This window comes from Bos mutus, chromosome 7 (assembly GCF_027580195.1).
Source record: "Bos mutus isolate GX-2022 chromosome 7, NWIPB_WYAK_1.1, whole genome shotgun sequence".
Taxonomy (NCBI): Eukaryota; Metazoa; Chordata; class Mammalia; order Artiodactyla; family Bovidae; genus Bos; species Bos mutus.
The window spans coordinates 95,555,793-95,627,881 of record NC_091623.1 but is presented as its reverse complement, the minus strand read 5'-3'; positions in this window follow the sequence as shown (position 1 = coordinate 95,627,881).

Sequence of the window (72,089 nt, the reverse complement as noted above, 5' to 3'; positions counted from 1 at the left end):
AAAGTGAAGAACTAAAGAGCCTCTTGATGAAAGTGAAATAGGAGAGTTGAAAAAGTTGGCTTAAAAGTCAACATTCAGAAAACTAGGATCATGGCATCTGGTCTCATCACTTCATAGATGGAAGATAGATGGAGAAACAGTGGAAATAGTGAGAGAGTTTATTTCGGGGCTCCAAAATCAGTGCTGATGGTGACTGCAGCCATGAAATTAAAAGACACTTACTCCTTGGAAGGAAGGTTATGACCAACCTAGATAGCATATTGAAAAGCAGAGATATTATTTTGCCAACAAAGGTCCATCTAGTCAAAGCTATGGTTTTTCCAGTAGTCACATATGGATGTGAGAGTTGGACTATAAAGAAAGCTGAGCACTGAAGAATTGATGCTTTTGAACTGTGGTGTTGGAGAAGACTCTTGAGAGTCCCTTGGACTGCAAGGAGATCCAACCAGTCCATCCTAAAGGAAAACAGTCCTGAATATTCACTGAAGGACTGATGCTGAAGCTGAAACTCCAATACTTTGGCCACTTGGTGCGAAGAACTGACTCCATGGAAAAGACCCTGATTCTGGGAGAAACTGAAGGCAGGAGGAGAAGGGGATGACAGAGGATAAGATGGTTGGATGGCATCACCGACTCGATGGACATGTGTTTGAATAAGCTCTGGGAGTTGGTGATGGACAGGGAAGCCTGGTGTGCTGCAGTCCACGGGGTTGCAAAGATTCAGACATGATTGAGCGACTGAACTGACAGCACAAACACGTGATCTCATCCACAAAGGACGCAGAGAACTTCCTCATCTCCACCACAGACTCATCCCACCAAATCTTTACCCTTTCTTTGATCAGCCCTGGTATGATGAAGGATCTTGATCCCAAGCATAGAATGAATGGACCAATAAAATGACCAGAGAAGTAGAGTGTGATGACTCAGAACAGCAGAGTCAGGTGGAACCCTTGTCCATACCTTGCTCAACCCCCTGAAAGTCCAGTGACCATGGCCATGTTGCTTATTCTTTTTAGACTCATTCTCGACACCTATAAAATGGGGTCAGTGATGCTGTTCTTATAGGGTTTTTATCCATGTTATAAATGTAAACACTAGGTCATAGGGGCACATTATAAGCACAAAATGAGGAATAACTACTGTTATTTCTAGGCTCTCTCATAGAGGTCACATTGGCAAATCTTTCCTGAGGCCTCTGGATATAAGAGCCCTCTCTTTCCCTCCTAGAGCCTGGTACCTTATTGCACCTGTGTCAGTGAGTGGAATGAGTCTAGCAGAATCAGCCCAGTCATTATTTTTTATTAGTCTTCAGAGAGGAAAGGCATTTCCCTTGAAATACACGGGTACAGACCTACATGAGACATTAAAATTCCCTTAGTCCAATTCCATCATTTTACAGATGAAGAATGAGTCTCTCGAGTGGAAGGGGAATATGGAAGTACATATTTTTTAAGGGTCTTAACAGAATGCTTTCTAATATAAAAAAGAGAAGAAGATGGCCCAGGAGACAAGGGCTTTATGATGAAAACTACTCTGAGTCCAAAGTCAGGATTTTCAGCATTTCTAAATATGTCTATAATTAAGCAATAAAACATTTCAATTTGTAAAGGAACCATCAAGTGAGTCAGCTCAACTACCTAATGAAATATTATAGGGAACATCTGTAAGCAGACAGTGCAACTGGCAGATGCCAAATACCACCTGAACACACAGAATGCTGGATCCACAGTGTGATCCACTGAGTAATAAACACACATATAAAAAACTTCTTGTTCAGAGCAAGGGATGGAGGTGGGAAGAAGATGGGTTGTGGGAAAGTATCGTATGTCACAAGCACTCACAGAAACACACACATTTATCCTCTGAGAGATAGTGCCATTTTCCTTATACTCAATTTCACCAGTCAAGCAGGGATTGTTGAGTGATTAATAGCTAGATAGTTCCCTGAAATGCATGGCCAGAAGTTTCAATATCTCTGATGACTTATGAATATTATTCTGCAGTAAATTCTAAATGAACTGTGAAAACAGTTTGGTGATTAGCTTCTTTGGAACAACAAGAGGCACCCACTTTTGCTTTCACTTGGCTTTGAAAGACTAAAGGAAAATTCAGCAATTGTCCATGCCATACACTACCTCCCAAAGACTTGCAAGCTAACAGTGGTGATCAGCCTTTTCCCTAACAGCCCACAAATAGGCATTAAAAATTCACAGTTATAAGAGTATTTTGGAACAAGAGGAGAGTCACATGTGTCCTTACATTTACTTATGTCTTCCAAACCTCCAACTTTAAGGGAAAAAAAAATACTGCTTTGCAGTAAGAGGACAGCAGCCAAGTGACAAGCCCAAAGAGGCACTTAGATCCCACTTCAAGAAAGGACTTGCTACCCAGCTCTGGCAACTCTAGTTAGCTGCCAGCTCCCAGGGGTTAGTTCCTCTGGGTCCATCTCACGTTTTCAGCCATAAGTAACCTAAGCTGGTGACTGGGCAAAGCCATGGGACAAGGCCCAAGCCATTTCTGTCCAACATAGGGGTGTTCTAACGGGCAACCTTCCTCTGTGCTTCTATAGCCTTTATGAGACCTGCACTGCAGTCTGCCAGGTCTCCCTCCTCAACCCTATCTGCTCCCTTTTCCTTCCACAGGTTTTTCTACCAAACACATGTTTTGCACTCCTGATTCAATCTCAGTGTTTGTTTCCCAGGAGTCTCAAAGACATACCTGGAAACAATTTCCATCTGGGATGAGAAAAATCTGAAACAGAAAAAACAGATATCTAAGAGAGACATTACTTTGTCAATAAAGGTCCGTCTAGTCAAGGCTATTGTTTTTCCAATAGTCATGTATGAATGTGAGTGTTGGACTATAAAGAAAGCTGAGTACAGAAGAATTGATGCTTTTGAACTGTGGTGTTGGAGAAGACTCTTGAGAGTCCCTTGGACTGCAAGGAGATCCAACCAGTCCATCCTAAGGAGAATCAGTCCTGAATATTCACTGGGAGGTCTGATGTTGAAGCTGAAACTCCAATACTTTGGCCACCTGATGCGAAGAGCTGACTCATTAGAAAAGACCCTGGTGCTGGAAAAGATTGAAGGCAGGAGAAGGGAACAACAGGATGAGATGGTTGGATGGCATCACCGACTCAATGGGCATGAGTTTAAGTAAACTCCGGGAGTTGGTGATGGACAGGGAGGCCTGGTGTGCTGCAGTCCATGGGGTTGCAAAGAGTCAGACACAACTGAGCAACTGAACTGAACTGAACTTAAGCCAAAGTTCTCTAAAAATTATTTACAGGTAAAATCTACCACCAATAAAAACAATAGAAAATAATGTTCAAATACTTCTAAGTGCTGCCAGAAGTTCATAGATTTACAGAATAGTGAAAATAAATAGGAAATGCATAAAATGACACAAATAATAATAAATGAAGAGTCCCCCAGTGTCCTTTTAGGGAGAACAGTGCACCTGGCTGCTTCTGTCTGGCCAGAGTTGAAGTCCATACTAGACTCCCACTGCTCACAGTCACATTTAACTTGCACACAGAGTCTCCTATGCATAGGTGTGTCAGCCTCCAATAACAGCAATAAATAAAGGGGAGAGATGGAAAGCTTTATGCAACGAGAAAGATGGTTTTCTAAGCATTATGTAAATTGGTGTGTATTTGAAATATGCTAATGCACACAATGTCATGTTGATATAATAACAGATGACATTTTCATTTCGGGGAGAGGTGCAATGTGATTCTGCTCTATCCTGGGTAGAATCCTCTGGGAACCAGTCAGGTTGTCAGAGATCTCAATATTAAAATAAAAATGTATACAATTTGGAATGCAATGGACCATGAGACATCTTTTAAAATACTGTGACCTAGGAGAATTCCAACTGTTGCTGTTCTCTGCTGCTGACTTTGCCCTGAGATAAAGTCCAGGGGCACTTTAGCCCCATCAAGAGTTCATGAGAATTTCTAACTCTGTGGTAGAATTCAGTTAAAGATATTGCTTTTCTTTTTAGCAATATAATGAAAGCTGAAATTTGAAGGTCCTAACGGTCAAACTAAAATTATCGTCCCCTATATAGAGCTCTATTAATTCAACTCATTGCTGATTTTGATGAAACCAAAGTAGACTAAAGTTTTTCATTGAAATGCATCACCTTCAGACTTGAATATAGAAATCCACCATAATACTAACTGTTATCAAATGCATCATTTGTTGGGTGTTCACTGTGTATAGGTATTCTGGTAAGTGTAAAGTATCTCAATTCTCATATCAGTGCTATCAAAAAGTTGTTATTCTCCTCATTTGATAAGGAGGAAACTTATACTTTCTGTTCTCTGTTTATAACTTAAACAGAGTTATACAGTTAGCAAGTAGCAAACTAGTTAGCTGTGAGCAAGTAGCAAAGTGATGATTTCAACCTAAGAATGTTAAACTTCATAGCCCTGAGTTTTAGAGAGGTTAATAATGCAACTGCAAATGGTGATACATGCAATGAGTACCTAACAATAAAGCAGCCTGTGCTATAAGCTGAGAAAACAAGAAGTAATGTGTTCTGGGCAGAAACACCACCTAATCTCATTTTTTAAACTTTCCAACATCAAGCATAGTGCTTGGCACTCATTGGCTTCTGAAAGATTTGTTCCATACCCAGTCTTGATTTGAGGTTGGGACACCAATATATATGTAAAGTAGAGAAAATACAAGAAAAATGTTGCATATATAATCCCGATATTCTAGTATCTTTTTTCATTCAAAATAACTACCTGACTATAACATTAGAAGTAAAAGAGCAGCATGAGTGTGTGACTCTGACCTGAACCCACTATTTGGCTCTCTTCTTTATTAGTTAAGCAAGTTACTTAGTCTTTGAGAGTGAGAATTTCCAAAAAAAAAAAAAAATAGGTTACATAATACCCTTACAGGGTCATTGTAAAGATTCAGAGATAACACTTGAAAAGTATTTAAAATACTATCTATCTAGAATTGGCTCTTGATGGTAGCAACTGTTTTCCTCCCCAGTCTTGGCCATGAGTACTTTGTAGCAACACATCAATCACTTGCACATTAAACTTATTGCTCTAGTTGTAGCTTAACTATTTTGGTCATTGAATCCATTGACCCAAACAGGGTATGATATTATGATCAAAACTTAGCAATCAGAAGTTGCAAACGAACTTTCTGAATCACAAGGGCTTCTTGGTTACTCCTCTTCTTCCACAAGCAAAATGACAAGAGATAAGACAACCATACAAGTAAATTTGGAGGCCATTTCCTAAATCTAATTCTTCATATTTATAAAATATTTCACATTTTTTTTTCATTTTGATTTTATAAAAATGCTGTGAAGCAGGTGACCTTATCCCTGTTTTAAACAATGGAAAGTGAAGTGAAGGTGTTAGTCACTCAGTCATGTCCAACTCTTTGCGACCCCATGGACCATGGCCCACCAGGCCCCTCTGTACATGAAATTCTTCAGGCAAGAATACTGGAGATGGTAGCTATTCCCTTCTCCAAGGAATCTTCTTGACCCAGGGATCAAACCCAGGTCCCCTTCATTGCAGGCAGATTCTTTATCATCTGAGCTACCAGGGAAGCCCTGTTTTAACCGATAAGGAGGTGCAAGGTAGAGAAGTAAGATTCATTGCTCAAAGTCCCAAAGCTAGCCAGAATAGAGCTGATTATTTGGAGATACATATATACATATATAGAGAAGGCAATGGCAACCCACTCCAGTGTTCTTGCCTGGAAAATCCCATGGTCGGAGGAGCCGGGTGGGCTGCAGTCCATGGGGTCGCAAAGAGTCGGACATGACTGAAGCGACTTAGCAGCAGCAGCATACACACATATGTTTCTTCTTCTGTGAATCACCTATTTATTTTCCATGCTTTTTACTTTTATTCAACTTTTAATTACTAATTTGAGAAAGTTGTTTATATATTAATAGTATTAATTCTTTAGTTCAGGGCTTCCCTAGTAGCTCAGACGGTAAAGCATCTGCCTGCAATGCAGGAGACCTGGTTCGATCCCTGAGTCGGGAAGATTCCCTGGAGAAGGAAATAACTACCCACTCCAGTATTCTTGCCTGGAGAATCTCATGCACAGAAGAGCCTGGTGGGTTACAATCCATGGGGTCACAAAGAGTCGAACACAACTGAGCGACTAACATACACACATGTACTTGTTGCATTTATTTTTTCCAGTTTATCATCTCTTTTAACTTTGCTACTACTTTTCTCTATATAAAAAGTTTTAAACTTTTATGAGGTTAGATTGACCTTTTTCATTATAGTTTCCAGCTCCGGTGAAATACTTGAAAAGTCCTCCTTTGTCTCAAGAGTACAGAAATAATTATCTAACTTTTCCTCTAATCTGTCTGGAAGAATCCAAAAAAGCTTAACATCTCACCAATATTGGAATGATTGATATGTCTGGGTGAGTGGGGTATGGCTAATTTTTCACTTTCTTCTTCAGATCCTTGTGGTTTAACTATATCAGGACTCTTCCTACCTCTTTAAATCTGTCTAAACTGTCTACATAAAGAAAATAAATTTACTGGCTCCAGATCTGTCTAGTTCAGGAGCAGTTCCTCTTCAGAAGAAAATAATTTAGGATTCATTGAGATCAGAACCAGCTTTGTGTTTTTGGTTTCCCATACTTTGCATTTAGTCGCTCTGCTTCTGCTTCATTCACAGATGCAATCACACCTTAAGATAAAAAGGGCTTCCCTCATAGCTCAGTTGGTAAAGAATCCATGGGCAATGCAGGAGATCCCAGTTCAATTCCTGGGTCAGGAATATCCTCTGGAGAAGGGATAGGCTACCCACTCCAGTATTCTTGGGCTTCCCTTGTGGTTCAGCTGGTAAAGAATCTGCCTGCAGTATGGGAGACCTAGGTTCGATCCCTGGGTTGGAAAGATCCCCTGGAGAAGGGAAAGGCTACCCACTCCAGTATTCTGACCTGGAGAATAGTCCATGGCGTCACAGAGACTTGGACATGACTAGGTGACTTTCACTTTCACTTTATGATAAAAAGATCCTGTCTGGATCCAGTGAGTAGAATGCTGTCATAGTTCCTTCTAAAGAAGTAAACTTTCATTTTCCTGAAACAATCTGTTTCTTACTAGCTCATGGCCACCAATTAGATCATGTGTCTATTTCTGATCTAATCACAACAGACTAAGACTCTTCTAGTGCCTTAAGCCAGTCAAGACCCAGTCCTGAAGCTTAGGGTGAGATCAATATCACACAAATTATTCTAACAATGGGGTAAATTCCTTACAAGAGAAACAACTACTATTGGGTGGGAAAAATTAATAGATGTCAATGTTGCAACAAATAAATACCTTCTTCCAGATGTTCAAGCCGGTTTTAGAAAAGGCAGAGGAACCAGAGATCAAATTGCCAACATCTGCTGGATCATCAAAAAAGTGAGAGAATTCCAGGAAAACATCTATTTCTGCTTTATTGACTATGCCAAAGCCTTTGACTGTGTGGATCACAATCAACTGTGGAAAATTCTGAAAGAGATGGGAATACCAGACCACCTGATCTGCCTCTTGAGAAACCTGTATGCAGGTCAGGAAGCAACAGTTAGAACTGGACATGAAACAACAGACTGGTTCCAAATAGGAAAAGGAGTATGTCAAGGCTGTATATTGTCACCCTGCTTATTTAACTTCTATGCAGAGTACATCATGAGAAACGCTGGGCTGGATGAAGCACAAGCTGGAATCAAGGTTGCTGGGAGAAATATCAATAACCTCAGAGATGCAGATGACACCACCCTTATGGCAGAAAGTGAAGAGGAACTAAAAAGTCTCTTGATGAAAGTGAAAGAGGAGAGGGAAAAAGTTGGCTTCAAGCTCAACATTCAGAAAACGAAGATCATGGCAGCTGGTCCCATCACTTCATGGGAAATAGATGAGGAAACAGTGGAAACAGTGTCAGACTTTATTTTGGGGGGGCTCCAAAATCACTGCAGATGGTGATTGCAGCCATGAAATTAAAAGACGCTTACTCCTTGGAAGGAAATTATGACCAACTTAGATAGCATATTCAAAAGCAGAGATATTACTTTGCCAACAAAGGTCTGTCTAGTCAAGGCTATGGTTTTTCCAGTGGTCATGTACAGATGTGAGAGTTGGACTGTGAAGAAAGCTGAGCGCAAAAAAATTGATGATTCTGAAGTGTGGTGTTGGAGAAGACTCTTGAGAGTCCTTTGGACTGCAAGAAGATCCAACCAATCCATCCTAAAGGAGATCAGTCCTGGGTGTTCATTGCAAGGACTGATGTTGAAACTGAAACTCCAATACTTTGGCCACCTCATGCGAAGAGTTGACTCACTGGAAAAGATTCTGATGCTGGGAGGGATTGGGGGCAGGAGGAGAAGGGGACGACAGAGGATGAGATAGCTGGATGGCATCACCGACTTGATGGACATGAGTTTGGGTAAACTCCGGGAGTTGGTGATGGACAGGGAGGCCTGGCGTGCTGCAATTCATGGGGTCGCAGAGAATCGGACAGACTGAGCGACTGAACTGAACTGTTAAGTCTATATTCATTTTTTCTGGTAGAAAAAGGGGAAATGCCGAAAGAAAACAAAATAAAGACATTAATTAAGCAGTTCTTTTTTTCTTTCACCCAATCCATGCTTTCCCAGAGTAAAGAGAGTAGTTATTTTTGGAAGTGCAAATTCTAAGTTTTAGTAACTAACATCCCTGGCTTTGCTGTAGACTAAACAGGTTAACTCTGTGGTCTTTGGAAATGTCATTTATCAGCTTAATTAGCCCTAAAGAAAGTGCTTGTTTCAAATTAGGAGCAACAACATTTTTGAGAAGGACATAACATCATTAATGATGTCAACTTGGTTAAGGCATAGAGTTTTTAAAGTTAATTTTTAAATAAGACTGACTGAGCCATAACTATTTTTTCCTCCCTTGGCTTTCCAGATCTCACAAGTTATCTGGATCTTCACTATCTCAAACCACAGCTAGCACCCCCATCACCCAGGAGGAAGTTAGTTCTGCTGTGATTGGTTGGCTACTATCAGGATAGCAAAGTCATGATGATATTGCAACCATAACTGTGATCCTAATCCTACCGAATAACTATTTGGGTTTTGTGCTTCCTTACAGTTCACACAAGACAAACTATTTTCTATGATCAGTATTTTCATGCAAATATCCACATACGCTTGAAAAAAAGATAATTGAGAGAGGAAAGGGAGAGTTAAAGTAACAGAAAATGTTAGCTGACTCTATAAAGGAAGGGTAACTTTTTACTACTTGATTGAATCAAATTATTTGGATAATATTTCTTCCTGAATAGTTAATAGTATTTTTCCAGTTGAATCCATAAGTAAAACTAGCAATAACTTTGTTTCACCTTTCACCTTTGTTTCACCTTTCACCTTTGTTTCACCTTTTAGTGGAAGCTAAAAGTGTTTTATATTAAGTTTCATATTAAGCTGTACTTAATTGGTGCTTAATAGCCATTTGTTGAATTTAAGCTAACAGCAGTTCTAAGTCAAGAGCAATATACTAAACAGATGTGGAAAGAACCAACCATGAGGATGATGGTAGTGATGGTGATGGTGACAGGTTGAAAGGATGGGGACAAAATGTTTGAGGACGAAGAATTCATTAGCAGTGTTGGCAAAGCCTGTTTTCAGGCTCTAAGCACTTCCTCTAAGTCCCCATCATAATTTTCTAGTGTTGCTAGTGTAACTGCAAAAACAAAAATTATTGGATTATGTGCATAACATTTTCTAATGAAGATATTTTCTTTTAATATACTTTAGAGGAGAGACTTTCTTTTTTTTTTTTAATTGACACAGATCATATATATAGTTGGGGTATAATTGCTTTGAGGCTTCCCTAGTGACTCAGGGAAGAGTCTGCCTGCAATGTAAGAGACCCAGGTTCAATCCCTGGGTCAGGAAGATATCCTGGAGGAGAGGGATAGCAACCCACTCAAGTATTCTTACCTGGAGAATTCCATGGACAAAGTAGCCTGGTGGGCTCAAGGGGTTGCAAAGAGTTGGACACAACTGAGCAACTAACACACACACATAGTTGCTTTATAATGCTGTGTTAGTTTCTGCTATGCAACAAAGTAAATCAGTTGTATGGATACATGTATCTCCCTCTGTCTTGGACCTCCCTCACAGCTCTCTAGGTCACCAGGGTGTACTGAGCTGAGCTCCCTGAGCTATACATCAGGTTCCCACTAGCTATCTATTTTACACATGGTAGTGTTCAGTTCAGTCGCTCAGTCATGTGCAACTCTTTGCGACCCCATGGACCGCAGAATGCCAGGCTTCCCTGTCCATTACCAAATCTAGATCTTGCTCAAACTCATGTCCATCAAGTCAGTGATGCCATCCAACCATCTCATCCTATGTCGTCCCCTTCTCCTCCTGTCTTCAATCTTTCCCAGCATCAGTGTCTTTTCTAACAAGTCAGTTCTTTGCATCAGGTGGCCCAAGTATTGGAGCTTCAGCTTCAGCATCAGCCCTTCCAATGAGTATTCAGGATTGATTTCCTTTCAGTTCAGTTCAGTCACTCAGTTGTGTCCAACTCTCTGCGACCCCATGAATCGCAGCACGCCAGGCCTCCCTGTCCATCACCAACTCCCGGAGTTTACCCAAAATCATGTCCATCAAGTCGGTGACGCCATCCAGCCATCTCATCCTCTGCCGTCCCCTTCACCTCCTGCCCCCAATCCCTCCCAGCATCAGGGTCTTTTCCAATGAGTCAATTATTCGCATGAGGTGGCCAAAGTGTCGGAGATTCAGCTTCAGCATCAGTCCTTTCAATGAACACCCAGGACTGATCTCCTTTAGGATCGACTGGTTGGATCTTCTTGCAGTCCAAGGGACTCTCAAGAGTCTTCTCCAACACCACAGTTCAAAAGCATCAATTTTTTGGCGCTCAGCTTTCTTCACAGTCCAACTCTCACATCCGTACATGACCACTGGAAAAACCATAGCCTTGACGAGACAGACCTTTGTTGGCAAAGTAGTGTCTCTGCTTTAGAATACGCTATCTAGATTGGTCATAACTTTCCTTCCAAGGAGTAAGCGTCTTTTAATTTCATGGCTGCAATCACCATCTGCAGTGATTTTGGAGCCCCCCCAAAATAAAGTCTGACACTGTTTCCACTGTTTCCTCATCTTTTTCCCATGAAGTGATGGGACCAGATGCCATGATCTTCGTCTTCTGAATGTTGAGCTTAAAGCCAACTTTTTCATTCTCCTTTTTCACTTTCATCAAGAGGCTTTTTAGTTCCTCTTCACTTTCTGCCATAAAGGTGGTGTCATTGCATATCTGAGGTTATTGATATTTCTCCCGGAAATCTTGATTCCAACTTGTGCTTCTTCCAGCCCAGCGTTTCTCATGATGTACTCTGCATAGAAGTTAAATAAGCAGGGTGACAATATACAGCCTTGACATACTCCTTTTCCTATTTGGAACCAGTCTGTTGTTTCATGTCCAGTTCTAACTGTTGCTTCCTGACCTGCATACAGGTTTCTCAAGAGGCAGATCAGGTGGTCTGGTATTCCCATCTCTTTCAGAATTTTCCACAGTTGATTGTGATCCACACAGTCAAAGGCTTTGGCATAGTCAATAAAGCAGAAATAGATGTTTTCCTGGAATTCTCTCACTTTTTTGATGATCCAGCAGATGTTGGCAATTTGATCTCTGGTTCCTCTGCCTTTTCCAAAACCAGCTTGAACATCTGGAAGTTCACGGTTCACATATTGCTGAAGCCTGGCTTGGAGAATTTTGAGCATTACTTTACTAGCATGTGAGATGAGTGCAATTGTGTGGTAGTTTGAGCATTCTTTGGCATTGCCTTTCTTTGGGATTGGAATGAAAACTGACCTTTTCTAGTCCTGTGGCCACTGCTGAGTTTTCCAAATTTGCTGGCCTATTGACTGCAGCACTTTCACAGCATCATCTTTCAGGATTTGAAATAGCTCAACTGGAATTCCATAACCTCCACTCGCTTTGTTCATAGTGATGCTTCCTAAGGCCCACTTGACTTCACATTTCAGGATGTCTGGCTCTAGGTGAGTGATAACACCATCCTGATTATCTGGGTCATGAAGATCATTTTTGTACAGTTCTTCTGTATATTCTTGCCACCTCTTCTTAATATCTTCTGCTTCTGTTAGGTCCATACCATTTCTGTTCTTTATCAAGCCCTATTTTGATCCCCTTACTCTCCAAGGGCCTAGTGTATATGTGTCACTCCCAATCTCCTAATTCATCCTGCTCCACCTCTTCCCCATCTGTTTCCACCTGTCTGTTCTCTATGTTTACATCTCTGTACTTATTTAGAGGTATGTGCAGTGTATCCAGATAGTCAAGTGTTCGTGATGTGGCTTAACAATTGAAAATCAGTATTCTCTGATCATTAAAGACCTCCTCATCCCCAACTCTTGCCACCACAGAATGGCAAGACCATATTTTCTGACTCTTCCCATTAATTAAGAGGTTCAAACCAGCAATAGAGGGATAGTATCTGTCTCACCTTAGCTACAGAGGCCCAGGATATCTATCCCCAATTGTTTATGTACCTTACGATGGTACTAAAAAATATTTTAGAGGCTTGGACCATATAAAAATAATCACCTTTATAGCATCATGGAATATTGCAGGGGCAGAAATAGGTAACAGTTAGAAACACTAATCCTCTATTAAGGACTTGGGTTTAAAATTTGTCTGCACTCTCTGGTAACAGAGTAACTATGAGTAAGGTAACAAAGCCCATTCAAGTTTCTTTCCTAAATTGAAGAATGAGAATGCTAATAACATCTCACCCTAACGGTGATTGTGAGAATGACATGAGAAAATTCTAAAAAATCCTTTTGCCAGGATACTGGCTTCACATTAAGTGCTTGAATATATAAATATGTGAACACACATGTTTTTGAATTAAGACCTAATTCAACTTATAAAGCACAGTGAGAACCGTAAGATCTCAGTTTACTAACACTGAAGCTGAGAATCAGAGTGAGAAAGACCACAGTCCATGACAGTACCACTGGATGATGGCAGAAAAGTAGAATAGGTTTCAGAGTCTTAATTCCCAATATAATGAGCACTCCACTGAACTGCAGGTCTTTCCTCTAGGGCCTAGGAACTTAAACCAAACATTCTCTTAAGCAGCAGTGGTAGGTTGGAAATCTACATAGTTATACATACACACGTTCTCTTACTTATACCCATGTAAGCTAGTCTTAAAGCTAATTTTTCTCATTTGCCATCACAGACTTCCTGTTTTCAGATTTCTCTTAAATGTAACCATTACTCCTATGTTTTATGTTCTGCTTATAGAATCCTCCCCACCCCCTCCTCCCTTTCTTTCACTCTGTACCTGCATTTGTGTGTGCATTATTTTCAATTCATATTTCTAGTTATGCATACATTGAACACAGGAGCACCACAACTACCACACAGATATGATTAGCTCTCTAGCAGCCTTGCTGTGTAGGCCTGATATAAGTGGGATTGTGTGGTTTTCCAAAATGCTCTTCCAAGCACTGCTCTCCACCACACCTCATCTCCTACAAAGTGTGGTTTCTGATTTTGTTGCCACATAGAGAGGGCACGTGGCACTCTAAAAATATAGCCCATATGCATCTTCTTTCAGAACACCATCATGCAACTTTCAAGAAGCAGGGCAACAACTTCAATAGAGACTTAGTTCCCCCCACAAATTTGACATTCACTTAATGAAATTTGCTTCATGGTGGTAAACATTTTTATTCTCTTGAATCAAATACCATAAATGAGTTTGGAGAAAGCTTTTATAAAACCTTCAAAATGGTCTGTAATGATGAGGCAACTCAGTGTTCTTTTTTTTTTTTTTTTCCTTTCCAAAGCAATTGGCTTTGATTCCCTTTTGATTTTTTATACTGTGCTTAAAAAGCCTGAGTTCCTGAATCAATAGTACAGGTCTGCATTTTCTGTCCTAAACAATTACTTACAGAGTGTGGGAACACTTGTAATTCAGCATGCCACTTAAGCAGTATGAGTGTTGAGCTTCTTGTCTTTTAATTTAATAGAATGGGGATGAAAAAAGTCACTGTGGACAAGTGAAAAATAAGTTCATAAGGTACCAGTCTTCCCAACATCATTGCTTCAGGAAGCCAGGGTAAACTTGTAGGTTTGAAGCATACTATAAAAGGCACAGTATTACAAGTTTAGGTGTATTAATGGAGGGAATAAAACTATAAAGCACTGAGTGAGTGAATAAGAGTCGCTTAGTTGTGTCCGATTCTTTGCAACTCCATGAACTGTAGCCCGCCAGGTATACGAACCATGGTAAAAACCTATCAACACAAATGAACAGAGCTGCAATTGTTGGTTATCATTAACCAAACATGGAACAGATAACTTGATATACCTATCCTCCATCACATTATGTAGGCAGCCACTCACTACATTTAGGCACAAGGCTCTAAACTGCTATGAACAAAAATATCTCATTATCTAAAATTGCTGGGGTGAGTGACAGGAGAGAATTTTGGAAATAAAACAGGAACAAGTATTACGGAAAGATAGGTTAAAAATCTGTAAGTGGGCTAGAATGTCAGAAAACTCTTGATGGCAGATCTGTCCTAAATGTGAATGAAGTCTCGCAAGATCATAGCCACTTATGCAGTATAGGAATTAAGCTTCTTGCCTAAAAACAGACATCTCACAAGTCAGATATGATATACTGATTTAGCTTTCTGAAGCCATATATTGAGAGAGATTCTGAGGCTGTTAATAGGTTTAATATATTTGAATAATAATTTTTGTTACAGATGCGGAAAGGGGAAGAAGATAGAGGGGCCTGTAAGTCACATTATCAAATTTTGTTTTGGATATTTCCTTTCCCTAAAAGTTTTTTTTTTTTTTTTTTTCCCTATTAGGGGTACTCAGTATTGTTGTTATTGTTTAGTCACTAAGTCATGTCTGGCTCTTTTATGACCTCAAGGACTGTAGCCTGCCAGGGTCCTCTGTTCATGAGATTTTCCAGGCAAGGATAATGGAGTGGGCTGCTATTTCCTTCTCCAGGGGATCTTCCCAATCCAGGGACCGAACCCATGTCTCCTGCATTGCAGATGGACTCTTTACCACTGAGCCACCTGGGAAGCCAAATCAATAATTATTCAATGCTTAATAAAGATGTAAATAAACCAAGTCCTGAACCCTGCTATTGTGTCCCACTTGAAATGCCTTATCCACATTTGCCTTTGAGTCCTTACTGACTTCAATCCTTCCAGGGCCCAAAGAAAGCAGATTGTGTGTTCCACCAAATAATAAGCCTCTGATTCTATAGTGGCCTGACTAGTTAAACTGAACTCAAGTCTTTCTTGAACATCATCTACCCATGGAGGCCTACCTGACTTCCCTATTTCAAATGACATTCACTCAATCTACTCTTTTTAAAACCTAATTCCCTCATTCTCTACATATTACTTTTTTATTAAGAGTATCAATATTTGCCAATCTCCCCAAACTGAAATGTAAATTCTACTAAAGTCAGACTCTTTGTTTCATCACAGAGGCCAAATACTCAATAACTACTATATCTATTAAATTAACTTTTCACAGGTAGCCTTTTCGACTCAACTGCTGTATTAGCATCATGAAACTGAAGGCTGGATTCTACTTTGTTTGTATTTTCCTAGGACACAAAGCACTGGGAAAAGGCACTTCACCAAACATTAATAACTGATTTGACTTAAGTTTAATAAGCCATTTATCATGCTATGCACTGCTACTGCAGTAATAGAAAATATGTTTCAGTACTTAATGTGTACTAGGCACCATGCCAGACGATTTACATATATCATCTCAATTAATCCTCACAAAAAATCTATGAGACAGTTATGCTTATTATCTCCATTCTACAAATGAGTACAGAGAGGAGAGAGGACTATGTCAATACAGCTTCTCCTAGGTCAATACAGCTTAGTAAGTGACAGAGTATGGTTCCACTGAGGCCATCTGGCCTCAGGGCACCAGCACCTAATCAGTATCTAGATCAAGTGTGAATTGAGGAAGGTAGTTTAAGACCCCTAGGTTGGAAAAAAGTTTCCAATTCTTATTCTATGTGAGGGTGAGTGATTCACTTTCTTTCTCTCTTGCCTAGGTTTTTCCAACCTGGTAGTGGGAGATAATTTCTGAGTAGGATAAGAAACTGACAATCAATCAATCAACAACCAACCTTTGCTGGTAGAGCATTTGGGATGCCTAAAAAAAATGCCTCCTCTAGATTTCTAAGGAAAATATTACTTTGGGCTATCAATAACCTGCTGTTGTAAGAAGACTAGATTGCAGTTAGCAGAAAAACAGCTCATAAAAAGTCACAAACTAAAATCTCAGTGGGAAATAGATTTCAAAGTGGAGAGATCCAGACCAGGAGGGTGCACAGACAGTGCTTTCTGAGAGATGGCACCCATGGTACCAAGCTGGAGGAAGCTGCATATATTCAACTCAGCTGGATGGGCTGTGAGGTCACAAAAGCCAGGAATATATCTGAACCCAATTCTTTCACTGATATGGTATTGAAATTACAAAGATATATTCCTAGATAGCCTCTACAGATATTAAAAAGAAAATATATGAGAGCTAATAAACATTAACTTCCAAAACAGAGAAATAACTAGCATATTGATGAAATTCAAGTCCTGTTTTCTTTATATAACCCAGAACCTTTTGAACATACCACATCTTTATTTGGGGCTTCCCTTGTGGCTCAGCTGGTAAAGAATTTACTTGCAATGCAGGGAGACCTGGGTCCAATCATGGGGTTGGGAAGATTCCCCTGGAAAAGGGAACAGCTACCCACTCCAGAATTCTGGCCTGGAGAATTTCATGGACTGTATAGGCCATGGGGTTGCAAAGAGTCAGACACGACTGAGCAAACCTTCACTTTCAGTCTTGATTTGCCTAAGGCCTGATTCACGGCAAAGAACAGAGGCTTACTCAGATGCTCTATGAGAAGAGGTATAGTACAAGGAATAAGACCTCATACGAAGACCACCAGACAGGAGCCACCATCCAATAAAATGTTACTGCAAGTAGAAAACTGACAAGAACCAAAGGAAATTAGGGCTGGATCTCATATTCTCAAATGTTCTGTTCTTTCTATACACACAAGATATATTTACTTCTACTAACCAACATCTCTTTAATTGATATTTCCTATTATTTTCATTATTTTATTTGAAAACTTCTTATAGACTATTATATCTCCTCATTATATCACACATATACGTCTAAATCAAAACCAAAATAAAATATCACTTCACACCTGTTAGGATGGCTATTATTTAAAAAAAAAAAAAAACAGAAGACAAATGTTGACAAGGTTGTGGAGAAATTCGAATCCATGTGCATTATTGATGGGAATGTAAAATAGTCCTGCCACTATGGCAAAAACTAAGGAGGCCCCTCAAAAAATTAAAAATTATCTTATGTTATGATCCAGCTTCCATCTCCTGAGTGGGTATCCAAAAGAATTGAAATTAGGATCTCAAACAGATATCTGCTCATTGCAGTATTGTTTACAATAGCCCAGATATGGAAACAACTCAAGTATCGATCAATAGAAGAATGGATTAAAAATGTGATGTGTGTGTAGGTGTGTGTGTGTGTGTGCATATAGACACAGAGAGGATAGAATATTATTCAGCCTTCAAAGATAAGGAAGTCCTGACAACATGGATAAACCTGAAGGACATTATGCTAGGTGAAATAAGTCAGTTACAGAAGGAGAAATGCTGCACGATTGTACCCAGAGGAATTATTTAAAACAGTCAAAGAGAGAAGTAGAAGATACAGTAGTGGTTTCCAGGGGTTCAGGTGTGCAGGGAATGGGAAGTTGTTATTCAACAGATGCAAAGTTTCAGTTATGATGAATAAATAAATTCTAGAGATCTGCTATACCTAATAGTTAACCGTATGGTAGGATATACTAGAAAATTAAGACAATAGATCTCAAGTTAAGTGTCTCTACAAAACAAACAAAAGTATCATCAAACAGCATCAAACAATGACAATACAACAACAAAGAAGAACAAACTAAACCCAACCACCACAAACAATAAAGTGGACACATGAGGAAACTCTGGGAGGTTTCTGTCACCTTAATTGTGGTGACAGTATCACAAATGTTTGCATATGTCTAAACTTGCCAAGTTGTACACAAATATGTATAGTCTTTTGTATATCAACTACCTACGCCTTAATAAAGCTATTAAAATAGTTACTGTGGTTCATCATATCAAAAGACAAACACAGATATAGATATGACATGTTAGGAACATATTTGTTTTTGGTCCAGGAAATCAGGACGTCTTCCACAGCATGTGAAGTATAAGTGGTGAATTTCATTCACTATCATTTTTTTAGTATCTATTGTATTCCTGAAACTAAGGAATGATACTGAACAAAACAGATAAGACCCTCAGAAAACTTCCAATTTAGTTAAAGATAAAAAATAATATGCAAGTGATAAAGTAATTTCAGATAGTGATAAACACTTTTAAACCAATGAAGAGATTGACTAGAGGTGAAAAGGCAATTTCACCTAGAACTGAGAAACAATCAAGATCTTCAGGTCAGATCAGATCAGATAGTCGCTCAGTCGTGTCCGACTTTTTGTGACCCCATGAATCGCAGCACGCCAGGCCTCCCTGTCCATCACCAACTCCCGGAGTTCACTCAGACTCATGTCCATCGAGTCAGAGATGCCATCCAGCCATCTCATCCTCTGTCGTCCCCTTCTCCTCCTGCCCCCAATCCCTCCCAGCATCAGAGTCTTTTCCAATGAGTCAACGCTTCACATCAGGTGGCCAAAGTACTGGAGTTTCAGCTTTAGCATCATTCCTTCCAAAGAAATCCCAGGGCTGATCTCCTTCAGAATGGACTGGTTGGATCTTCTTGCAGTCCAAGGACTCTCAAGAGTCTTCTCCAACACCACAGTTCAAAAACATCAATTCTTCAGTGCTCAGCTTTCTTCATAGTCCAACTCTCACATCCATACATGACCACAGGAAAAACCATAGCCTTGACTAGACGAACCTTTGTTGGCAAAGTAATGTCTCTGCTTTTGAATATGCTATCTAGGTTAGTCATAACTTTCCTTCCAAGGAGTAAGTGTCTTTTAATTTCATGGCTGCAGTCACCATCTGCAATGATTTTGGAGCCCAGAAAAATCAAGATCTTGGCTCCTTGTAAAGTCTTGGATAAGAATATTTCTGTAAAGATAAGAACTTTGTCAACCCTGAGGATACAGAACTAAGCTGGGAACAGAACATGCAGACTCTGACAGAAGCATGGATTTTATCTCATAAAATAAAGGAGTATATATAGCTTACTCTAATTGCAATGGGAAGCCAATGGAGGGTTTAATATGGGATATAATTTATTTAATTTTAAAGTTACATTGTAGTAAACCCATGAATAAGAAAGATCTTGTTGGAAAGAGTAATTTTCCCAAAAGAACAGCCATGATATTAAAAGTCACAGATAAGAGAGGGGTGGATGAATCACAGCAGCAAAGAAGAAAATGGCAAATCATACAGCTTAATCAGTAGGTAGGGACCAAGTTGTGCCTTGAAGGACATGTATAATATTTGGGACTTTGGCAGAGAGAGAAGAAATATTATTGGTTTCACCTTTCAGAGGGACTGCTTTGGAGACAGGGAAGACAGGCATGTAGGAGAATAGTCATATGGCTCTTAGATACCCAGCTCAGAGAAGATAACTTCATTGCCTAACATCCCAGGGATGGGGGAGCCTGGTGGGCTGCCATCTATGCGGTTGCATGGAGTCGGACACAACTGAAGCAACTTAGCAGCAGCAGCATGGCAGGGATATGGGAACTTTGAGTGGTTTAGAGAGACATTTGGGAGTAATAATCTACAACTGGGTGACAAATTAGCTGTGGGTTATAATGACCACATTATAATGGCTTCTCTAGTGGCTCAGATGGTAAAGAATCTACCTGCAATGTGGGAGACCCAGGTTTGATCCCTGGGTTGGGATGATCCCCTGGAGGAGGGCATGGCAACCCATTCCACTATTCTTGCCTGGAGAATTCCATGGACAGAGGAGCCTGTTCGGCTACAGTCCATGGGGTCGCAAAGAGTTAGACATTACTGAGAGACTGGAACTTTCACATTCACGCTGGTGGTGGTTTAATCACTAAGTCATATCTGACTCTTGTGACCCCCATGGACTGTAGCCTGCCAGGCTCTTTGCCCATGGGATTCTCCAGGCAAGAATATTGGAGTGGGTTGCCATTTCCTTTTCCGGGGAATCTTCCAAACCCAGGAATCAAACCCAGGTCTCCTGCACTACAGGCAGATTCTTTACCGACTGAGCTATGAATGACCACATATTTTGACCTGAATGACTGTGTGTTTGTTGGTACTATTGACTCAAAGAGGGAGCTCAAAAGGAATAAATGGGATGGAAAGGATAAAAAGTTCAGCTTTACTCAAGCTGTAGTTTAGGCACCTACACCAAACATATCTAAGTTGAAATGTCCAGTTAGTTGTTGGATAAAAGGGCCAAATGTCAGGAGAGAAACAGAGACACAAATTTGGGGCTGTCAGCACAAAGTTATTAAAAGAAAACAGTGGGAATGGCTGAGGTCAACTTCTTCCTAAGGAATGCCATCTTCCCAAACTGACATTTTTAGAAGTGTAAGAGATCTTAGAAGTCATTTAGGCCAACTCTATTTCTCAGATGGATACACTATTGATCCAGCAAGAGAAAGCGATTTGTAAGGGCCATGTATACACTACGCAGTAAGTGGGGGACAGGCAGAGATGGAGACAGAGAGATGGAGAGACAGAGATATGGAGAGGAAATAAAAGAGGTGCAGCATCAAAATTCATTTCCCCCAGATACAAATATCTTTATGTTACCCTACTTATCTAATTATACTGTAACACTGGTGCCCATAACATAAATACATATTAGCTTACTTTACTCCTACATAAAAATTATCTGATTTCCAAAATATCACATTACACCTATGGATTGGTAAAGGAATACTGTGTGATTATGATTAGTTACAATCTCTAAATGTTCTAGTTATTGTCATGCAATTAATTAGTTTAATGAAGCATTAATTTAGATTGAAAATATACTACTAAGATTTTAATTTTAGAAATAAATATCTCATAAACAAGTTATTGCTGTATCTATAGGTATCACTAGATTAATCTCCTCCTATAAAAGCAACATTCCAAACAGCAGAAACAAGTCATACATTATGAAGTGTTTTTACTTTTAATTTATTTGAAAGGAATATACTTTTATTCTATAGGAAATACAGAATTACTCTGGTTCTGTCCTTCCCTTCGGCTCTAACAAGTATAGGACATAGTGCTTCTTTGTCTTTATGACAATAGAAATACATGAGCCATTTAATAATTATAATATAGCCTAATAAAAAAACAAAAACTAGTTTCCAAAATAGTGCATGTTTTTACCATCTCTTTTATTTATGGAACATGAAAGAATTAAAAAATCTTTCCTGTGAATAATCCTAGGATGTATAACTATTAGTGAATACGTCATCTCATTTCCTTCTAAGCTACAGAAAAGAATCAGGATTACTGGCCAGTCTTATAAACTTTGAAAATTAGATTAGGAAAAGAGCTTAGGTATCATTGAAAGACCTTTATGTTTTTCAGCTTCACCTTTGACCTTCTCTTCTGCCTTAACTATACTTCAGTGACACTGATCTTTATGTTTCTTACAGACCAAGTTTATTCCTAAATCATGGTTCTTTCTGCCTGCTCTTTCCTTAGGGCTTTCCATGGCTAGACTATTTTCATCATTAGTTGATTTGAATGTCACCTTAAAGGCATTCCCTGCCCACTACATCTAATGCAGATCCTTTCTCCCCTTATTTGCTCTCTAACCCATGTTCTTATTTTACAGTACCATCATCCTGTAGTATAAAATTATCTTATTTATGTATTCTTAAACACATTTCCCTCTGTGTCTCCCACAATGGAAGCTCTATGGAAGCAAAGACTGTATCTTGTTCACAGCTGTATTTCAGTGCCTTGTGCATAGTAGGGCTTCACAAATGTTTTCAAATAAGTAAATCTAGCATATCTCCTCCAATCTATAGTTTGGGAGCCTGTGTCCCACTAACCAATGATAATGCTGAGGCAACAACCCTGAAGTTTTCATTTGAAGTCAAGAACTCTCCTGATCGCACATGTTGTTTTGTTTTGTTTTGTTCTTCTATCTTATCTGAAAGAATCCTTCCTTTTTAAGGTATTTAATATTTTTGAAAATGTATAAATGTTAACAATATTATGATAATTAATATTGACCGAACATCATTTAGGTATCAAGCATTATATTAAGTGTTTTATATGTTTCAGCACATTTAAGGCTTGAAATAACTTTAAACTAGTAATACTTATTCTTATATTTAGATTGAGAGAGAGAGGTAGAGAGAAACACAAACAGACTCAGACAGATCTAAGTAAAGTGCCCACAGCTGGGGCTTTTTAATGATTCCAAACACAATTTTGTGATACTGTGTAAAGTGTAATAATTTATTGGGCATTGCGGGTAAAAGAAAACCTCTAAGAAAAGCAAACCTGAGGACAAATAAATATCACAGCAGTTCAGACTATCCAGATTTGTATTCTTTGCAGCTACAATGTGATGACAACATCGGTAGGAGCTTTCACTAGGTCATATCATACTGATCACTGGACCACTAGGCTGCTGGAAACCATGGCCTGAGGCTGACTGATGTACTGTCCATCTCTGTAACTTCTCAAGTGCCTAATGGAGAAGTGTCAGCATTTGGGCCCCAAGGATGAAAAGATTAATAAAATTCACAACCCATATTTCAAGTATATTTTCACCCTAAATAAAATGAATCCAAACCTTGCATTTATCAAATCGATTTTTCTGTGTGAATTAACATCAGAATTTACAGATTTCCTTTCAAGGTTCTCAAAAGTTCCTAAATATCATAATAAATAATAGATTATTTACTTTAGAGAAAAAAGAGATTCTCTTTAAGCTCCCTATAAACAACAGATTTGTTGGTTATTTTCAGGGTTGCACAATGTTTAAAAATAGAAATATTCTTCTTCTCCAAGAATGAAGTGGGAAATGTGAGGAACTCATTGAGTCCAGTGTTATTTGTAATTAAACTAGACCAACAAGGATTATTATGAATATTCATATTGACACTGATGTCAAAATTTTTGGGTTTTTTTTAATAGTGTTTAAAAGCAAATAAGAGGAAAGAATGAATGTCAAATGTTTTTACTGTCTTAGCTCCCTCTTTCAAAGAGTACAAACATCTTAGTTGGCATCCCTAATTACACTCCATTTCCTTAGTCCTTAAAGAAAACTGAGCATTTTTTTTATTTTCTCATAATATTTTCTTATTCATTTTCCAAAATAAGTCATTTGTGATTTCCTGCTGATGGTATATTTACATGAATCCATTTGAACTTTGACATGACTTTGGGCAAACTTCAGGAGAAAGTGAAGGACAGGAAATCCCGGTGTGCTGCAGTCCATGGGTCACAAAGAGTCAGACACGATTTAGTAACTGAAATATAACATTTAAACTTGCTCTAATCTATCTATTAGGAAGAGTGTTTCCTGTTGAATTAGATGTAGGAAGGATGGCAGTGTGGTAGAGAGAGGAGGGTATTAGATGACCCTGGAAGAGATGGTAAAGCTTGTGGTGCCTCTATTTTCTCAGGAATAAAAACACAGACATTGAAATAATGAGCTCAGAGATGGCTTTCTCCATCAGGCAGCCTTCATCTTGAACCTAAAATCCTCTCATTTAATCCCAAGCAAGGTTCACATATGTTATTCACAAGGTCATGAAAACACTGAAATATATTTCAAATACATGTGTATGTGCCTTATCATTATTTTTCCCTCACTTAAGAGGCAACAGTTGCATTTTGTTGGATTCCAAAAATAGTTTATGAACAACCTCCCTATTCCAGTTTTAAGAGCCACTGTCTGCTTTGTAGCTCTGTCTATGAGAGTCTATATCTTACAGTGGTTAAGAAAACATATTCTGGATCCAAACTCCTAGATTTCATTCCAGCTCTTCAAAATACTAATTTTGTGACCTTGCACAAGTTACTTAATTTACATGTCAGGTCTTTCATCAATAACAGTGGATAATAATAGAACACTCCTTATAAGATTCCTTTTAGGACTCAAGATTCCTTTTAAGCATTGTGTAAGCAAAACGCTTGAGATAAAATGAATACTTGACACTATTTTTATTTAGGTTTTGCAATTAAATGGCCATACAGATCAGATATGTTTACTTTCTAATATGTACATAGAAAATAATAGAGTTCTGGAGCTTCCCAGGTGGCTCAGTGGTAAAGAATCTGCTGCCAGGGCAAGAACTGCAGGGTATGAGGGTTCAGTCCCTGAGTTGGGAAGATCCCCTGCAGAAGGAAATGGAAACCCACTTCAATATTCTTGCCTGGAGAATCCCATGGACAGAGAAGCTTGGCAGGTTACAGTCCATGGGGTAGCAGAATCCGACATTACTGAGCACACACGAACAAATAGTTAAAATCAATGATAAACTTCTTTGTCTCAAACTGTGCTGAGAAGGGAAAAATTAAAAATGCTTAGTTATTTAATCTTTATGTCATTTTTCCCCATAGTACTAGGATTCACATCTGATCTTATCATGTAAACAAGCAACCTACTCAGATCATCTTTGTTTTATCTTTTTGTACTTAAAATATATTTTCCCACAAATCACTAAGTCAAATGTACTCTGTAGGCAGTGATTTTTAAATAGTTTAAATTATTATCCCCTACACATACTGTATCTTGAAGCTTTTCTCCTTAATTTCTTCATTCAGAATGTTTATTCAAGGTGCTACACAGATGAATTAATACTTATAAAAAAGTGAGTATAATAACAGTGGGTTTTTTTGTTGTTGTTCTTGTAGACTAACTGTAACACTGTCTTTACTATTTCAATTATTAGTAGTAAGTGTTTAGCAGACATCTGTTAATGTTGGAGTTTTAGGCAGCTTGTTCTGTAACAGCTGGGTGTCTGAACTAATGATCTCTGAATAATAAATTCACCTTTGAAGTACATTTGTACTCAACCAATTTAAGGCATTTCTCACACATCTTAATTATTCCAGACTTGAGATATGGTTTTGGTATATTAGAAAGAGCGAGACTCAAAGTGGCCTTAGTTCTAGTAACTGCACCCTCTCCAATTAGCAGTGATATTTCTGAACAACCCTTAAAATTGCCAATCTGTTTCTTCATTTGCAAAATTAAGGGTGGGAGGAGTTGGCTGGGTGATCTCTACACTGCTGGCCAGATAATCCTGTGACCCTAACTCTGTAAAGGAAGCTAATTATGTAAGTATTTTTAAAAAGAAATATGAGTGGTTCCTGTTAAACCAACCTGGAAAGTTCAACATTTTCTTTTTTTAATTTATTAATGAACTTGAAATAGGGCATCTCTAGTGGCTCAGATGGTAAAGAATCCCCCTAAAATGCAGGAGACCTGAGTTTGATCCCTGGGTAGGGAAGATCCCCTAGAGACAGGAATGGCTACCCACTCCAGTATTCTTGCCTGGAGAATTTCATGGGTGAAGGAGCCTGGTGGGCTACAGTCCACAGGGTCATAAAGAATCAGACACGACTGAGCGACTCAAATGTTCACTTGGAAGAAATAGCATAACAATGGCAAATTTCACTCTTAAATACTTATTTAAGACTTATTTAAAACTTCATGTTATCCCAGTAAGAAAACGATGCCAAGGGTTTGTACTCAACAATTTTATGTCTAGTCTAGCTTGATTCACATTTATATCCCTTCGGTGAACATTTGATGCATACTCACTCTAGTGCAGCAGTCATAGGACGTAGAAATGCCTCACATAGTCCAAGCCCTTATGAATCCACTCCAAAGATATAAGACTCACAGGTTGACAACAACAAGTTGGTGGAATAGGAAGTGCCAGACACACCTTCCCCCTACAGAGGGATCAACTCAATTAACCATATCAGAGCAATTCACAATTCCTTTTGTGAGAAATCTAGAGAACAGATAAGAATCTCATGTGTCACAAGTGAGTGTAAAGCCAACTTCACTGTAGCCAGTAGAAAAGTTTCTAATACCCACTCACCACAGACACCCCACCCAGATTTGCAAGCATAACTGGGGAAAAACAGTTCTTTGGTTCTCTCCAGAGAGGGTAAAAGAAGACTAAAACATATGTGCAATGTTCTAGCTTTAGAGCAGGTTCCTGAAGGACTAGTTTGTGTCTTGTATAAATCTACAGACTGACAGGAAAACAAACCAGATTGGAAGCTGCAGAAAATAAAGGTGAAAGTTTCAACTAGCATACCCTCCTTCACCACAGTTCCTATCCATAGCTAAATGTGGGATACTTTGGGAAACAACCTCCCACTCCCAGCTTCTCTCAGGAGAGAAAAGTGTTGGAATGCACATGCAACATTTCAGCTTTTCCAAGGACTGCCCAACGGACTCACTTTTAGCTCACTTGTTTTGAAGGGCTGACTAGACAGGACATATACTCTGGTTGCCTGGAGGCTTCTGAGAATAAGACAAGAGTAGGGCACCTTGTGTCTACTCCAAAAGAAACCTGCTCCAAGAAACCTGCAGTATAATATACTGCAGATTGGCAATTATTTTCTTTTAACACTTCTAATTTATCATTCCACTCCCTTCTGGAATCAAGGTTTCCACTAAAAAATCTAATCTATTGATAGTCTTATGGAAACTCCTTTGTAATGAGTCAAATTTCTTTTGCTGTTTTAATAATTCTCTCTTTGACTTTTGACAATTTTATTATGATATATGCCTAAGTGGACTTCTTAGGATACATTCGAGTTGTAGTTTTCTGGGTTTCTTGAATCTGACTATCCATTTCATTCCCCAAATTTGGAAAGTTTTCAGCCAGTCAAGAATACTGTACCTTGCAAAATTCTCTTTCAAAATTGAAGAATGAAAGACTTTCCCAGATAAATAAGAGCTGAGTGAATTCATCACAGTAGATTTGCCTTATTAAAAAAATGCTCAAGAAATTCCTTCAAGTTTAAGTAAAAGGATTCTATAAAGCAAGAAAAAAAGCATGCAAAAGCATAAATATAAAAAGCATGAAGCTCAAATATGAATGTAAATGTACAGAAAAATACAAAATAATTTATCATAGTAATGGAGGTAAAATCTAGCATCTAGCATAGAAGTTTAAAGAAAAAAGTATAAAATAACTGAACATAATTATAAAAATATGCTAATGAATATACAATATAAAAATGTTATTTATGATATCAATAACAAAAATTGAGGAGGGGAAGGGAAAAAAAAGTAGAGTTTCTGTATGCTACTGAGATTGTTATTAGCATAAAATAAGTTTTATGGTCTATGTTTTAGGTGAACCCCATGGTAACTACAAATAAATGCCTATAGAAGATACACAAGTTTATACGAAAGGAATCAAAACATAAGCTAAAAATTCATCAATAAAACACAACACAAAGACAGCAAAAGTGGAAAAGAGGGCAAAAGAAACTACTAGAGAGAAATCCAGAGAAGGCAATGGCACCCCACTCCAGTACTCTTGCCTGGAAAACCCCATGGATGGAGGAGCCTGGTAGGCTGCAGTCCATGGGGTCGCTAAGAGTTGGACACGACTGAGCAACCTCACTTTCACTTTTATGCATTGGAGAAGGAAATGGCAACCCACTCCAGTGTTCTTGCCTGGAGAATCCCAGGGATGGGGGAGCCTGGTGGGCTGCTGTCTGTGGGGTCGCATAGAGTCAGACACAACTGAAGCAACTTAGCAGTAGTAGCAGTAGCAGCAGAGAGAAATCAAGAACAAAATGGCAATAGTAACTTCTTACATGTAAATAGTTTTAATTCCCCAATCAGAAGACATAAAGAGGCAAATGGATAAAACAAAGAAGCATGAAAAAAATTTTTAAAAGATCCAACTATATGCTATTTACAAAAGCCTCACTTTAGACATAGAGCACACACAGACTGAATGAAAAAATTCAATGCAAAGAGTAGCATTAAGAGAGCAGAGGTGGCCATGCTTATACTAGCCAAAACAAACTTTAAGTAAAAAAACTCAAATAAATGAAGGACATTATATGATGACAAAGAGTCAATTCACAGGGAAGATGTAAGAACTATTATTTGTTTGCAGCCATCATCAGAGCATGAAGCAAACACAGAACCGAAGGGAGAAACTGATGAATAATAATAATAGGATACTTCAGTATCCAATAACGGACAGATCATCCAGACAGATTCAATAAGAAAACAGAAGACTCAAACAATACTATAGACTAAATAGACTTAACAGACATATATAGAACGTTCCACCCAACAGTAGCAGAATATACTTTCTTCACAAGTGCACAGGACATCTTCTAGATTAAATCACATTAGATCATAAAAGCAGTTTTAATAAATTTAAGGAGATTAAAATCATACCAAGCATCTTCTTTTGACCACACTGGGATAAAATTAAAAATAAATACCTAAAAGAAACCTGGAATATTCACAAGTATCTGAAAATTAAGCAAAGAAGTCTTGAATAGGCAATGTGTTAAAAGAGAAATCAAAAGGGAAATTAGAAAATATCTTGAGACAAATAAGAATAGAAACACAAGATGCCAAAATTCATGATATGCAGCAAAATCAGTACTAAGGAAAGTTTACAGTGTTAATTTCAACATTAAAAAAGATGAAATAGATCAATAAGCAACCTAACTTTACAGTTAAGAGAATTAGTAAAATAAGAACAAACTAAGTCCAAAGTTAGCAGAAGGAAGGAAATAATAAAGATTAGAACAGAAATAAAATAGTAGAAAAACAGGAAACATTTTTGAAAACTGAATTTTGTTTTTAAATTAACCAAACTGACAAACTTTAGGTACACTGAGAAGAAAGACAGAACACTCAAATTAATAGTCAAAGAGCAGGCATTACAACTGAGGCCACAGAAGTAAAAAGAATCACCAAAGGCTGATATGAATATTCATTGCTTTCCCAGTGGCTAAGGTTGCCAATGCAGGAGATGCAAGAGACTCAGGTTCAATCCCTGGGTAAGGAAGATCCCTTGGAGAAGAAAATGGCAAACCACTCCAGTATTCTTGCCTGGAGAATCCCATGAAAAGAGGAGCCCATGGAGTTGCAAAGAGTCGAACACAACTGAGCACGTACTGCCACATACCAAAAATGGATAATCAGAAGCAAGAAATAAATTCCTAGAAAATACAACCTACCAAGACTGAATCACGATTAAATAGGAAATACAAACAGACCAATAATAAATAAGGAAATTGAGTCAGTAATCACAAACCTCCCAACAAAGAAAAGCCCAGGACTAGATGGCTTCACTAGCAAATTCTACCAGGTATTTAAAACAGAATTAAGGCCACTTCTTGTCAAACTTTTGCAAAAGACTGAGGAGAAATGAACATTTCTCAACTCATTTATGGGAACAGAATTATCCTGATATTTAAGTCTAAAAATGACACTATATCCCAAATGAACTATATGTAAAAATCCTCAACAAAATACTAGCAAACAGAATTCAACAGTACAATAAAATAACAGTACATCATGAGCAAATGGGATTTATTCCTGGGATAAAGCTGGTTCAACATCTACAAATCAGTTAGTGAAATGCATCATATTAACAGATCAACACTCAAAAATCATATGATCATCTCAACAGATGCAAAAAACTGCAGAAAAATTTCAAAATCCTCATGAAAAAAAAAATGCTCAGTAAACTATGTTTAGAAGGAATGCATCTCAACATAATAAAGGTAACACATGATAAGCCAACAGCTAACATCATCTTCAACAGTCAACATTGAAAGTTTTTTTCTCTAAGGTTAGAAACAAGTCAAAAAGCCCACTCCCACAACTTCTGTTAAATATAGGACCATAGATCATAGCTAGATCAATTGGCAAAGAAAAAATAATAAACAATTCATCCACATTGGAAAGGAAGAAGTAAAACGATCTGCTTCAGTTCAGTTGCTCAATCATGTCTGACTCTTTGTGACCCCATGGACTGCACCATGCCAGGCCTCCCTGTCCATCATCAACGCCCAGATGGCATCTCCTTCAAGTCAGTGATGCCATACAACCATCTCATGCTCTGTCATCCCCCTATCCTCCCGACTTCAATCTTTCCCAGATGAGGGTTTTTCCCAAGGAGTCAGTTATTTGCATCAGGTGGCCAAAGTATTGGAGTTACAGCTCCACCATCAGTCCTTCCAATGATATTCAGGACTGATTTCCTTTAGGACGGACTGGTTAGATATCCTTACAGTCCAAGGGATTCTCAAGAGTCTTCTTCAACAACACAGTTCAAAAGCATCAATTCTTCAGCACTCAGTTTCCTTTATAGTGCAATCTCACATCCATACATGATTACAACAAAAACCATAGCTTTGACTAGGCAGACCTTTTGTTGGCAAAGCAATTTCTCTGCTTTTTAATATGATGTCAAGGTTGGTCATAGCTTTTCTTCCAAGGTGCAAACATCACTTAATGTCAAGCCTGCAGTCACCATCTGCAGTGATTTTGGAGCCCCCCAAAATAAAGTCTCTCACTGTTTCCCCATCTATTTGCCATGCAGTGATAGGACCAGATGCCATGATCTCAGTTTTCTGAATTTTGACTTTTAAGCCAACTTTTCACTCTCTTCTTTCATTTTCATCAGAGGCTCTTTAGTTCTTCTTCACTTTCTTCCATAAGGGTGCTATCACCTACATATCGGAGTTATTGATATTTCTCCCGGCAATCTTGAATCCAGCTTGTGGTTCATCCAGTCCAGCATTTCTCATGATGTACTCTGCATATAAGTTAAATAAGCAGGGTGACAATATACAGCCTTGACATATTCTTTTCCCTATTTGGAACCAGTCTATTGTTCCATGTCCAGTTCTAACTGTTGCTTCCTGACAGGCATACAAATTTCTCAAGAGGCAGGTCAGGTGGTCTGGCATTCACATCTCTTTCAGAATTTTCCACAGTTTGTGGTGATCCACACAGTCAAAGGCTTTGGCATAGTCAATAAAGCAGAAATAGATGTTTTTCTGGAACTCTCTTCCTTTTTCAATAATCCAACAGAAGTTGGCAATTTGATCTCTAGTCCCTCTGCCTTTTCTAGAACTAACTTAACATCTTGAAGTTCATGGTTCACATACTGTTGAAGCCTGTCTTGGAGAATTTTGAGCATTACTTTACTAGTGTGTGAGATGAGTGCAATTGTGCAGTAGTTTGAGCATTCTTTGGCATTATCTTTCTTTGGGATTAGAATAAAAACTAACCTTTTCCTGTCCTGTGGCCACAGTTGAGTTTTCCAAATTTGCTGGCATATTGGGTGCAGCCCTTTTACAGCATCATATTTTAGGATTTGAAATAGCTCAACTGGAATTCCATCACCTCCACTAGCTTCCTAAGGCCCACTTGACTTCACCTTCCAGGATGTCTGGCTCCAGGTGAGTTATCATACCATCATACCACCGTGATACCATTATGGGTCATGAAGAATTTTTTTGTATAGTTCTATGTATTCTTGCCAACTCTTCTTAATATCTTCTGCTTCTGTTAGGTCCACACAATTTCTGTCCTTTATTGAGCCCATCTTTGCATGAAATGTTCCCTTGGAATCTCTAATTTTCTTGAAGAGATCTCTAGTCTTTCCCATTCTATTGTTTTCCTCTATTTTTTGCACTGATCACTGAGGAAGGCTTTCTTATCTCTCCTTGCTCTTTTTTGGAACTCTGCATTCAAATGGGTACATCTTTCCTTTCCTTCTTAACTATTCACTTCTCTTCTTTTCACAGTTATTTGTAAGGCCTCCTCAGACAGCCATTTTGCTTTTCTGTACTTCTTTTTCATGTGGATGGTCTTAATCCCTGTCTCCTGTACAATGTCACAAACCTCCATCCATAGTTCATCAGGCACCATATCAGATCTAATAACTTGAATCTATTTCTCACTTCATTGTATAATTTTAGGAGATTTGATTTAGGTCATACCTGAATGGTCTAGTGGTTTTCCCTACTTTCTTCAATTTCAGTTTGAATTTGGCATTAAGAAGCTCATGACATGAGCCACAGTCAGCTCCCAGTCTTGTTTTTGCTGACTGTATAGAGCTTCACCATCTTTGGCTGCAAAGAATATAATCAATTTGATTTCAGTATTGACTATCTGGTGATGTCCATGTGTAGAGTCTTCCCTTGTGTTGTTGGAAGAGGGTGTTTGCTATGACCAGTGTGTTCTCTTGGCAAAAGTCTATTGCCTTTGCCCTGCTTCATTCTGTACTCCAAGGCCATATTTGCCTGTTACTCCAGGTGTTTCTTGACTTCCTACTTTTGCATTCCAGTCCCCTATAATGAAAAGGAAATCTTTTTTGGGTGTTAGTTCTAGAAGGTCTTGTAGGTCTTCATAGAACCATTCAATTTCAGCTTCTTCAGCATTACTGGTCGGGCCATAGGCTTGGATTACTGTGATAATGAATGGTTTGCCTTGGAAACGAACAGAGATCATTCTGTAGTTTTTGAGATTGTATCCAAGTACTGCATTTCAGACTCTTTTGCTGGCTATGATGGCTACTCCATTTCTTTTAAGGGATTCTTGCCTAAGTTAGTAGATGTAATGGTCATCTGAGTTAAAATCACCCATTCCGGTCCATTTTATTTCACTGATTTCTAAAATGTTGACATTCACTCTTGCCATCTCCTGTTTGACCACTTCCAATTTGCCTTGATTCATGGATCTAACATGCCAGGTTACTATGCAATATTGCTCTTTTTACAGCATCAGGCCTTGCTTCCATCACCAGTCACATCCACAACTGGGTATTGTTTTTGCTTTGGCTCCATCTCTTCATTCTTTCTGGAGTTATTTCTCCACTGATCTACATAGCATATTGGGCACCTACTGACCTGAGGAGTTCATCTTTAAGTGTCCTATCTTTTTGCCTTTTCATACTGTTCATGGAGATCTCAAGGCAAGAATACTGAAGTGGTTTGCCATTCCCTTCTCCAGTGGACCACATTTTGTCAGAAATCTCCACCATGACCCATCTGTCTTAGGTAGCCCTACATGGCATGGCTCATAGTTTCATTGAGTTAGACAAGTCTGTGGTCCATGTGATCAGATTGGTTAGTTTTCTGTGATTGTGGTTTTCAGTCTGTCTTCCCTCTGATGGAGAAGGATAGGAAGCTTACGGAGGCTTCCTGATGGAAGCAGCAGCTGCGCTTCACTGGAGGGTCCATGAGGAGATACACTATGTCCAACATCAGAGAAACCCTGGCAAGATGGTAGGTGCTGGAGTAGCGGCTGCATGGTGCTGGAGCGGCTGTGAGGAGATACCCCATGTCCAAAGGCAAAGGACAAGCCCCAGCAAGATGGAAGGAGGGGCAAATTCACATTTAGAATCCAACCCCATTTCCGCCAGAGATGCTCAGAGGGCAGAAACAAGCCTTGTGCGTACCAGGACCCAGGGTCCCCACAGAGACTGAGACAGAACTGTGTTTTAGCATCTCCTGTGGAGGTACGGGTCAGCAGTAGACTGCCACAGGACAGGGGCTCTGGGTGCAGCAGACTTGGGTAGGTATAAGCCCTCTTGGGGGAGGTCGCCATTAACTCCACCACAGAGCTGCCAGAACTTACACAGGACTGGGAAATAGACTCTTGGCGGGCAGAAACAGAACCTTGTGCGCACCAGGACCCAGGAGAAAGAAGCAGTGACCCCACAAGAGACTGATCCAGACTTGCCCAGGAGTGTCCAGGAGTCTCCAGAGGAGGCATGGGTTGGTGGTGGCCTGCTGCAGGGTTGTGGGCAGTGAGTGTAGCAGTACATGCATGGGATCTTTTGAAGGAGATGGCCATTACCTTCATAGCAGGGAGGGAACACAGCTCTACCCATTAACAGAAAATTGGATTAAAGATTTACTGAGCATGGCCCTGCCCACCAGAATAAGACCCAGTTTCCTCCTCAGTCAGTCTCTCCCATCAGGAAGCTTCCATAAGCCTCTTAATAATTCCACACAAAATTGTTGTAAATAAAAAACAAATTTAGTCACACTGCAGGATACAAAGTCAACATACAAGTGTTAGTTGTGTTCCAATACATTAACAACAAAAAATAATTCAAAAAGGAAATTAAGAAAATGATCCCATTCTAAAGAGCATAAAAAATGATGAAATACTTAGAAATAAACTTACCCAAGAGGTGAAAAACGTGTACACTAAAAGCTATAAAGTGAAAGTGAAAGTGAAGTCGCTCAGTCGTGTCTGATTCTTTGCGACCCCATGGACACCAGGCTCCTCCATCCATGGGATTTTCTAGGCAAGAGTACTGGAGTGGGTTGCCTTTTCCTTCTCCAGGGAACTTCCCAACCTAGGGATCGAACCCAGGTCTCCCGCACTGTAGACAGACGCTTTACCGTCTGAGCCACCAGGGAAGTCTAAAAGCTATAAGGTACTGATAAAATAAAAGAGACAAAAATAAATGGAAAAACATTCCACAGACTCATAAACTGGTAGATTTAATACTATTAAAATGTTCGTACTAAAGAGAAGGTTAATACCAGACCACCTTATCTGTCTCCTGAGAAACCTTTATGAAGGTCAAGAAGCAACGTTAGAGTGAGACATGGAACAATGGATTGATTCAAAATCAGGAAAAGAGTCCGTCAAGGCTATATACTGTCACCCTGCTTATTTTACTTACATGCAGAATACATTGTATGAAATGCCAGGCTGGATGAATCACAAGCTGGAATCAAGATAGCCAGGAGAAATATCAACAACCTCAGATATGCAGATGACACCTAATGGCAGAAAGTGATGAAGAGCTAAAGCATCTTTGATGAGGGTGAAAAAGCAGAGTGAGAAAGCTGCCTTACAACTCAATATTCAAAAAACTAAGATCATGGCATCTGATTCCATCACTTCATGGCAAATAGAGGGGGAAAAAAATTGAAACAGTGACATATTTTATTTTCTTGGGCTCCAAAATCACTGTGGACAGTCAGTGAAGTCACAAAATTAAAAGATGCTTGCTCCTTGGGGGAAAAAAGCTATGAAAAACCTAGACGGCACAATAAAAAGCAGAGACATCACTTTGTTGACAAAGGTCCAGACAGTCAAAGCTATGGTTTTTCCAGCAGTCATGTACAGATGTGAGAGTTGGACCATAACGAAGGTTGAGCACTAAAGAACTGATGCTTTTGAATTGTGGTGCTGAAGAAGACTCTTGAGCATCACTTGGAGAGTCAGGAGATGAAACCAGTCAATCCTAAAGGAAATCAACACTGAATACTCACTGGAGGGCTGATGCTAAAGCTGAAGCTCCAATACTTGGCCACCACAAAAACCTGACTCATTGGAAAAGACCCTGATGCTGGGGAAATTGAGAGCAAGAGGAGAAAGGGACAATAGATAATGAGGTGGTTGGATGGCATCACCAACTCAGTGGACATGAGTCTGAGCAGGCTCTGGGAAATGGTGACCTACAGAGAGGCCTGGCATGCTACAGTTCATGGGGTTGCAAAGAGTTGGACATGACTTAGCAACTGAATAACAAAAACTAGCCAATGTTATCTATAGATTCAACATACCCCCTATTGAAATCCTAATGGCAATTTTGCAGAAATAGAAAAAAATTTTAAAATTCATATGAAACCTCAAAGAGCTCTGAAAGCCAAAACAATCTTGAGAAACAAAAAACTGTAACCATCACACTTCCTGACTTCAAAATATATCACTAAGTTATAGTAATCAAAACAGTATGAGATATGCATAAAGATAGACATATAGACCAAAGGAACCCCCAAAAGATCTCATTTGTTCATATAATATGAGTAAGAAAAGCTACTATAAATGATGATGTAAATATTTCTTGACACAGAAAGGTATCTATAATGAAAAAAAAATCAAAATTTATAATTAAATCTATAGATAATCCCATATTTGTTTAAAATTTTACATATAGAAACATAAACATATTTAGGTAAGGTCTGAAATCATATAAATAAAATATTAATACCAGTTTTCTCTGGATGGTGTATGATGAATAGTTTCTTTTTCTTTACTTTTTTCTGCATTTGTTTATTAGTTGCAATGAACCTACATTGAAAACTGGGCTTCCATGTGTTTGTGGAAGAGCGACATAATAATCCTGTGTAAATTACTGGTTGTGTCTTATGTGAATAAGATGATCACAATCTGAAAGCCTGTGAAGTGGACAAAGGACACTATGAAACCTCTGGAACCCTGCCTTGCATTCTAGTTTTCAGCTTTATCTCCAACTCCTCTCTGCCTCCACAGAGGCCCTCCAGGGAGCCCTGAAACTCGGATCCCAAACTTGTTAATCCTCAGAATATTTGTATGTCTCATAAACACTGTCTGTTATCATCTGTTATCTTGAAATATTAACTCTCTCTTCTATGCCTGTTTAACTTCTTAAACTAGCTTGTAAGTTTCTTGAGAACAGTTATTCGTGCCTGGCATGAGATTTACTTGGTTGCTTAGAGATTTTCAATAATATTCTACTCATATGACACTTCTTTTAATTCACATCAAATTATCCTCTGTTCTTTAATTAGTTGTTGGGTTATAACTAAACTAAACACTCATGGCTATGTTTATGGTGTTCCCTCATCATAGACACTGCCCTCCACTCTCCCTCTCTTCCTGGAAGATTGTTACTGAGCCTTCAAACTCAGCTCAAATGTAGCATCTACTCTAACTCTCCTTGACTTCCCTGCCTTGCACTCTCATCTCTGCTCTGAAGTTCTGTGTCACTTCTTCACGGTGCATTTTAGTTATTTTCAGGGGTGCATGTGTCCTTCAGTGGGTTGCCAGCTCTGTGAAAGCAAGGTATGTCCCTTTACATGCCAGGCTTCACAGACAGTAAGCATTCAATAAATATTTGTTGAACTGAACAAGATAGAAAAGTACAGAGACTCTGATACCGATAAGCGAGTCATGCTTTAGACCTGCACTTTGCCTCTCTACAATGTGATTCTCTATATTCTCAGCAATGAACTTAAAGGATGAAAGAGTTCTGATTTGGGAGACTGTCAGGGGCAATAATAAATGTTCTATTTTTCACGTTTCTCTTTTTGTTGTGGTAAGTCTTGATCTGAACTGATAGAGTATCAAGCATAGCCTTGTTAAAATCTCTATCAAAATTTGCACCAGTGCCAAGATTATTCTTGAAAAACCTGCTGTTTTAAATTAACCACTTCCTTCCATTCATAGAGATCACTGAAAACTAAAGACAACCAAAACAATATGTAAAATACACTCAGAAGATCTGGATGCCTAAAAGCACATGAGCTAAGTTGCCAGCAGGTGTCCTAATAACTATCATTTCACCAAGCTGTATTTATTAGACATCTGTGAATTGCTAAGTGCTATCAAAAGTCTTCAGAAAGAAGCACTGTGTAGTCATGTTCCTCTTGAGAGGGACTATGCCAGGAGCAATATTGCTCATGTCATTGATTGTGTGGTGAGCAGATGCTGTGAACCTTCTTTGAGAGGTTCACAGGAAAGTCACTCAGCAACTGGCAAAGGGTCCTCACTCTCATTAGAGGAAATGGCAAGCAGGGAAGGAAGCAGGTCAGAGTGTCCCTCAATCCCCTCAGATGACATCAGTGGCAGGTTCTGGCCTTTGTCATTCAATGCCCATTTTAATTTCCCTTATTCTGTGTCGAGCCATATGTTATATGACTGTAAGTGGCACTTCTGCAGAGCAGAAAACTGTCTCTACTTCACTCTTATTAATCTGCTATAAAGCATAATGACTCTTACTCTGGTCCACATCTTGGCGCTGCCCTCTAACTGAGTGTTTCGGACAGGAATCCAGTCAGCAGCCATTTCAGCCGCTTTACCTCTCTGTCCTTCTTTCACAACCTGCAGCAAAGCGGTGCAGAATTCTTGCTAGAGAGAAAACCAATTTGGAAAGACTCACGGACTTTAGGACCTAAGTAAGTCCTCTTATGATGTTTAATTCTTTGAAACATAACAACATTTTTCCCCCAAAACTTTCCCTAAAGAATCTCTCTTAGAAGTATTTTATTATCCAGAGGCTTTTCAAGAACTAATTGGTAACCAAAAGATAATATCACTCCTTTTCAGGAAGTTATAGTATCTCAGAATTTTAGGGCTGAAGGCAACTCAGAAACAACTTTAATCAATTATTTCATTTCATGGAGAAGGCCAATTTGACAGGCTGAAGGGCTTTCCCACTACCACTCCATTAGCTAGTAACAGGACTCAGTCTATACTTGAGCCTCCTAACTCAGAGTAGAGGGTGCATGTTTAATTAGGTTTTTGTGCCAAAGGGGAGAAAACTGTTTTATTGAACTACTAAATCAGTAGAATCATAATATGCATCTGATTTTAATCTGCAATGCAAACAAAATAAATACATACAACCAAAAATGAATAAACCCTCTAATTTCCAAAGAAAAGCAGCTAATGTCAGAATAAATCTCTTGGCCTGATGTCAAGGGTCAAGTTCAGAATATTGGTATGGGACACATGTTTTCATCAAATAAATGATTCATTAGTTTCAATCAGAGTTTGTTATTTACAGGATGCCAAAAACAACCACTCAATTCAGTAAAACTGGACAAATCAGTGAGAAAACAATTCCAAATCTCTCTATTCAAAAGAGCTGAATATAATACGTAACTAGATGTTGTCAGAAATTAAAAGAGCAAAGAAGTGGGAATGTATCAGAATCCTACCCTAGGAAACCACAGATACAGAGAGGAAAGGAAACCATCTGGAGATGTGTTTAGGTACTTTTTAAACTACATGCCTTTGTCCACACCCCTTTAACTGTCCCTACCCAAAAATGTGGGCTTTTGGCATAGATAATGCATACCTTGACCCACTCCCTTAATAATACTTGACTGTACTAGGGCAGGTCACCTGAGCCAAGCTGGGACAGTCAGTACCCTCTTCCAGGAGTTTGGAATTGGGACAAGCAGAGTGTCACACAATCTTACTGGGTAAATGAACAACAGAAGATATGGACTCTGTATAGACTGACTAGCACAGAGAGCTTGTTCACTCATAAGTTGGAAGAGGTACAGAAAAACAGGATTTATGACTATAATCAGTGTTGAAAGAAAAATACAGAATCCTGGGATACAGCATAGAGGTGTGAGGTTTATCACAAAAGAGAATGATCAGAGACAGGTGATGGTGTTTAACCTGAGACCTAATGGATGAGGAGCCAGGGATGCAAGGAGCTAGGTGAAAGGTGTTTTAGATAAAGTGGATAGCATAACTAAGGGGCATAACGGGGGAAGCTTAGCACATTTAAGGACATGAAGGAGACCAGTGTGATTGGAGCAGAGTGACTGAGGGGGATGGAGGGTGAGTTTGCAGACAGCTTTTAGTGAGGGTAACCATCTGCTCCTGTTCAGAATAGTCTGAGTTTGTGCCTGTTGCACAAATATAATTATTCATAGCACTCCCTTTACTCTCAAGATGTCCCATTTTGGACAATGAATTTTATAGTCACCCTATAATTTCCTACCAAGAGGTAACAATTTATATTTTCTTCCAAACACAAGCAGTTGAAACCATTGAGGATTTTGAGCTGAGACATTTCAAGATAAGATTTATAGTTTTTAGAGATCCTTGTGGTAAAGAATATGAATTAGAAATCTAGAAGCACAAACTATGGATAATTGGACTTTTGGTCTGGCATGGTATTGGTTTTTGTTCTGTCCTGATGCCCTTCATGTATTTGAGAAGAAGTTCCTGGATAGGTTTGTGACAAGGCATACTGAGGGGTTTCAAACAGTGTATGTCACCAGGGACAGAGAACATAAAACGTTTAAGGTCATGCCAATACAAAATAGAAAGTGTTTAGGAGCCTGGATGACCTAAGTAGTTGCCTCAACTCTCCTCTTTGTAGGCACATCCCCAGGACCATTATGTAAGAGCATTCACTCACTTCTATTCAATGCTGTCACTTAAAAATAATTCCTCTGAAAAAAATGCAAGCATAATCCTGAAGCCAAATCAGAGATGAAAGAAAAGACTGGATGAGAAGCCAGTAAAGAATTCCACATGTAGCTGCTGAGTTCTGAGTAAGATCAAAGATAATTTTGAAACACATGAAACAGGGATGCCTTAAAAAGAAAGCCTACCTGGTAATCATCAGTACCCAGAAACAAACATAGTTACAAGGCAAAAAAATTAACAATTGTTGGGCTTCCCTGGTGGCTCAGTGGTGGAGAATCCACCTGCTAAGGCAGGAGACATGGGTTTGATCCCTGATCCAGAAAGATCCCGTGTGCTGCAGAGCAGCTGAGCCCGTGTGCCACAGCTATTATGCCTGTGCTCTAGAGTCCCAGACCCAACTACTGAAGCCTGCGTGCACTAAAGCCAGTGCTCTGCAACAAGAGAAGTCACTGCAATGAGAATTGCAAGTACCACAACTAGAGAATAGCCCCTGCTCTCTGCAACTGGAGAAAAGCCCACACAGCAATGAAGACCCAGTACAGCCAAAAGTGAATGAATAAAGTTTAAAAAGAAATACCGCTGACTTTCAATAGTACAAGAAAGCATGAGTTAAGACAAAGTTGGCTACCTCTTTAAAATGAGAGACTCCTCTCTATGCCACCGACTTGCTTTGGATGCTTATGAAGAGTTGCTTGGGCAAATGAGCATTACTGAGAGCTTTGTAGGGTTATCTTCAAAGAATCAGGACGGTCAAATCAAGTGTGACGGCTACTTACATAGGAAGCAAAGGTCTAATACTGCGGCAGTTTGTAGAAGTATCTCTAGTCCCCTGCTGCTGCTGCTGCTAAGTCACTTCAGTCGTGTCCGACTCTGTGCGACCGCATAGACGGCAGCCCACCAGACTCCCCCATCCCTGGGATTCTCCAGGCAAGAACACTGGAGTGGGTTGTCATTTCCTTCTACAATACCCCTAGTCCCCAGTCATGGTCTATTTTCCTAAATCCAATTTCTAGATTTGAGCTATTTTAAAGACACACCCTTTCCTAGTCCAACCTCTCCACTTTTACATTTCTTACACTGCAACGAGAGACAATACAGTATTTCCTCAAACATAGACAAAAGCCTAATTACTTCATGAGGAACACTTTTCTCTTAAAAAGGATCATATTCCTAAGGGGTGAGGTAAGACCAAGAGAAATAGAATTTTCATGGTTTAAACATCATTAAAAGTGCACACATATACATATACATCTATATATACATCTACATACATGGTTTAAACATCATTAAAAGTGCACACATATACATATACATCTATATATATATATGTGTGTGTGTGTGTGTGTGTATACAAGGCTCAGATGGTAAAGAATCCACCTGCAATGCAGGAGACCTGGGTTCAATCCCTGAGTCAGGAAGATCCCTGAGAAGGGTTTGGCTACCTACTCCAGTATTCTTGCCTGGAGAATTCCAAGGACAGAGGAGCCTGGTGGGCTACAGTCCATGGGGTAGGACATAACTGAGGAACTAACACTTTCACTTTCTTTTTCATATATATTTTTTCAACCTAAAAATGATGACCAGAATTGCAATATTAAATAAATATCATTTGATTCAATTAAATAAGTATATACCAAGATACCTTTTGCAGGCTCTGAATTAGGCTAGGCTCCCTGAGGAACATGGAAGGAACCTAATAAATGTTCTGTGGTCTTGATATTATATTTCGGGAAAGTGTCCACAAGAAAGTGGGGAGGGAGCAAATATAGAGACCAGAGAAAAAACCCCCAAAGAGATACTGAAATTAAAGCTAGAGACTGTTATACAGAGTGAAGTTAAGTCAGAACAAGAAAAATATATATTAACACATGTATGTGGCATCTAGAAAAATGGTACAGATTAACCTATTTACAAAGCAAAATAGAGACACAGACATAGAGAACAAACGTATGGACACCAAGCAGGGAAAGGGTGGGTGGGATGAGCTGGGAGATTGGAATTGACATCTATACACTACTGTACATAAACAGGGTTTCCTGGTGGCTCAGCGGTAAAGAATCCGCAAGCCAATGAAGGAGATACGGGTTTGATCTCTGGATCAGGAAGATCCCCTGGAGAAGGAAATGGCAATCCACTGCAGTATTCTTGCCTGGGAAATCCCATGGACAGAGGAGCCTAGTGGGCTACAGTCCACGGGGATGCAAAGAGTCAGACAAGACAGCAACTAAACAAGTGGATAAAATAGGTAACTAATGAGAATCTACTGTAAAGCACAGGGAACTCTACTCAGTGTTCTGTGGTGACCTAAATGGGAAGGAAATCCTGAAGAGAGGAGATATACATGTAAATAGAGCTGATTCACTTCACTGTACAGCAAAAACTAGCATAACACTGTAAAGCAACTATACCCTAATTAAAAAAATTAAAAAAGAAATTGAAGCAGTGTTTGTCAGAGTGTGATCAAAAGACCACCTGCATAAGAATCAGTAGGGGTGTGTAAACACATGTAGACCCTCAAATGCCTTCATAAACCTAAGAAATCAGATTCTCTGGGGATGGGACCAAGAATGCAAACAACATTATATCAGCCTCATGATAAAAATCCTCCAAACAGAATGAGAATATGATGCCAACACTTCACCAGGACCCACAGTGTTCCATGTGTTCTGTCACCTGCTTGCTTCTCCCACCTCACCTCCTAGTCTGTCCTCTGCACAGCCCCCACCTCCCTAAATGCACACATCTCACTCTCTTATTAATCTCCAGTTACACTGGTGTTCTTTCCAGTCCTCAAATGACAAACTTTCCCCATGTTGTCCTATGACTGACCATCTTGTTTCCTCTTCAGAACGTTTTTTGTCATCACCTCAGCCAGTGCAGCCACCTCACTACTTTGTATACTTTGTATTCCATAGACTCCACAGACTTTCTTTATAGTATTGTGTTAGCATTCTACTGCTGCAGAAATACCACAGACCAAGTGGCTTAAGGCATCACAAAAGGATTATTTTATAATTCTGTAGGTCAGAAGTCCAATACATGCCTTTCTGGGTTAAGATCAGTATTCAAGCTAGGTTGCATTTCTTTCTGAAGTCTTTAGGGGAGATTCCATTTTCTTCCAGTTCTCAGATGCCATTCACAATCCTTGGTTCATGGCCCTTTTCCTTCATCTTCAAAGCTAGCAACATTCCAGGTCTCTGATCCTTCTGTGCTCACACCTCCCTTTGACTGTACCCAGGAAAGATCCCCAACTTTTATAGACTCATATTATTACATTAGGAAATTAATAAGGATAATTAATGCAGGATAATTTTTCCATGTTAAGGTCCTTAGCCTTAATGACATCAGCAAAGTCTACTTTGTCACAACAGTAATATATTCACAGATCCTAGGCCTTAGGACATCGATATTATTGGAGGCCACTATTCTTCCTACCATAAGTACTTAACACCTTCAGAAATTCCCTTACTTACGTTTATTTATGCACTTACTGTCTTTATTATCCTGCTAAAACTGAAGCTCATCCTAAATGCTGAGTACCTAGAAACCATGCTAACATACAGTAGCTATACAATAAATCATGAGTGAATAAAGAGTGAAAGGATGATGCACTTGCACAGAAAATTCCTGAATTATCATCATTTTATTTATGCTCTTTGATTTCTGTGTCAGAAGTTAATGAAGTCATATTTGTCAAGTCTACCCAGTTAGCCAGTTTTCAATAATTCCAGATCTCTAACAGTCTCATTTACACTACATGGATGGGGCATCTAGTCCGTCTGGGCATGCATGCTAAGTTGCTTCAGTGTCTGAATCTTTGCTACCCTATGGACCGTAGCACACCAGGCATCTCTGTCCATGGGATTCTCCAGGGCAGAATAACAGAGTGGGTTGCCATGCTCTTCTCCAGCAGATCTTCCCACCTAGCGACCAAACCTGTCTCTTGTGTCTCCTGCATTGGCAGGCTGGTTCTTTACCACTAGTGCTACCTGGGAAGCCCTAGTCCATCTGTATTGTACTCTAGACATGCTTTACCTTTCTTGGAGAGTGCCTATAAGGGAGAAATGCTTTATGTCTAACAAAAATCCCTTTTATTGCCACTGAAGCTTCTTTGCTCTACTGTGGCTTTGAAGAACAGAGAACATACTGTTCTTTCAAAACACTTCAAGAGATGCAGAAATCAAATGATTACAGAGGGATGTACAGGTGATAGAAACGAGTTCAGGTAGAAGGGTGAAAGACAATATAGGGTGGTGAAGACTGTGTGTTCCATAAAATGCATGCTGAGTTGAAAGGAGAATAATTCTGTGTTGCTATATTTTGTTGCTTTTCAAGTGAAAAAAGTCTGAATTTTCATGTGAGACGCACTTCTATCTACAATAATGTGCAGGTAAGAATTCTTAGGCTTCAAACTGTTAAGGAATAGCAGCTAAAATCTTATTAATAGCAACTAAAAATCCAAACACATGTGCACACACACATATATGCACACAAATGCATGCACAAACACAACAATCTGTTTGAAGGCACAATAAAAAAAAAAAGAAAAAAATTGCCACTGCAGCCAGGATTTGTGAGAGTGATATTTCAGAAAAAGGAAGCTCACTGAGGTGAGGTGTAAAGCCTAACACCACTTTCCTGCTTGGGAGAATTTTTAACATTTTTTTTTTTTTTTTACAGAAAATGAGACTCTGAGGAGCCAAAATAGAGGCAGCAACTACAGAGAGATAGACAAGTCATCAGGATTTTGGCAGTTTTCAGGAAAAGGAAAACAAAAACTCAAGTTCAAGGATGTCAAGGCTGTTAGTATAAGAGGAAATAAGATTTTTCAGAGGACAGAGGGTAGATACATAAGCCTAAAAGTGTTAGTCACTTAGTCATGTCTGACTGTTCACAGCACTGTAGCCCAACAGGCTCCTCTGTCCATAGGATTCTCCAGGCAAGAATACTGGAGTGGGTTGCCATTTCCTTCTCTAGAGGATATTCCTGACCCAGAGATGGAACTCATGTCTCTTGTGTCTCCTGTATTGCAGGCAGATTCTTTACATGTGGAGCCATTGGCGAAGCTACATAAGTCTACAACTCAGTATTTTCCCATTGAGACATTTGCTAGTTCTTAAGCTGTGTCTTTACATCTAACACAAAACCATTTTGTTGCCACTAAAGCTTCTTTCCTCTATTAAGTCTGAAGAACAGAGAATATCCTATGCTCCTACTTGATTTCAGGAGATAGAAATCAAATGATTACAGAGCTCATACAGCTGATGAAAATGAATGAAGTAGTTATGTGGAAAACAGTAGGGACTGGTGGGGTCTGCAGTAAGCTGGAAAGGACACACTGCATCTAAAGAAGGCAACGACTGAGGACCAAGAAATGTGTGGTTTTTAGGAACAAGAATTCTGTATGTTTAACACAGGAGAGTAGCTCTGAGTAAATAAAATTGGAGATGAGGATCCCAAGGAGGAGGGACCATGACAAGAACTCCTGCCTTTCAGTTGGAAATTCTGGAGACCTACACCTTAGGAATACTTATCTTTTTTATTAAAGAACAAGTGTTTTTTTAATATCTATTCATTTTTATTTTTTGCTGCATCAGGTCTTGGTTGCAGCATGTGGGATCCTCGTTCTCTAACCAGGCAACAAACCTCAGTTACCTGCATTGGAAGGCAGATTGTTAACCACTGGACCACAGGGAAAATCCTTAGGAATACTTATCTTTACACTCATCTTTAAAGAAAGCCTCTCCCTGATTGTATTGAATGTATATGTTTTTAGTGTGGCTAACTGCCAAAGAAGAGGGTAAATCAATTTATTGAGGAGTATAATATTATCTCAAACTTCTATAATTTCCCTATAAATATTTAATATTCATAGGGAATTTTTGAACATTTAATATTCATAGGGACTATTTCCCTACAAATATTTAACCAAAAATTACGAAGCATCTCAAGAAAAGTGACTAAAACAAAAAAGACAATAAAATAAGCCTAAAGTTCATCTTTTATATATCTATAGATATATAGATATATGTATAAATGTATACATACATAAAAGCTTAAGACATATATGGAAAAGGTCTAACATATATGTAACTGGAATCTCAGAGAGAAAAGAGAATGAGATACAAGAAATACTTGAAGTCAATGGCTGAAAATTTTGTAAACTGATTTTAAAAAATCAACCCACAGCCTTAAGAAGCTCAGCAAATTCTAGGCAAAGCCATACCTAAGCACATTAGAATCCAATTGTAGAAAACAAAGCAAAAAGGAAATTTTAAATGAAGAGAAGAAAAAAAAAACATTAGCTTCAAAGCATCAACAATAAAACTAACCACTTGTTTAACAGAAATAATGGAAAGAATAAGATAACGGAATGGCATTTTTTTACTTGTTAAAGGAAAATAAATGAACAACAACAACAACAAAACCACTAACTTGGAACTCTGTGCCTGGTAAAACATCCTTCAAAACCAAGGGTTGAACAAAGACATTTCCAGAAGAAAACAATAACTGAGGCAATCCATCACTAGCAGATTCAGATGCACACATGATGACATCAGGATGTGATTTTACTTCACGCTGTGCTTCCATCATCCTTCTTGTGACCTTTTTTTTTTTTTTTTTCTTTTGGCGGTGGTTCATTGCTAGAACTGACCGCAGGCAGATTCAAGCTTATATTTTTATAATTATCAGTTGAGTGAATAAAAGGGGATCTCTTCCAGAAGTTCAAATTAGAATTGGGTCACATGCTTAAAAAAAATCACTAAATCCCAGGAGTCAAAGTTATGATCATGTAGATCTTGGTCACACAGAACATCTAGCTAGAAGTAAATCAAGCTGACTCACCCAAGTCACATGGAAGAGATGATGCTCCAAGTGAAACAGGACTTCTGTTATTCACACAATGGGGAATGGTGAAGAGCAAAAAAGGACCAGGCTCCTGACTTGTGACGCATTTACAGCTTCCTCTAGGGTTCCACACATTCTCTTATGTAAATCAGCAGCTCTAGAAAGGTTTGATGTGTCTGTTAAGCCTGGGAGCCTCAAATCATGTCTCAGATGCAAAATCAAGAGAGACACAGAGGTTACTCTTGGTTAGTCCTATAAGGCCTGCATCTGGCAGTATCCTGAAACAGAATGATCTATGACTTTTGGAAACCCACATTCAGTTGGTTCCTTTCTTTCTTCTTCTATTCCTCTTTCCTTCTCTTCCTAATCCTCTTCTTTTCCCTTTCCATTTTCCAGTTTTTTTTATCATGTATACTGGATAGTATGAATGGCAAGCCACTCCAGTATTCTTGCCTCAAGAATCACATGGACAGAAGAGCCAGGGTGGCTACAGTCCATGGGGTTGCAAAGAGTCAGACACGACTGAGAGACTAATACTTTAACTTTCATTCTGCATTTATCTGACCAAGGTGGCTCCTCTTAAACCCAAGGTTTTCTCCTAAAACATTTAGAAGTTCAACATTTTCCTTTACTTTCTTTCAGTATTTCATCATGAATGTACAACTTCCTGGATAGTTTAGTTCAGTCACTCAGAAGTGTCTGACTCTTTGTGACCCCACGGACTGCACCACGCCAGGCCATCACCAATTCTTGGAGTTCACCCAAACTTATGTCCATCAAGTCAGTGATGCCATCCAACCATCTCATCCTCTGTTGTCCCCTTCTTCTCCTGCCTTCAATCTTTCCCAGGATTAGGGTCTTTTCAAATAAGTCAGCTCTTCACATCAGGTGGCCAAAATATTGGAATTTCAGCTTCAACATCAGTCTTTCCAATGAACACTCAGGACTGATCTCCTTTAGGATGGACTGGTTGGATCTTCTTGCAGTCCAAAGGACTCTCAAGAGTCTTCTCCAACACCACACTTCAAAAGCATCAATTCTTCCACCCTCAGCTTTCTTTATAGTCCAACTCTCACATCCATACATGACTACTGGAAAAATCATAGCCTTGAATAGACAGACCTTTGTTGACAAAGTAATATCTCTGCTTTTTAATATGCTGTCTAAGTTGGTCATAGCTTTTCTTCCAAGGAGCAAGCATCTTTTAAAGTCATGACTGCAGTCACCATCTGCAGTGATTGTGGAGCCAAAAAAAAAAAAAATTCAGCCAACGTTTCCACTGTTTCCCCTGTTTCCTGATCTATTTGCCATGAAGTGATGGGACTAGATGCCATGATCTTAGTTTTCTGAATGTTAAGTTTTAAGCCAACTTTTTCACTCTCTTCTTTCACTTTCATCAAGAGGCTGTTTAGTTCTTCATTCTCTGCCATAAGGGTGGTATTATCTTCATATCTGAGGTTACTGATATTTCTCCCAGCAATCTTGATTCCAGCTTGTGCTTCATCCAACCCAGCATTTCTCATGATGTACTCTGAATATAAGTTAAATAAACAGGGTGACATACCCCTTTTCCTATTTGGAACCAATCTGTTGCTCCATGTCCAGTTCTAACTGTAGCTTCCTGACCTGCATACAGATTTTTCAAGAGGCAGGTCAGGTGGTCTGGTATTCCCATCTCTTTCAGAATTTTCCACAGTTTATTGTGATCCACACAGTCAAAAGCTTTGGCATAGTCAATAAAGCAGAAATACATGCTTTTCTGGAATTATCTTGCTTTTTTGATGATCCAGCAGATGTTGGCAATTTGATCTCTGGTTCCTCTGCCTTTTCTAAAACCAGCTTGAATATCTGAAGTCCATGTTTCACTTACTGCTGAAGCCTGGCTTGGAGAATTTTGAGCATTACTTTATTGCCATGTGAGATGAGTGCAATTGTGTTGTAGTTTGAGCATTCTTTGATATTGCCTTTCTTTGGGATTGGAATGAAAAGTGACCTTTTCCAGTCCTGTGGCCACTGCTGAGTTTTACAGATTTGCTGGCCTATTGAATGCAGCACTTTCACAGCATCATCTTTTAGGATTTGAAATCGCTCAACTGGAATTCCATCACCTCCACTAGCTTTGTTCATAGTGATGCTTCCTAAGGCCCACTTGACTTCACATTCCAGGATGTCTGGCTCTAGGTGAGTGATCACACCATCATGATTTTCTGCATCATGAAGATCTTTTTTGTACAGTTCTTCTGTGTATTCTTGCCACCTCTTCTTAATATCTTCTGCTTCTGTTAGGTCCATACCATTTCTGTCCTTTATTGAGCCCATCTTTGCATGAAATGTTCCCTTGGTATCTCTACTTTTCTTGAAGAGATCCCTAGTCTTTCCCATTCTATTGTTTTCCTCTATTTCTTTACACTGATCACTGAGGAAGGCTTTCTTATCTCTCTTTGCTCTTCTCTGGAACTCTGCATTCAAATGGGAATATCTTTCCTTTTCTCCTTTGCTTTTCACTTCTCTTCTTTTCACAGCTATTTTATAAGGCCTCCTCAGACAGCCATTTTGCTTTTTTGCCTTTCTTTTTCTTGGGAATGGTCTTGATTTATGTCTCATATACAATGTCATGAACCTCTGTCCATAGTTCATCAGGCACTCTATCAAATCTAGTCCCTTAAATCCATTTGTCACTCCCACTGTATAATCATAAGGGATTTGATTTAGGTCATGCCAAATGGTTAGTGGTTTTCCCTACTTTCTTCAATGTAAGTCTGAATTTGGCAATAAGGAGTTCATGATCTGAGCCACAGTCAGCTCCCCATCTTGTTTTTGCTGATTGTATAGAGCTTTTCCATCTTTGTCTACAAATAATATAACCAATCTGATTTGGGGGTTGGCCACCTAGTGAAGTCTATGTGTAGAGTCTTAGATAGTCAAATGACTATAAAAACTTCCATTAATTTTCCTCCCAAAGGCACATGCTTTCTGCATTATCAAGATTATCCTAGCGACCTCCTCTTCACCTTCAACACCCAGGTGAAACTTCTGTTCTTTAGACAAGTCTCTTTTCTGATTGACCTAAGCAATAGTTTGATATGTGTAACTTTCATTTCCCTTATTAAACGGGATTGCAATTATACAATAATATTTATTTCCCTTCCCTAACACCTTTTGATCACCTCAATTTTAAGGACTGCATCATATTAACTAGTGTGGCCTCAGTACCCAGCACACATTACTTGCTCAACACGTTTGCTGAGATGAATGGAAATGAGAATGAATATAAGATTCTGAACTAACTCTGTAAAGCTAAAGTTCTTAGTTTGCTAAATCATTCTGACATTCTTTCTCTCCTTTCAACTCCCTCCCTCCCTTAAGAATTGTTTTATGTATTTTCTGAGGTGTAAATTTATGAAACAGTGTAATATGACAGCAAAGTCTCTTTTTTTTTCCTATCAGATCTTAGACCATTTAAAAAGTAATTATATGAACTCACAGTGTTATTAGTTATGTTCATTGAATTGACATTCCCATTATGAATCCATTTTTAATTACTTTGGACACATTTCATCAATATTGCTTCTGAGAGCAGCAGAATGCATAATGGCACTTGCAGAGACACATAAACCAGATTAAATGGAAATTCTATACCTGTACAGTTATGCCAGCCATGATGGAAGATCTGATAAGGCCTCTCAAGAACTTCATCAGCTTAAATGTGGCCAATATTAGCAAAGAAAACAGAGGGAGGTAAGGGCACTCTGCCTTTGTACAGGTTGTTTGCATCATTCAGAGCCTTTTGGTTAGAAGTGTTAGAACCCTAACTCAAGTGGCTTTGGAAGGACAAAGGATTTGTTGGTTCATGTATATGAAAAGGCAAGGGAGGTATCTTGCTGTACTAGGAGCTTAAGTAAAGCATTTCTAGATTTTCCTAGTACTCTAGTTCAGGAATTAGTAAGTTGTTTTACATAAAGATTCAGATAATAACTGTTTTAGGCACTGAGAGCATCATCGGGTCTCTCCTGCATACTTTGGGGTGGGAGGTAGGATGTGCTCATTTTTAAGAACTCTTTAAAATGTAAAAAACTACTTTGAGCTCATAAGTCATAGAAAAGTAGACCCTGGAATGAATCTGGCTCACATGCTATAGTTTTCTTATCCCTAATAATTCATAGTCCATACTAAAAATTTTATTATTTCTTATAATAGCATCCTTTATAATCTTTTTTCTATGTGCAGAAGTTAATTCAGGATAATTCATCATGTTTAGTTGTCAGGAATAATTCAGAATAATGTATTGTGTGCATTTAGTTACTTTTCTTTAAAAATTAATAATACCACAGGTGTCTTTCTTTTTTAACTTCATATTTAAAAAAAAAAGTACATGTCAGTTATCTTGTCAAATAAACTCTCATTTTGGATTTTTCTAATGTTTTGACACAGTTAGATTAAGGATATGCATTTTTATAGGAATGCCACTAAAGGAGCCTTTGCAATGCATTATGACAGAAGTCACTTGATGTCAGTTTATCTCAATATCAGTAATATTGAATGTTAGCTTTGCCAGTGAAGGTAGTATCTTACACGGTAAGGTTACTTTTCCCCTTGTAGTCAAAAAAAGCAATTTGTGGGGGCTATTTTGATACTATATAAATATCCTGTTCTGGATCAAACTTACACCTACAAATTCTAGCTTACATTGATGATGTTTCAACTTCCATACATATTAGTTGCAATTCCACTACAAGAAAGAGCTTTCCTTATTTGTTTATTTCAGCATAAAATCAAGTAATTCTGACTTTAATTAATGGGTTATAATTCATTGCTATCATTATTTACTTTGACATTTAAAGTATTTAAGACTTTATCACTGGGAGCCCATTCAAGCTGGTTGCTGTATCTTTCTGACATGTATCTTCCTTATTTTTGATAAAATGAGACATTCCTGCCTTTTCATGCCTCAATCCTGAAATCAGCCATTTTTCTAAGACAATATCTTGGTTCTTTTCAGTGCTGAGTCGTGTATCACACACATGATAAGGACATCCTTTACGGTATCAGTGAAGGTGATATGGGGATAGCAACAAGCCATCTGTGACCCTCCCAATGTTCAGTTCAGTTCAATCACTCAGTCATGTCCGACTCTCTGTGACCCCATGGACTGCAGCACGCCAGGCTTCCCTGTCCATCACAAACTCCCAGAGCTTACTCGAACTCATGTCCATAGAGTTGTGATGCCATCCAACCATCTCATCCTCTGTCATCCCCTTCTCCTCCTGCCTTCAAACTTTCCCAGCATTAGGATCTTTTCTAATGAGATGTTAAAATTAAGTGACATGGATTTTAAAGCAGCCAATTGAAAAATGCCCCAGGAGGCAATTATGAACATGCTTAAAAGTAATGGAAAAACAGAAAGTCTCAGAAAAGATGCAGAAAATACTAGGAAAAAAGAAAAAATTAGAACTTAAAAATAAAATAACCTAAATATAAAACTTTTAATGAGCTCAACAGCAGAAAACACAGGACAAAGGGAACCATCAGTAAACTTGAAACAGTAGAAATTATCCAATTAAAACAGTACAGAGATAATAGGCTGAAAAATCTATGAAAAGAACCTCAGATACCTTTAGAACTATAATAAGAGATTGAACATTTGTGTTACTGGAGCCCCCAGAAAAAGAGGAGAAAGAAGATGAGACCGAAAAAATATTCCAAAAATGGCTGAAAATTCTATAACAGGGAAAATCCCATATAGAAATAAAAAGGTGAGCAAATCCACAGTGGATAGTCAACAAGATATCATTTGATGAGTAAACATCTACTCATATTCAAAGGACTTTAACAAAATCTGAGTGTATCCGTTAGTAGTCATCTAATATGGGAGGCCATGTTAGGTCAGCAGCTTCACTGGCTGCTGTTTAGACTAGATGTCAACAGTCTGTGGCCAGGAGAGAGGGGGGTCTCATGGTTCACAGTGTATAGATTTATGTATAAGGGATGCCCTGGAGCTTTGCTGGTCAGGGACCATACCCTATAATAGCTCTCAGAGCACCATGTCTATTCCACACGTTTAACATTCCATTGTCATAAATTAAAAATCAGGGTTTTCTGACAGTCATTGTCCTAAAGCTGAACAAAGTTAACAGGTTACTCATACTCCTGACTGAGAATACCTGAATGATATTGTTCAACCTTTGAATGACTCTCCTTGAAGTTTTAATTAACAGATTGATACCCAGTGTGATAGGCTTTGCATTAATGAAAGACTGATGTCCAAGGAGATAAGGGCAAGGATGCACACAAGCTATTCCTTTGGAAAACTGAGAATGGAAAGAATGTAGGTTAAAAAAAAATGATGGCAGAAATTGCAAAATAAGTAATGTTTATAATGCTTGTTAAGAACAATGGTCATCTCTTGGTTTCAAATTTTTTCACATTCTGTGTATATTCTTGTCCCATTTCCCAGATGAGTGGTTATCAATGTAGAAAGAATAACTGAGATATTATTAATGGCATTCAGTTCCAGTGCCCCCTGGGTAGCAGTAAGAGGGCAGGGAGGCATTGCATTAATAATGTGGAAGAAGAGATGCGAAGGAGAAGAGGTAAAGCCTGCTCCCTGGAATAACCTCCCATCTCTTGCACCTGCTGTCCTCATCTAGGACACGAGGAAATCCATAGGAATCTCTTCATAGTGCCATTACTCTCAGGGACTCTACAGACATTATGATTATGGATGAAAATTACTCTCCTTGGGGGAGTTATTCTTCTCCATTCATTGAGTGTGACTAAAAGAAAAGTTATAGAAAGAATATTATCAGCTAAGCTGAAGCTGCTCAATTCTCCTTGGCCATTAGACATCTGCCTTTCTGGCACAAAATAATAAGCAAATAGGTGGAAAGGATATTATTCTTTGAAGGGAGAGCATGCCTTTCAGGTATGCCTTTCAGATTTTCCCATCATAAAAACATATTGCAGCACTCTGCACAAAGTAGTTGCTAGAAATTAATAATAAAAAAATTAACATGTCAAAAGCTAAAATCCACATCAGAAGTTTTAAGAAACCTGTTTCATCACAACATAGCATTATAGCTTATGCTTTATCATATGTGTGACCTTGACCACTATTATATAACCCAATAAAGTAGTTAATATTATTTTTCCCTAATTTACATATGAGTACATTAGGCCATTCAGGTCATAAATTATGGAACCAGGATCTGAATTTGATTCCATCATCCAAGTTCTTTTTTTCAATAAATATATTTATTTTAATTGGAAGATAATTACTTTACAATATTGTTAAACACTATGCAGGAACATAGGCTACCTGATCAAGAAAAGTTTCTTCAAGTTACTACTTGGGACCAGGCCAAGATGGCTTTGAATACCAAAGGATGAGTCTGTGCTTTATTCTCTGAGCATTTGGGAATCATTAAAGAATTTGAGCAAAGATGTGACATCATTAGATTGATGCTCTAGGATTAATGCGAGTGCAGTGTACAGGATAGATTGAGGGGAGAAAGAAAAGATATTCACAAAAGTATGAAATCTACCATTTATTAAGCACCTTTTAATTGCCAAGCACATGCTATTGAATTCAATGAATGATATAAGGGCCTGGCATAGAGCAAAAGATGTGGGATTCAAGCTAAGTAGACAAGTATCAAGAATATATAGCAAGTAAAATCAGCAGAATTAGCAATTGATTAGCAACGATAATCAACATTTGACAACTAGAAAGTTCTTACATAGATTTACAGTAACTCATTTCTTTTAACTATAACATGAAGAAAAAGGTGTGGCAAGATTCAAGGGCAGTGGGGAAACAGGACACCATGCTAACTAATCAGCCATCACAAAATGAAACTAGTGTTTTGGGTCAGCACTGGCCGACTTCAATCTGCTTCAATCACAACACAGGATTACAGCTTAAATTGCATTATCAGTAAACAGCATTTATTGGGAACTCACAATGTGTATAGCCTTAAACCTGCTGTATATCTATTCTAATAAAATCCTCAGAAACTAGCAAGTAGCATATGTTTATTTTGAAATATATATACTTAATAATTTATATAGTACCATGAGAATATCTATATAAAACTTCAGAGTGTACCTCAAATTCCCTCAAAGAGATTCTTTTTTCTTGGATCTGCATATGAATTTCACAGCACTGGGGCTTTGAACAAAAATGTTCAAAATTCCAAAACTTCATGAATTAACTTTGATGTAAAAGATTTTTGAAGCCCACTGAGCTGAACATATTAGAAGATTTCATTTACTATTTCTATGTTAAGGTTGATCCTAATTTACTAGAAATGCTGGCACAAGGTCAGTCTCTAGAAATTAAACTAAATCCTCCTCTGATGGATTTTGTTACCTATCAGATGCCCAGTACCCAGCTCTTCCCAGTGCAGTACAACTTCTCCCTTCAACTACTTTTTCTCAGGATTGAAAGTATGGAAAGCAAGATGCATTTCAATTTCACATGGTAAACTCAAATGTGAACCAAGTCCTAAAAGAAGCAGTATCTTGGATGAAGAATAAGGGACTGGACTGGGTAAGGGAGGAGGTGAGTTACTGGGCTCAATTAGAGAGGAGAGTGACAGAAAAACCGTATAAAAAGGAAGTTTTCCATTTATTAACTATAAATTATTATTTATTAACTATACTCCATGGGGGAACACTTACTGCTTATATACTACTTCCAGAGCCTCTATGATTGTCTGTTGTTTGGAAGACATCAAAAGTCTGGTTCTGTAACACAAGGGCCTTTCTGTAGCCGTATGAGTTAGTTAATTTTACATGAGCCAAAGGTCAGTTAAGAAAATGCACAACATGTACAGAATACAAAAACAGTTAATAAATTAGTCTGACACTTAAAAATTAAATAGCCTATGTTTCAACATGAATCTGCCATGGGTGTACACGTGTATCCCATCCTGAACCCCCCTCCGACCTCCCTCCCTGTACCATCCCTCTGGGTCATCCCAGTGTACCAGCCCCAAGCATCCTGTATCCTGCATCGAAATAATTAGCCTGCAATTAAAATAAATAAATTTATATTTAAAAATAAATAAATAGCCTATGTTTCATCTATCACCTTTCATGAGGGAAAGTTGTAGCTATGCCAAGTACTGGATATATAAACGCAAATAAGAGAAGTCTCTTCTTTCAAAGGGCTATGTATGTTGCCCCCTGTAGTGGGTTGTGGAATGGACAGGTCAATAAATCTCTTTACCTTAGTGTTATAAAGAGGTACATGTTAGAGAAGCACATGGAAAGGATATAACACCACATTCAGGAGATTAGGGATGCTTTGATATGAATCCAACCAAAATGATCAAAGAATTGGGGACAGTCATGCAAGACAGAAGGAGCTTCCCACTTTTGATAACTATTGACATCCAGGAACAAAATAAATCCAGCTATGCGAAGGCTTTCTAAACTCTAAAAATGACTCTCATTTTGATAGTTTCTAGATCCTCCAACCTTTATAACAATTCAAGAGTGCTTCTAAAAATAATGTGTCACACAGGGGATCCCCTTGCTACCCAAGTTAAAGGAAACACACTCCCATGATATTACTCCCTATTAACCTTTTCTATTTAATTTTTTTTTTCAAACTTTAAACTTTTTATTTTGTATTTCAGTATATCCAATTAACAATGTTGTGGTAGTTCAGGTGAACAGCAAAGGGACTCAGCCATACATATACATGTATCCATTCTGCCCCAAACCCCCGCTCCCATCCAGGCTGATACACAACATTGAGTAGAGTTCCATGTGCTATCCAATTCCATTTTGAATACAGCAGTCTGTACATGACCTCCCCAAATTCCATAGCTATCCCTAAGTTTGTTAGAATGTGTCATACTGAGTGAAGTAAGTCGGCCTAGAGAAGTTGAAATATCATATGAGAGTGCTTATATGTGGAATATGGAAAAAAATGGTACAAATGAACTTACTTACAAAACAGAAAGACTCACAGACTTAGAAAAAGAACTTATTTGATTTTCTTTATAGTACATATCACTTTCTGTACCTCCTTTACTTATTTACTATCTAACTACACCCACTAGAAGTGAAATGAAGTGAAAGTTGTTCATTCTTGTCCGACTCTTCACGACCCCAAGGACTAAACAGTCCTTGGAATTCTCCAGGCCAAAATACTGGAGTGGGTAGCCTTTTCCTTCTGCAGGGGATCTTCTCAACCCAGGGATCAAACCCAGGTCTCCCACAATGCAGGTGGATTCTTTACCAGCTGAGCCACAAGGGAAGCCCCACTAGAACACAAGCCCACAAGAGCAAAGACCTTGTATATCTTGTTCACCCCTCTATGCCCAGGGTCTGGGGCAGTCCCTGTCGTATAGAAGATGCTCAATAGATGCATGTCAAATGAATGAAAGGTTGCCTTCTGCACCAACTGAAAAAAGATTAAGAGCAGCTGGTGTACTTATGCCCTGGAATTTTTAGCAGCATATTAATGAACTACATTTCTTGATTTAGTGAACACTGAGTCATAAAACAACATCAAAGTATCCATTCTTTCACATTAGAACTTTACTGTAGTGAGAGTATTTGACAAAATAAGAATCACTATCACTGTGTTCAGTAGTTTTATGATAGCAATCAACAAATCTTGTGCAAATATCCTAAGTCCCAATTGATTAGTTTTGTGCATAGAGACACATTTTATATTCTTACCTAGCTTATATTAGAACAGATATTTTACAAAAAAAAATCCCTCAAGTTATAGAATATTTGTTAAGTAGCTATTATGCGTCAAATTTTAGGTAAAATAAGTCAATAATTACAACATGATTTAAGGGCTTTTATGAAGCAAAGCTACTTCTTTTTGGAAGACCTAATAAAATTAACATGATTTTCAATTTGTACACCTGTCTCATGGCACAAGGATGAATTTGAACCCCAGTGAAACAATAATTCAGTTGTATATACCGGGCTAAAAATGCCAGGGCATAAGTACACCAGCTGCTCTTAACCTGTTTTCAGTTGGTGCAGAAGGCAACCATTCATGCATTTGACATGCATCTATTGAGCATCTTCCATATGACATTCTATATACCTTCACACAGGTATTTCTATCTTCATACACACTATTTCAGCGGTTAGTCATAGTGATAAATCATAGTTGATGATTACAATGTATCAAGGCTCACAGCAGGCCAGACTCTATGTATATGGAGCATCACTACTTCACTGGTGGATAGGTGCTACCATTATCTCCATTTTGTTGTGAGAAGACTGAGGCATAGAAAATTTCATCCTGAAAAGTTCTAGAGCTATATAGTATCAGGACCCGTAAATACCCCACCATAAAGGTAAAGTTTCTGGTTACTAACATCCTATAGAACTAACATACCTGCATTTTTCTTTTCAAATGAAAAATCTACTCACCTATTTCTTACCTAGTTGGTCCATAATTCACATTAACTTTTGTTATTAAGAGCAGCTTGTCTGTTTATCTACTTTATCATAGATTTAAGTATACAAAGAATCAATGCTAAATTCATTTGCTACTGAGCTGGAATCTCACTTTTCATTTTCAAGGTTTCTGCAGGGAACTCTAATGACACAGTGAACACGAAAATGATAGACACCAAAGAGCCTTGATTGTGTCTCAAAGCAATTAAAGATCAGAATCCTACTCACAACTCTTCTGTTGATGACTTTTCCTTACTGGCAGCTGCTGTCCTACCCATATTATGTCAAGAGTGAGTTTACTTCAGATAGCATGATATGTTTTCTTCTAGCTATGAAATGTATCTCACAGATAAGGGAAAACACTGTGTTAACCCACTTAATACTTTCTCTCATTTGCCCTCTTCCCAGGCTCCAGCAATACTTCATACAAATAATGACTTAACGTGATAGTGAGATCAATAATCTCCAGTTGATCTGGCTTTGAGCTCAAACCTGTTTGTAAGAGGCAATTTGTATATAGCGGAAAGCTCAAAGACATCAAAACCCAAAGACATCGAGGCAACACTACTGGTTCAATAGTGGCCCCACCTCCTACCTTCTGAATGTCCTACAGCATGCTTGTTACTCCTTTTGGCCCTCAGTTTCTTCTATTTTAAATCAACCACATTTAAACCTATTTCTCAAGAGTTCTCTTTTTTATTTTTAATTAAAGATCATTAAAGAATAGTGTTGACCATGAAGTAGGTAATTTAATAAATAGTAAAACACTTCGATGACACAGCCAAGAACAATCTCAGCTTGAATCATTAGGGTAAAATTTCCATTACCCATGACCCTGGAGTTAGTTCACATGAACTGTTTAGGGTAAGAGGAAAGTACACTGAGGGCCCAATAACTCTGGGTCTTTTCCCAGCAGACTGTGAACCCTCCTCTATTCACCAGAGTGGCTCCTGCTATAAGTTTTAGTCTCCTTGCTCCTATCTTCTGTGGTCGAGGCACAAATCTGACGAGAGGACAAAATCAGAGAGCAATATCAAAGAAAACTTGGGTTTTGAACTATTCATTAATTAAGTCATCCATTCTTAATATTGAAGGGCAAGGAAACTAGTATGTATCCAATACTGATGAAGGATGAATGACTAAATCTAAGATCTACATACAGTTGCCAGCAGCTCCTTGACTAGTGAATCATTAATACGGGACAGAGCCAAATATGATCATCAAGATTCCTAGAATTTCAAATGTTTTTCCATGAGTACAGCTTATTCACAAACCACCCAGTAAGAATCCATATATTGCTTCCTTAGGGGATTAAAAACTTGATAATATTTTTGCCTTTCTATGGTATTAGAAGATAAACTATGTATTTGTATATATGTATTTATTTAAAAAATTATTTCAAACAAATCTTAGTAAGAGCTTATTTGAGGAAAAAGAGAGTTTTTTAAACTCTCCCAAGGGTCATAGCCCATGGGATAACAAACTGGAAAAAAAAAAAAGCATAACATTTTAAATCAGCTTTCCTTAAATGTCTCAAATAATTCAATTCAAAAAATTCATGTTCTTTTCTTTTAATCATTACCTTTCTTTCAAAAAATATTAGCCAACAGTGCTATCTCCACTGAAGCAGGGAGCATTATCTAGTTTTGCAGCCTGTACTGAATTTAGCAGAGCTGATGATTTAGAAAGAGGTTAGTGACTTGGCCATATTTACATATGTAAATATGATAACAACTTTGGGTTCTCCAACAGTGCTGCCACAAAGTCTCCATCACCACTTCCAGAATCAAAAGGCTGCCTGGAAATATGATCGAAATCCAAAGATGTGAGTGACAGACAGAAAGACCAGATGACCATGATGCGGGTAAGGGGAAAGGAGTCTTGCTTGAAAATCAACACCAGGTTTTGAGTAGTGACAACTCTTTTCTTTTGAAAACCAGATTAATTTTGTTAGCTGCTTATTCTCCAGTGGCTGCCTTTTTATAGGCCAAATAACTCATTTAAAAATTTATGGTTTATCCATTTTTAGTCCAATTAATTAACCAGAATATAAATGTGCTTCCATAAAATATATGCATACAACCATAACCAAACCCTCTTGAATTACTACAAATTTTAGAGAACCTGCAATCCATACACATTAATTATTCTAAGTTCACTAACTCATGTGTTATTGAAGCCTTTACATGCTCTTGAAAGCCTTCTGTCTCACTCAAGCTGGTCCCACCCTCCTCTGCATTCTCACAGAAACTGCACTTGGATAGTCAATGCTTGAATAATTATTAAAAACATGATAATGCAGTCTTAACCATACCCACCCTAAGCTGGTGGCTGTCTGTCAAAATGCCTCACTCTGTCCTATGCCACACAGAATTTCAAACAGAAATTCCACTGAAACACAATTTTAATAGGTTGATTTTTATACAATGTGATTCAAACTTCCTTGCACTCCTAGTTTGTAATACATTGTGTGATAGATAGTAGAAGCTTATGTTCTCTTTGTTGAATGGATGAAAAAGTGTTAGCCTTGGGAATTTTTAATAATTTGGATACACCACATGTAGATTTATTTATAATTAACCCACAGGCACTTTAAATCACCTATTTAGTATATAAATAGATAAATTTAGTATGTTAACTATGAAGCAATGATGATAAATACAAAAAAAGAAAGTCTCCTGACTGCCTCTTCACTCTTGGCCCCAGGACCTTGGCATATACTCTTGCTTTGTCTTAAAGAAGTTTCCTTCTCCTTTTGTCATCTCTCATTCAACTCAAATCCCATCTCTTCCACAGTATTTTCTCTACTTGGTTTAGTTATGTTTGCCTTTTATTTGCATGAATCTGCTTTTATTAAAGCAGGGAAGGTCATTGCCATACACTTAAGGATCTTTTTAGTTCAATGCATGCTGCTGTTGCTAAGTCGCTTCAGTCGTGTGCGACTCTGTGTGACCCCATAGATGTCAGCCCACCAAGCTCTGCTGTCCCTGGGATTCTCCAGGCAAAAACACTGAGTAGGTTGCCATTTCCTTCTCCAATGCATGAAAGTGAAAAGTGAAAGTGAAGGTGCTCAGCTGTGTCTGACTTTTAGCGACCCCATGGACTGCAGCCTACTAGACTCCTCCATCTATGGGATTTTCCAGGCAAGAGTACTGGAGTGGGGTGTCTATGCCTTCTCTGCAATGCATGCTAGGGATGGTCTACTTCTTTATTCTCCAATCTAGAAGAAGTTCAGTTTAAATAACCACATCAGAAAACAAAAGGAATGGAAGCAAGAGAGGATGAGAGGGAAGATGAACACAGGTAATATAACTTTTTTTTTTTTTTGTAATTTTGTTTTTTACATAGGCACCCTGCAGCTGTTTAATAAAACCATCCCCTTGCAGTGATAAATTACTTGCAAATTATATCAACCTTAAATTGCTTCTCAAAGTTTCTAGCTGCTGATGGCAGCAATGTTTTATGGAGATTTAAACAAGGTGATTTGGCAAAGGAGCATCAACTCATACTTGTACAGCCCTGAAATGATTGTTTTGGTGGCAGAGACTGAGAAATGAGGTGACTGTCCCCAATATGTAATTTGTCACTCTGTGTGCTTGTGATGCCTGAGTTAGTTATGGCACACATATTAGATGGTCAAAAATATCAACCTTCATTAACCAACAGTCTTCTGTGGGCTTTTGCGGTTTTGCTGGTTAGCTCAATACCATGTAAAAATATTCCAGAGACAAAGGAGAGGAGAACATTCTCCATTACTACAAAAGAGAGAGGTGAATACTTGAGTCTCAGTCTGTCTCAGTCTGTCTCTCTCTCTCTCAGCTTCTTTTTCCAGAGTGACAGTCTAATAAAACTTTTAATGTTTGGGTCTACTGAACCAAAGTTGAACTGCAATCATGTGACATTTTTGTTTTAAAATGAGATGCAGTCACTGTGTCAGTAAAATTTAAGAGTTTAAGAATTATTAGATTCAGGAATCAGATGACATAGATATTCATCTGGACTCTTGACTTTTTGGAACAGGTCCTCCCATTTAACTAAGCAGTCAGCTATGTCTCAGGCACAGGGATTGAGTTGCAATAGCTCAATTCAGACCACTGCAAGGACACATGCCCGTCTCTTTAAAAGTCTTTATTAACAAAAATTTTCCAATATTTTGCATTTCCTGGAAGCCATTGCAAGAATGTAAGAGGCTACTTATATCAGAAACTGTATGGAAGAAAGAGGTGACTTTCCACGCTTGGGCATCTGGTGTGAAGATACATAATTCCCTAGGGAAAGTACCTACCTGATATAATACAGGTCCCCACAGAGTAGCTTTATAAACTAAAGCAAAGATTCAGTTTGTGAAGAAGGCTGTTCTGACTGATAGAGCTTTACAGAAATGAAGCAGGAACGCCAGAGATGTCCAGAGCCCACAGATGTAGATCCTAAGTAGCTGTTTCACTGACCTCTTGCATTTCATTCATTTATTCAATTAATAAATATATTAGAGGGACTACTACTCTTCATTTTGTCAGACATTTTAGCAAGGTAGAGGGCATCAAAAGGACAGAAATCTCTGCTCATAAACTTATATTCTGGGAAGGAAAGGGAATTTCCCTTCATTTACATTATTGTGAGTGCGATAAAAAAAACACATAGGCCATGAGATACTATAAAACATGGCTAGTTAGGTTAACTGATCTAGGATGCTCTTTAGGGGATATGAAATAGCTACATTTCAACGGTGACCTCAAAAATGACAAGGCATCAGATATCCAGATATGCAAATAAAGCAGGAAGGGATTTAGGACCGGGCCAAGCTGAGGCAAGAACATGTGCACAGATTTGAGGATCCTGTAATACATCATTGCATTTGCTTTGCTAATCTTTTGCTAAGGATTTTTGACCCTTTTTCATGAGGGTTATTAGCCTTTGATTGTCTTCTCTTGGGAGGCTGGGGTCAGAACTGTGCTGAACTCATAAAACATGTAGAGAAACGTTTCTTCTTCTGTTTTCTTTAACAAAAAATGAGTAAGACTGCAACTACTTTTTCTTACAAGTTTGAAAGAATTCACTAGTGAAGTCATCTGGGCCTTAATTTTCTTGCTAAGAAAGTTTTAATTTTGTTATTTATAAATTCAATGCCTTTAATAGATCAAGGTCTAGCGTGTTTTTTTCTTTTTCTATCTCCTTGCATCTATTTTTCAAAACTTTTTTCAAAGAATGTGTCCACTTCATCTAAATTTTTAATTATATTCATGAGTTTATCATATGCCCCATCCATTTATTATATGTAGAATCAGATCAGATCAGTCGCTCAGTCGTGTCCAACTCTTTGTGACCCCATGAATCGCAGCACGCCAGGCCTCCCTGTCCATCACCAACTCCTGGAGTTCACTGAGACTCACGTCCATCGAGTCAGTGATGCCATCCAGCCATCTCATCCTCTGTCGTCCCCTTCTCCTCCTGCCCCCAATCCCTCCTAGCATCAGAGTCTTTTCCAATGAGTCAACTCTTTGCATGAGGTGGCCAAAGTACTGGAGTTTCAGCTTTAGCATCATTCCTTCCAAAGAAATCCCAGGGCTGATCTCCTTCAGAATGGACTGGTTGGATCTCCTTGCAGTCCAAGGGACTCTCAAGAGTCTTCTCCAACACCACAGTTCAAAAGCATCAATTCTTCAGTGCTCAGCCTTCTTCACAGTCCAACTCTCACATCCATACATGACCACAGGAAAAACCATAGCCTTGACTAGACGAACCTTTGTTGGCAAAGTAATGTCTCTGCTTTTGAATATGCTATCTAGGTTGGTCATAACCTTCCTTCCAAGGAGTAAGTGTCTTTTAATTTCATGGCTGCAGTCACCAACTGTAGTGATTTTGGAGCCCAAAAAAATAAAGCCTGACACTGTTTCCACTGTTTCCCCATCTATTTCCCATGAAGTGGTGGGACCAGATGCCATGATCTTCATTTTCTGAATGTTGAGCTTTAAGCCAACTTTTTCACTCTCCACTTTCACTTTCATCAAGAGGTTTTAATACAAGCACATAAAACAACACATTTCCGTCTTAATGCACAGGATATATTTTGACTGAGTTTTCTTCTGACTCATTTTGCTATTCATGAGTTATTTCAAGGATTTAATTGAATTTCTAAATAATTGAGTCATATATATATATATATATATATCATTGTTAATTTATTTCTAATTTATTGTTGTGACCAAAAACATATTCTGTATGATTTCAGTCATTAATTTGTTGAGACCTGATTTGTAGCCCACCATATGAACTCCCTTGGTGACTAGTCCATATACACTTGAAAAAATTGTACTCTGCAGCTTTGATGCCATATTTGTAAATATCAAATAGGACTAATGATTGATAGTATTAGACTGATTCATGTTGCTTCATTGGCTTTAACTGCTACAGTTCATTTTTTTTTCCTCCAAATGTTTCCACTTAATCTTCAAGCTTCCTTATCCTTTTCTGTCATGTCCAGACTTATGTTTAGATCTTCATATTAATTTTTCATTTCTTCTAACAATGATATTATTTCTACTGTTTCCATTTGGTACTTTTTAATAGTTTACTTCTCTGCTGAAACTTTCAGTCTGTTCACACATTTTGTCTACATTTTCCACAGTATTTTTTAACATTCTAAGTTATTTTAGAGTTCTCATCTGTCTCTAATTCCAATTATCTAAATCATTTTTGCATCTCTTGATACTTTCCTCTCTTGATCATGTTTCATATTTTCTTGCTTATTTATGCATATTATGCTTTTTAAAAAAATCTAATGCTGGATACTCTGCGGAGAACAATATAAAGTGAAGCAAGCAATACTACACCTAGACAAAAGTCATAATTTATTCCTTTGATGTTGCTAATCTGTGATCAACCTGAGTATGATTTCTACTGTATCTTTACAAAGATTCAGTTCACTCTTGGCTTCAAATGTTTATTTGGGAAGAATCAGGACTTTCCCTTCAGCAGAGCTTGAGATGCAAAGTGATAATAATTCTCCAGAAATCTTCACACATAGCAGCCTACCTGCCATCTTATTTGGTTCTTAGGGAGTTCTCTATGCTGTCTGACATTTCACACTTTCCAAAGTCATGCCCAAAGACTTTTTTTAACATCTAACACACTAAGTGCTTTGTAATCTGTAGACATTCTGCATATTTTTGTTTATTTCAGTTGAGTGCTAATGTAATTGGAACTGGTAGATAAAAAGTTAACAGTTGTCACATCTTATCAATTTACACTATGACCAATTTAGAAGGGCATGAACAGACTGTGCATCCACCAATTACAGCACAGCTGAAAACACACTTCCTGCATTCTTCCCTGAATAAAGGCCTTTCTCATATTTTAAAATAAGTGTAAACAAAAAAGAAGAATTTCCTAGGGGCAGAAGCTGGGCAACACCCATAAGCAGTGTATCCCACTACAAGCATTCTTTGTTTTGTAATTGAGATGGAGGTGAGTAGGTTAATTGAAACTCAGAATATGCTGATGTGAACATCAATGAAGTCTGACAATTTTGTAACTTTATTAACTCTTTTATCTTTTGCATTTGTGGAAAACACAATTCACTATTCTTCCTCTGGCAGCTCTTGAGAGGTACATGAAACCCACCTTGATATCTGTAATAATAATACTATAACAAAATGCACCATTGTTGTTTCCCTTTGAAGAGTGGCTATTACAATTTAAAGTATGTAAGAATCAAAAGGTGACTGTGCTAAAATGAAGATTCCCTGGTTTCTATCCCAAAAGATTTTGATTCAGAAGTTTACAGGTGAGGGTCATGATCTGAATATTAAGATTGAACAAGCTCTATCTGAAGTATTGCCTTATATTTAAGTCCCAAGTTTATATTTGCACAAAGCCTCAGTGACTTATTACACTCTAATATGGACATGCCTAGACCCTCATCTCTTTAGTTTCCACATATTATTACTCTCCCCTCATTGCTTCACCTTCAGCTACACTGACTGTCATTCAGTTTCTATAAAACCACACATTCCTTTCTGCTTTAATACTGACATATATGCTGTCTCCTCTGTCGTGGACTCCATATTTTTGTATGATCAACTCTGTCTTAACTTTGGGTCTCAGTGTTAAGACTCCTCTAGTACAGAGATTAGATAGGTCTTATTCCTAGGAACCATCCTTCCATCCTAGTTAGACAATTCTTCTAAAATATGTGCATCTTTACAGCTGTTTACACACTTGTACACTGCAGTGAGAAGCCTGTGCAGCAAACTAGAGAACAGTCCCATTTGCCACAACTAGAGAAAAGGCCCACAGAGCAACAAAGACCCAGCACAGACACAAATGAACAAATAAATAAATTTTTAAAGCTTAAAAAAAGTAAATATACAATTTGGGAAAGACTTATTGCAATGAAGAAAATAAGGCAGGTAAAGGGTCAGAGACTAAGGGTTTGGGAAGGAAGTTCTTTAGATTGGATTATAGGGACACTCTCTGAAGAAGTGACCAGTAGGGTCAGATCTGAATGATAAGAGAGCTACTCAAATAATACAGTAAAGTTGCAGGGTATAAAATTAACACACACATATTCCTTTGTTTTTCATTTTGGTCTTACCATTTTCCTTAAACATATATCTTTAAAAAAAACTTAAAAAAAAAAAATTAACACACAGAAATCCCTTGCATTTCTATACACTAACAATGAGAAAACAGAAAGAGAAATTCAGTAACAATTCCATTCACAATTGCAATGAAAAGAATAAAATACTTAGGAATAAATCTACCTAAAGAAACAAAAGACCTATATATAGAAAACTATAAAACACTGATGAAGGAAATCAAAGATGACACAAATAGATGGTGAAATATACATGTTCATGGATCAGAAGAATCAATATAGTGAAAATGAGTGTATTGGCCAAAGCAATCTGTAGATTTAATGCAATCCCTATCAAGCTACCAACAGTATTTTTCAGAGAACTAGAACAAATAATTTCACAATTTGTATGGAAATACAAAAAATCCTGAATAGCCAAAGCAATCTTGAGAAAAAAGAATGGAACTAGAGGAATTAACCTGCCTGACTTCAGACTATAATACAAAGCTACAGTCATCAAGGCAGTATGGTACTGGCACAAAGACAGAAATATAGATCAATGGAACAAAATAGAAAGCCCAGAGATAAATCCACACACCTATGGGCAGCGTATCTTTGACAAAGGAAGCAAGAATATACAATGGAGAAGACAATCTCTTTAACAAGTGGTGCTGGGAAAACTGGTCAACCACTTGTGAAAGAATGAAACTAGAACACTTTCTAACACAATACACAAAAATAAACTCAAAATGGATTAAAGATCTAAATGTAAGAGGGTTCAGGATGGGGAACAAATGTATACCTGTGGCGGATTCATTTCGATATTTGGCAAAACTAATACAATACTGTAAAGTTTAAAAATAAAATAAAATTAAAAAAATAAATGTAAGACCAGAAACTATAAAACTTCTAGAGGAAAACACAGGCAAAACACTCTCTGACATAAATCATAGCAGGGTCCTCTATGATCCACCTCCCAGAGTAATGGAAACAAAAGCAAAAATTAACAAATAGGACCTGATTAAAATTAAAAGCTGCTGTACAACAAAGGAAACTATAAGAAAGGTGAAAAGACAGCCTTCAGAATGGGAGAAAATAATAGCAAATGAAGCAACTGACAAAGAATTAATCTCAAAAATACAAGCAGCTCATGCAGCTCAATTCTAGAAAAATAAAAGACCTAATCAAAAAATGGGCCAAAGAACTAAACAGACATTTCTCCAAAGAAGACATACAAACACATGAAAATATGCTCAACATCACTCATCAGAGAAATGCAAATCAAAACCACAATGAGGTACCATCTCACGCCGGTCAGAATGGCTGCTATCAAAAATTCTACAAACAATAAATGCTGGAGAGGGTGCAGAGAAAAGGGAACCCTCTTATACTGTTGGTGGAAATGCAAACTAGTACAGCCACTATGGAGAACAGTGTGGAGATTCCTTAAAAAACTAGAAATAGAATTGCCATATGACCCAGCAATCCCAGTGCTACACATACACACTGAGGAAACCAGAATTTAAAGAGACATGTGTATCCCAATGTTCATCGCAGCACTGTTTACAATAGCTAGGACATGGAAGAAACTGAAGTTGAATGGTTCTATGAAGACCTTACAAGACCTTTTAGAACTAACACCCAAAAAAGCTGTTCTTTTCATTATAGGGGACTGGAATGCAAAAGTAGGAAGTCAAGAAACACCGTAACAAGCAAATTTGGCCTTGGAGTATGGAATGAAGCAGGGTAAAAGCTAATAGAGTTTTGCCAAGAAAATGCACTGGTCATAGCAAACACCCTCTTCCAACAACACAAGAGAAGACTCTACACATGGACATCACCAGATGGTCAACACTGAAATCAGACTGATTATATTCTTTGCAGCCAAAGATGGAGAAGCTCTATACAGTCAGCAAAAATAAGACCAGGAGCTGACTGTGGCTGAGATCATGAACTCCTCATTGCCGAATTCAGACTTAAATTGAAGAAAGTAGGGAAAACCATTAGACCATTCAGGTTTTACTTAAATCAAATCCCTTATGATTATACAGTAGAAGTGAGAAATAGATTTAAGGGACTAGATGTGATAGACAGAGCGCCTGATGAACTATGGACGGAGGTTCGTGACATTGTACAGGAGACAGGGATCAAGACCATCCCCATGGAAAAGACATGCAAAAAGGCAAAATGGCAGTCTGAGGAGGCCTTACAAATAGCTGTGAAAATAAGAGAAGTGAAAAGCAAAGGAGAAAAGGAAAGATATAAGCATCTGAATGCAGAGTTCCAAAGAATAGCAAGGAGAGATAAGAAAGCCTTCCTCAGCGATCAATGCAAAGAAATAGAGGAAAACACAGAATGGGAAAGACTAGACATCTCTTCAAGAAGATTAGAGATACCAAGGGAACATTTTTTGCAAAGATAGGCTCAATAAAGGACATAAATGGTATGGACCTAACAGAAGCTATTAAGAAGAGGTGGCAAGAATACACAAAAGGACTGTACAAAAAAGAGCTTCACAATCAAGATAATCACGATGGTGTGATCACTCACCTAGAGCCAGACATCCTGGAATGTGAAATCAAGTGGGCATTAGAAAGCATCACTATGAACAAAGCTAGTGGAGGTGATGGAATTCCAGTTGAGCTATTTCAAATCCTGAAAGATGATGCTGTGCAAGTGCTGCACTCAATATGCCAGCAAATTTGGAAAACTCAGCAGTGGCCACAGGACTGGAAAAAGTCAGTTTTCATTTCAATCCCAAAGAAAGGCAATGCCAAAGAAGGCTCAAACTACTGTACAATTGCACTAATCTTACACTCTAAAGGAATGCTCAAAATTCTCCAAGCCAAACTTCAGCAATACGTGAACTGTGAAATTCCAGATGTTCAAGCTGGTTTTAGAAAAGGCAGAGGAACCAGAGATCAAATTGTGACCATCCATTGGATCATTGAAAAAAGAAGAGAGTTCCAGGAAACATCTATTTCTGCTTTATTGACTATGCCAAAGCCTTTGACTGTGTGGATCACAATAAACTGTGGGAAACTCTGAAAGAGATGGGAATACCAGACCACCTGACCTGCCTCTTGAGAAATCTGTATGCAGATCAGGAAGCAACAGTTAGAACTGGACATGGAACAACAGACTGGTTACAAACAGGAAAAGGAGTACATCAAGGCTGTATATTGTCACCCTGCTTATTTAACTTCTATGCAGAGTACATCATGAGAAATGCTGGGCTGGAGGAAGCACAAGCTGAAATCAAGATTGCCGGGAGAAATATCAATAACCTCAGATATGCAGATGACACCACCCTTATGGCAGAAAGTAAAGAGGAACTCAAAAGCCTCTTGATGAAAGTGAAAGAAGAGAGTGAAAATGTTGGCTTAAAGCTCAACATTCAGAAAAAGAAGATCATGGCATCTGGTCCCATCACTTCATGGCAAATAGATGGAGAAACAGTGGAAATAGTGGCTGACTTTATTTTTTTAGGCTCCAAAATCACTGTGGATGGTGATTGCAGCCATGAAATTAAAAGACATTTACTCCTTGGAAGGAAAGTATGACCAACCTAGACAGCGTATTAAAAAGCAGAGACATTACTTTGCCAAAGGTCCATCTAGTCAAGGCTATGGTTTTTCCACTGGTCACGTATGGATGTGAGAGTTGGACTATAAAGAAAGCTGAGCACTGAAGAACTGTGATGTTGGAGAAGAGTCTTAAGATCCTTTGGACTGCAAGGATATCCAACCAGTCCATCCTAAAGGAGATTAGTCCTGGGTGTTCATTGGTAGGACTGATGTTGAAGCTGAAAGTCCAATACTTTGGCCACCTGATGCGAAGAGCTGACTCATTGGAAAAGACCCTGATGCTGGAAAGATTGAGGGCAGGAGGATAAGGGGATGGCAGAGGATGAGATGGTTGGATGGCATCACCGATTCAATGGACATGGATTTGGACTCCGGGAGTTGGTGATGGACAGGGAGACCTGGTATGCTGCAATTCATGGCATCACAAAGATTCAGACACAACTGTTCACTGAACTGAACTGAACTGAACTATATGAATTATTTTAGGCAGTTGTGTAAAGGTCAAAGATTCTTCCTGAGTCTTTGGGGCCTTGACAGTTTTCGGCTTGAAATAATTGATATGCTAAAGGCACACAATTTGGGGCAGCAAATTTTGCTCCCCTACAAGACATGTTAAAGATTTAATTAATAAGTCTTAAGGATTGGAACTGATAGGCCTTAAGGAAAGAAGATCAAGCCAGTCAATCCTAAAGGAAATCAACCCTGAATATTCATTGGAAGGACTGATGATGAAGCTCCAATACTTTGGCCACCTGATGCGAAGAGCCGACTCATTAGAAAAGACCCTGATGATGGGAAAGTTGAAGGCAGGAGTAGAAGGGGACAACAGAGGCTGAGATGGTTGGATGGCATCATTGACTCAATGAACATGAGTTTGAGCAAACTCCAGGATACGGTGAAGAACAGGGAAGTCTGGTGTGCCTGAGTTCATAGGGTCACAAAGAGTCAGACACAACTTAGTGACTGAACAACAAGGAATGGAACATAAAGACAGAAGACAAGTAGTGTAAGAACTGAGCCCAAGGGTACACTCTAGAGTGTTTTTAAATTTGGGACCTAAGAAAAATGTCAGCAGAGGAGATAAGATAGTCAGTAAGGCAGCCAAAGGAGTAAGAGAGGGTGGTGTCCCAGAAGCAGGTGAAGAAAGATTTTAAAGTAAAAGAGAGGAATCTAACCTGTCAAAGGAAGCTGACACAAGGAGGAGCTTAGAGGTCACTCTTCACCTTAATAGGAATCATTGTCTCATCAGGACAAAAGTCCTGTTGGAGTAGGTCTAGGGTAAAAGAGAGATGAAGATGTGGCGCTAACAAGAATAGCCTGTTCTTTTGAGGAGTTTTCTGTGAAAGAGAATAGAAAAATTAACTGGTAGGTGAAAATAGACATAAGATCAAGGGCATCTTTTTTCTTTAATTGATTTTAAGATGTTTGTGTATCTGTGGAGTTTCTAATATTAAGCTTTATTATAATGAGGTTGACTCTACTACAAATGCCGGTAACATCTTGGATAACAGTTATCTTCAAAGTCTAGTAATGTAGTCAACAGCACACTTTGTAATTAAAAAGTT